This window comes from Lissotriton helveticus, chromosome 1_1 (genome assembly GCF_964261635.1).
Source record: "Lissotriton helveticus chromosome 1_1, aLisHel1.1, whole genome shotgun sequence".
Taxonomy (NCBI): domain Eukaryota; kingdom Metazoa; phylum Chordata; class Amphibia; order Caudata; family Salamandridae; genus Lissotriton; species Lissotriton helveticus.
In genome coordinates, this window is record NC_136057.1 from 16,288,018 (window position 1) to 16,360,106 (window position 72,089).

A 72,089-nucleotide genomic window follows, 5' to 3' on the forward strand; every position below is an offset into this window, starting at 1 on the left:
GGCTCTGAAAGTCTTGCTTCCTCTGCTGGCTTACAGGCTGGTTTTGAGGTCTAAACCAAAGATGTGGCCGAAGGGGATGGCTTTGTCAAGGACTTTGGCGATGATGGGTGGGAGGAGATCTGGTCAGAAGCTTGGTGCAGACCATGGCCTTGTGGCAGACTGGAAGCCCCTGACTGGCCTTTGAGCTGAAGTTAGACCCTCTGGAAGACTGTGCTCAGCTTGGGAGTAGTGTCGAGTATTGTCGAGTAGTGTCGAGTAGTTGGAGGTGGCCCGTGTGTACCTACTGCAGCCAGCTTAGATGCAGGATGCTCGGTAGACGGTGACTCACTAATTTGGGTGTCAGACTAAGCTTTCCTCTTGTAAGAATACCCGAGCCTCCGCGCCAGAAGTCCCAGGCTGCCTGTGGTGTCCAGGAGCTGAGACTCATCCACTTGTGGCAGCAAAGCGACAGCATCACACTTGGTTGCAGGGGGTCTTTATTAGGACAGGCGAGGGACCCCAAACAGGAAGCCTCTTGATGTTCCAGGGACCAAGGTTATGGAGCTCTGTCCTAGTATGTTGCTCAAAACTGGCAGGAATGGAGTGCTATCCATCACAGAAACATTCAAATTGAGGAATAACTGGAGCACTGTGGAGCGAGGCCGCGGGTGGGGCGTTAAAGGTTTTAGTTGTGGAGCCAATTGAGAGATGTGCAATGCTTGGAACTGGGGAGAATATATGACGATAGGTAGAACGAACGAGTGTAAAAGATCCGAACCGGCTGCCAACACCATGTGGCATCAACCTAGAGCTTGGTGAACACATCTGAACCAGGCAGTGGAGCGAACTAATGGAGCCGATGCCCCCGCACATACCGCAATCGGAGGAGTCACTACACCCTGTGAGTTGAATGGTTTCAATCAGGGGTTTATAAAGGGCACTACTCACCCGTGAGGGACTCAAGGTGCTAGGGGGCGGGAGGGGGCGCAGCTCCGGATCAGTCGAAGAGCCAGGTCTGGAGGTCCTTCCTGAACGTGTGCAGGGTTGGTGAGAGTGATGTTCACGAGGAGCTCGTTCCAGGTCTTGGATGCGATGTAGCAGAAGGCTCTCCTGCCTGTTCTGTTTCTATGGATGCGGGCGACCTCTGCCAGGGCGAGGTTGGCAGAGCGGAGGTTCCTCTTGGGTGTGTGGAAGGACACTCGAGGTATTTGTGTCCGATGTTTAGGGATGCGTGGGTGAAGAGTTTGAAGGTGACCCTCTTCGACAGGAGCCAGTGGATGTCTCGTAGGGGTTGGGTCATGTGTTTGTGATGCAGTGTCCCGAGGACGAGTCTGGCTGCGGCGTGGGTGAAGGTCTTTCTACAGTCAGGGGGCGGGGATCCATTTGAAGGTCTTGGAGGATGCGCAGGCAGTTGAAGCTAGTGGAGGAGACTGTTGATCTGGCGGTTCATGGAGAGGGAAGAGACAAGGATGATGCCAAGGTTTTGTGCGTGGTCTGTAGGGGTGGGTGGATTCCCAAGGGCAGCGAGCCACCAGGTGTTGTCCCAGGCAGAGTTGCAGCTTCTGAGGATGAGGACCTCAGTCTTCACCGAGTTGGGCTTCAAGGAGCTGTCTTTCATCCAGGCTGCCACGTTCTTTCTTCCTGGAAGGAGAGTCTGCGGTCTTCAGGATTCTTCGTGAGTGAGAGAATGAGCTGGGTCTCGTCTGCGTAGGATACAATGCTGTCTGGTGAGAGGCGAGAAGGGCCATGTAGATGTTGAAGAGCGTGGGATTGAGTGAGGAGCCTTGGGGTACTCCGTAGTGGATATTGGCGGGTTTGAAGAGGAAAGTAGTCTGATTCTCTGGGTTCTGCCAGAGAGAAAGGATCGGATCCAGTCAAGGGCAGCCCCTTGTATCCCAGCGTCATGAAGTCTGGCTGCAAGAGTGCGATGAGAAACTGTGTTGAAGGCTGCTAAGAATTCTAGAAGGATGAGGCTGCGGTAGTTCCTGGTCTACTTCCTAGATGAAAAAGGTGCACACATCCGAGCACAACACTAGATTTGCAGGTGTATGGCTAGCATATGTATATAAAGCTATACATGCTACAAACTAAGTATTGGCAAAAATAGCAAATTCGCGGTCTGCAAATTCGCGCGAAATGGGAAAATAAATCCGTGAGTTCGCGAATTTTCCCACAAACTTGCGGATTTTGTGCCATTTGCACAAATATATGAGCACGTGTGCCTGTAACTTTTCCAGCGCGCCAAAAGGCGCCGAGGTCCCTTGAGTGAGCTAGCCATTATCTTGGGGACAGGCGGGAAGACGTTTCATACCGCTAGTGTGTGGTGGACAGGGCCAAACGGGCGTGGCTTCTATGCGAGTTCACATGTATTTTGTTTATAAAGGGTCAGAGACCGAGCAGAGCAGCAGATGAGGAGAAAGCAGCCTCCTGGTCACAGGAGCTACACGGGGATGGCGCTCGGGTAACTCATGGATGAAAAAATACGTTTGGCACAGGACCCCAGAATCCTTCAGATGTCCAAGATAGCTCTGCTGCGCGTGTTGGTACAAAGCCATTCTGATCCTGCTCAGTGGCTTCAGGCGCATGCAGCTGCTGCTGCTGGACAATGTCCCATCTCATACTAAATTGCCCCGTACAGGCATACGCTGGCGCTCGGCAGTAGGGTGCAGTGGCATGCGGGTGCTGCACGCCTGGTACATGCACATTCCGGTGCCAGGGGGGACACATGTGTATTGGTGCTGTGTAGCAAGTTATGACTTTACATTTTGACTGCACCAGACAGTGGTACCACCTACACGGATCAGGAGCATCCAGGCACCAGACTTCATGGTGCAAGAGCATAATGGTGCTGTGCGGTACGGGTATATATGTACTGGGGGCAGGGGGGCACTTAGCACAATGTGTGCTCACACCCAGAGGGCTCCCAGGCAATTGAGTATGAATCATTTTCACACTGAGAGGGCTCTGGGGCAGTTCAGCAGCACGGGGGCTCACACCCACTGGGCCCCGGGGCAGTTCAGCAGCGTGTGGGCTCACAATCCCTGGGCAGCTCAGCAGCGCGGGGGCTCACACCCACAGGGCTCCCGGGCAGTTTAGCAGCGCCACCCTCTGGTTCATCACAGCACCCTATGGTTCACCACTGCCACCCTCTGGTTAACCACTGCCACCCTCTGGTTAACCACTGCCACCCTCTGGTTCACCACTGTCACCCTCTGGTTCATCACTGCCACCCTCTGGTTCATCACTGCCACCCTCTGGTTCATCACTGCCACCCTCTGGTTTATCACTGCCACCCTCTGGTTAATCACTGCCACCCTCTGGTTAATCACTGCCACCCTCTGGTTAATCACTGCCACCCTCTGGTTAATCACTGCCACCCTCTGATTCATCACAGCACCCTCTGATTCACCACTGCCACCCTCTGGTTCATCACTGCCACCCTCTGGTTCATCACTGCCACCCTCTGGTTCATCACTGCCACCCTCTGGTTCACCACCGTAACCCTCTGGTTCACCACGGCTACCCTCTGGTTCACCACTGCCACCCTCTGGTTCATCACTGCCACCCTCTGGTTCATCACTGCCACCCTCTGGTTCACCACTGCCACCCTCTGGTTCACCACTGCCACCCTCTGGTTCACCACTGCCACCCTCTGGTTCACCACTGCCACCCTCTGGTTCATCACTGCCACCCTCTGGTTCATCACTGCCACCCTCTGGTTCATCACTGCCACCCTCTGGTTCATCACTGCCACCCTCTGGTTCATCACTGCCACCCTCTGGTTCATCAATACCACCCTCTGCTTCATCAATACCACCCTCTGCTTCATCAATACCACCCTCTGCTTCATCAATACCACCCTCTGCTTCATCAATACCACCCTCTGCTTCATCAATACCACCCTCTGGTACATCACTGACACCCTCTGGTTCATCACTGACACCCTCTGGTTCATCACTGTAGATTATGGGGAGAAAGCACACCTGCCCAGCCAGCCTCAACCAAGACAAATTCATTTGGGGTGGTTAATGTGTTACTGAATTTGAGCTTCAAGTCCGGCACCTGCTTCCTTATCTGTAAGTGCTTCCTGTTGTGGTTTAATTTTTGTGACAGTCTGGAGCATTGTGCCATACTTGTAACTATTCTCTGACCCTGCTTCGAGGGTCAGAGCAGGGTCAGAGAATAGTTGCAAGAAGACAACGAACTCTGAAGGCGACGCTCAGGAAGCACTTACAGGGTCACAGCAGGTGCCCAAGTTGAAGTTAATTTCTTTGTAACCATTTTGTAAATGGTTACAAAGAAATTAGCTTCAACTTGGGCACCTGCTGTAACCCTGTAAGTGCTGCATGTACTTCAGTTTTTGAAAATCCGTCCCGCTCGTGAGTTCGTGGATTTTTCTTCAATTTTGCGAGATTCGCTGATCGCGAAATTGCAGAAAATCCGCAAATTCCGCGAGCGGAACAAATTTTGCGCCCATACTTACTACAAACATACAGCTCCTAAGCAACACTGTAGGGTGGGAGGGGGACTTTGTGCTGGGTAAAAGGCCAGGACGCTTCATGCTGCGAAAGAGAAGTATCTAAAATCTTGCAAAAAGAAGGCGAGTGGTAGTGTCCTTTCCCTGGTTTTCCATCTCCCAGCCCTCCAAGAAGAAGCAAGAAAAATTCACATTTCAGAGCATTTATTTACCTTCAATGGTACAAAAACATTTTCCCAAAGATTTGCATTATTTGGTCCTTCAGAGATGGACATTTAAGAGGTAATGTGTTCTCAGACTATCTGTTAGTTGTCCTAGTTTACAAAAGTTACTAAGAGCTGAACTACTTTGCTTCCCAAAGACCTACACAAACGCTCACCCCTGGAGAGCTCCATGCAAGTCCCTAGAGAACTGAAACCTGAGTGGGTTAGACCAGTGCTGGTGAAGGAACCCTCAGCCTAGGTGCAGGCGGCTACAGGGTGCTTTGTCACCCAACACTTGGGAGTAAAGGCTACTTCTAGTTGGGTGCAAGGGGCAGATGGGCAGTAGAAGTGCATCTTTAGAGGTGGCCAGCCCCCCACCAGTGATCATCTCTGACTGGGGATCACTGTTTGCCATTCCCGTTCAAGGGGCGCGCCTTGCGGGCATCCGACTCCAGGAAGGCCTTGAGGTTGGGTCGTGCAGAGAGGCGCTCAACGTATGCGTGGAGGAGGGGGAAGTCCTTCAGGCAGTCTGGAGCGAGCACCAGGTGTGCGAGCAGGATGTCCAGGAGAACATAGTCCGCGTACGAGATCTAAGGGAGAGAGAAGGCAGAGTTAGAGGCAAGATCCTGGAAGAGATGGAGGTCAACCACCACAAGAGACGAGCCACTTACCTTGTTTCCAACAATGAACCCTTTCCCGCCGTGATTCTGGGACAGGAGACACTCAAAGGGTTGAAGATCTTTAGGCAGGTTTTCAATGTATGGAGCCTTTCCATCCTCCTGTGGGAGGGGGAAAAACACTGACTTAGTCATCAAGATCCCTGGTCATTTAAAGACTGGGGTTGAACGGCAGTCAACATCTTCAAACCAACATTCCTTCCGATTGAGGCTCAGAGTGACGTCAAAGAAACGAGATCACGCAACACAACCACCCAATCTGATCAGACTTACAAGAGCAGGTGGGCAAGGGGCCCAGAGTGGAACCCACCAATCAGCGTCTGTTTATAGATCTCCACAGGTGGGAGCTTCATTAGAAACAAGCATCAGTAAAATACTAGCTTCATTAACTTGCTGGTTTCAAAACAGCACTAAAATGACATTCACCAATACTGTGGAAGCCCTGAAAAACTGACACACAAACGTCGTAAATCAATGGACATACCACAACTTGTCACTGAATATTTATTGTTTGAAGAGGTTTACCAGGAGATTTCTCGCAGAAAGTCTTGCCACAGACAGATTAAACTGTTACATGCAGCTCAGGATAGACAATGTGGCTTCATTGGAAGGGTTTATTGAGAAAAAAAAATGACAATTTTGGGGCATATTACCAAGCAATAGCGATAATTATCGCTATTGCTTGGTTAGAGACAAAAATTTACCGCTGAGCTGCGGCGATTTTTATCGCAGATAAACCTTGGTATTACCAAGGTTTATCTCCTAAGCGATAAAAATCGGCCGCAATGCATGAATATCGCTGAAAAGTGAGCGAGATTCATGCATTACCGAGCTAATGCTCTTAGCCATGTTATCCACCTCCCATTGGATAGCATGGCTAAGAACTGCTCAGGGCAGGTGTTAGCTTTTGGAGATATTCGCGCTTAGCGCAAATATCTCCATAAGTTGGTAATAGGAGATAGCGATGTTAGCGACTGTTTCCAGTCTCTAACATCTTGGCACGCCCACTTTGCATGTCATTAGTGATAAATATCACTGACATGCAAAGTGGGACCCAAGATGGTCGCTATCTCCTATTAGCTGTCGCTAACTGGTGTTAGCGACAGCTAGGTAATAGTGAGATACTTTTATCTCCGCTTTCTTGGCTTTTAAAGCCAAAAAAGCGGAGATAAACCCCCTTGATAATATGCACCTTTGTTTTTCCTGCTAGAGCTCAATCACTGTTCTAGCGGAATGCAGCCCAAGGCCAACCAGAGTTGCTTCTTTTTTGGTGCAGAGCAAAAACAATTGTAAAAAGTAACATAAAATGACAGGCTTCTATAAAGACCCCAGCCAGAGAGCAGCAATGACTTATTGAATCAATTTATACTGTTGTAAATAATCATGCACCATTGGTATATAAGCGCTATAATTTTCATTCAGCTGTTTTGGCTTTAATGGGTGGCCCAACTGCCCAACACAAAGGCAATACATGTATCGATCTGGATGAAAGGCCGAGTAGTCCCCACCAGGATCCGTTTCTGTGACCACAAAGTAACAAATCAATCTAACAGGCACATTAGCCTGCAGAAATAGGTTACGGATGGCGCATGTTCTAGAAAAAGAAAACAAATATGGAAGAAAAAGAAACTTTAAATATGAAGTAGTCTGAGAGCACCCTTTAAAGGACTGATACGTCACTGTGAAGATCGTCATAACCCTCTGCGTAACATGATCAGCCCTGGATGCCTTAATGAAAGGATCAGATCTTGCAGATGATCTCAAACTTCAGAAGGATGAGGAGACAACGCAGCCCTGCAGATTTTACTGAAATAATGATCAGATCTGCAGACTGTGTGTGTGCTCTTGTACTGTGCCATAAAGGTATTGTAACAACATGACTACTGTGAAGTCAGTGGCAGGCTGACCCCAAAAACAAGCATCCTAAAACCGTATGTCATTCCGTCCATCAATTGTTTCTTTTGCATTCGTCACCCTGAGGGGGGGGGGGGGGGGTATGCCCAGATGTGGGTCCTGCGCTCACCAAACCACTGGAGTCCAGCTATCCTGGCTGATGAGGGATGATGCCCTGAAACCGGTCCTCGGAAGCTTGTTTCCGGTCCAGAGAAGGCATGGCTTGGCAGTTCGGGCTGGATTGTTCCCATGAGGCACAGGGTCAGACTGATTTGCATATGGCCAGGTCTTAGCTGGGTTGGGGTGGTGAGCAAAAGAATGATGGATTTAACACGGATCCTTGTGATTGGGGGTGAATGTTTGCATTTTCCAGCATTCCGTCCATCAATTGTTTTTTGCAAGATGAATTGTGACCGGACAATTCCGGTCAGTTCATCCATGGTAAGGTTACCCTACATTTACGTTAATACATCTATAATAAGAACAAGCATTGGCACGTTTGACGGCCAGGAGCAAGTGGTAACAGTGATTCCGTTTACCAGTTACACCAAGGTTACCGTGGTCTGTCCCGTCCACATGCCTGCCACTCTCTGCCACACAGGCTTTTAACTACAGTTTGGGACTAGGGGGTATATTATCAAGGGGTTTATCTCCGCTTTTTTGGCTTTAAAAGCCAAGAAAGCGGAGATAAAATTATCTCCCTATTACCTAGCTGTCGCTAACACCAGTTAGTGACAGCTAATAGGAGATAGCGACCATCTTGGGCCCCGCTTTGCATGTCAGTGATATTTATCACTAATGACATGCAAAGTGGGCGTGCCAAGATGTTAGCGACTGGAAACAGTCGCTAACATCGCTATCTCCTATTACCAACTTGGAGATATTCGCGCTAAGCGCGAATATCTCCAAAAGCTAACACCTGCCCTGAGCAGTTCTTCACCATGTTATCCAATGGGAGGTGGATAACATGGCTAAGAGCATTTGCTCGATAATGCATGAATATCGCTGACTTTTCAGCGATATTCATGCATTGCGGCCGTTTTTTATCGCATTTGCGATAAACCTTGCTAATAGCAAGGTTTATCTGCGATAAAAATCGCCGATGTGCGGCGATAATTTTTGTCTCTAAACAAGTTAGAGACAAAAATTATCGCTAGTTGTTGGTAATATGCCCCTAGGTCCGCTTACAAGATAAACCCTGGCCTTTCCTGGAGCGGACACTCCTAGAAACGGAACGATTCTTTGCTTGAAAGATGCCAGGACCTGATGGAGGCGATACTCGACGCCCGATTGGCTGTTGCATTATGGTTAAAGTGACTTCCAGTCTATCCTCTGCAGATGGTTTGGGACCTATTTTTGGGTTCACTTAAACATTACTCATTAATACTGCTCTAAAGTTAAATGTAAGCCTATCAAAGGCTGCTCGGAGTCTGCCCTGAAACTATTAACCCCTTCAGTGCTGATGACGGATGGGGGCCGTCATGAACACAGGCGCAGAATCGTGGCCGCGCCCAAGGGGTTAAAGGTTTGTTGCAGTTTTATAGCGCAAACTCGACACGGAGGCCCCCGAGCTTTACATGAGCACCAGCTGCCTTACAGACGGCACGGGGAGATGAAGTGATGTGCCCAGGATCACAGGATCAAGTAACAGAAAAGCGCCAGCGCCAGTCCTTCCCAAACACTTACCAGTGCATTGAACCAAACAATGTCACGCCAACCTCTTTTTCTGTTGGATTTAATCTCAAAAGAATTTCTTTTAAATTGACAAATTATCAAAAACACCATCAAATACAAACAGCCTTTAGCTCTATATTTACATTTCTAATGCCCAACTTTCTATTTTCCTCACATTTGCACACACACACATTTGATTGAACTTACGTGCATCCTCCGTACTCCATTCACGCAACCAGATTCACTACCTCAGTCATCCATACATTCATACTCCTACCTAACACAAGCCTGAAAAACATTCACTTGTATTCACAAAACATATACTTAGTCTGACATGAAACACAAAAGGCAAAGGCCATCAAAGGAATGAATTTAGCCAAATCCAAAACATTTATATTAGGGTGGCCACATTTATGGTGGAAGTTAAATCATATATACAGGACACCACTGATTTTCTTGATAAACTTGAAAAAATGGATTTTTAGGAAAGCAAACACTATTTAGTGACTATGGATGTGGTATCGCTCTACACCCAGATTCCCCAGGATGAAGATTTGGTGGTTTTAGCCTCATTCCTGGAAACTAGACCAAAACCAATCAAAATTTCGACAGAACTGATCATGGAGCTGGCAAGCTTCGCCTTGAAAAAGAATTACTTTAATTTGAAAGATGAATTCTTCTGTCAGGTAAAGGGAGTAGGCGTGTCTAGTCGCCCCAGAGCTAGCGGTTCTCTTTATGTCAAAATATGAGGACAAATTTGTGTATAATAACAACCCCTTTTCACAGTGGATTGGAAGTTGGGTCAAGTATATCGATGATATTATTATGGTATGGACAGGAGATGAAGAACAACTACACGCCTTCCACGATTGACTAAACAATAAAACATCTGATATCAAGCTGAGCATGAATGGATGTATGACGGTACAACGCGTACCATTACAACGCGTCCCTTTACGACGCAGTTTTAACAACGCAAGTCGTTACAACGACTTTCGTTGGGGGGGGCGCTAATAGTGAATACTTTAATTTACTATTCCAACACCAGTCCCCGTGGATAGTAGGGAAGGTGTTGGATAGTAAATTAAACTATCCCCTATCCTAGAGCGCACTCCAGCGAAGGTCGTTGTAACGACTTTCGTTGTTAAAGCTGCGTCGTAACGGTGCCGCGTTGTACCAGTTACGTTGTAAAGGATGTTACCCGCATGAATCATTCTAACCAAAAAATGGCACTCTTGGACGTCGAAGTGTATGTAACAGAAGGAAAGCTTGCGACAACATTATACAAGAAAAAAACAGATGGGAATAAAGCTCTCCATTTCACTAGCAGTCACCCGAGAAGCCTCAAAGAGAACCTGCCCTTCAGGCAATTCCTCCGGATAAGACGGAATTGTTCATTCAAGGATGAATACTTATCCCATCAAACAATTTAAATGCTAAACCTCTTATCCGTGGATACCCGAAGAAGCTCCTCAAAAAAGCAATGAAGAGAGAGTGGTGAACACCACGCGACAGTCTACTAGAGAGAAATGCCAAATCAACAACTGAAAGGATCGTCTGTGTATCAACCTTCTGTCCTAAGTCAAACTGGTTGAAGAAGATAATCCACCAAAATTGGCATCTGGTGAAATATCTAGACAAGTGTGGCTCAATGGTTAGAGCGGCAGACCCTGATGCAGAGTTCTGGCCCGGGACCAGTGTTCAATTCCTACCTCGGCGGGTCTTGGGCTTGATTTCCTCGGACCTGATAATTCTCGCCTCAGTGCCTATTCTAATCATGGGCCCCATGCTGCAACTCTGGGCAATAGCTTGCTTAACCTCCACACCGGCCCCAACAGCACTAGGATGCCTGGCTTCAACCTGGGGGTGCCCAGGAGTGGACACTTCACAGGGAAAGCCAGGAAGGGTTCTACAGCGGTATGAGTAATAGCGCCAGGAAACCGCTTGGTGGCAGTGCACTCTACAAATACCTTGACATTTACATTTACATTACATTGACTGACCCTCCGCTGTTTGCATTAAAAAAGGACGGAAGCATCGCAATTCAGATAGTGCGAGCAGCTTTACCTAAACCAAAAGGGTTCACCCTCAGGGACCACATGGGACTACCTCCAATCGAGGGCCATCATAAATGCGGCATTTGCTGCATTCCTATGGGCCTTTGGGCCCATAGGAATGAATGGGGAGTTATTCCTTATTTGCGATTAGCAATTTGCTAATCGCAAATAAGGAAGATGTAGGAATCGCAATATTTTTTGCAATTCCTACACGAATTCCGTTTTGCAAGTCCTTAACAGCGATTCCTTATGAATCACTATTACAGACTCGCAAAACGGGACTTTGATGAATCTAGCTGTTAGATACAAAATTACTAAGAAGAGAAGCTATGCTTATTATAAAATTCAACACAGCATTGAAAGGGTTAAATGAGCTCTCAGATTTATAAACTTTAAGACTCCTCTGTACGCTCGCCATCCACTAGACGTAATGCAGTTGCCCCCTTCCCTTGCTGTATGGGCACGTGTCAATAAAGAACTGCCAAACCATTTTTCCTTTAAAGATCTCAGTTTTATAAGATCAAGGGCTGAGTCCTCCCATCCATCCCCCCCAACAAAAAATAAAAAATAAAATGTTGAGGGTTCATTTTGCTCAGGCTGCTAACAAACGAAGGAAGCAAACAGATGCACTTTGACATCTTGGTGCGTTTGTTTTTGCAGCGGCGGGATTAGGGATGACATCGAACCAACCAATCAACATCTATTGACTACATTTCCCAGAATCCTGAGGGACCGGCACGTCCTAGGTCTGACGTATTAAGCCGATGTCGATGCGCGGGGACGGAAACTAATTCTATCCGTAACGAGCAACTCAGACTCCACTGCTAGTGGACCGGATTGACTCAACCAAAGGTAAGCGTCCTAGTGAGTCTTAGAGCGAGCAAGTCAGAACAAGAGGGAGCAGACAATGCGAGCGCTCAAGGAAGGTTGAAACAACGCGATCTTGCTGCTCACTGAAAGCGCTGGCATTGTTGTTTGTATCAACAGGGTGCCGAATGTTCCAACCCGCACTGGAAAATAAGAAGTGCTCAGACAAGCGGACACCGCATCAGGCACGCCGAGACCCACAAGGAAGCTAAAACAGAATGTTGCCGCTCATTAACCTCCTGGCTGCTGCCGGAATTCTGCACCTGTGCGGCACATTCCGATCGCGGGTGTGGTCATGACGGCTCCCGGCCGTCATCAGCACACGCCCACCGTAACTCATGACGGCTGGGAGCCGTCATCAGCACCGAACGGGTTAAAGCACAGTCATTGTTGTTTGTATCAACAGGGTGCCGAATGTTCCAACCCGCACCGGAAAATAAGAAGTGCTTAAACAAGCGGACACCGCATCAGGTACGCCGAGCCCCACAAGGAAGTTAAAACAACACAATGTTGCCGCTCATTAAAGCACGCTCATTGTTGTTTTTACTAATAGGGTGCTGAATGTTTTAACCCATACTCGAAATTAAGAAGTGTTTAAACAAGCAGACACCGATTCAGGTATCTAGAACCCACATGCCTCGAAACCGCTTTTAAGCATATTTTCAACAAAATGCCCATGATTAATGGACCCTTTCAATTTTCCAGAGAAGGCACACCAAGATCAATAAGCAATACCCTGGGTGCACACCACTCCCACTCAAGTCCCAAGTAAGAATCTTCAATTTTCTTGAAATGACGATGATAATGTTCGCAGTTTGACCTCATATGACTGTGACAGATGCTTCCTTGTTGTTACATATGGAAGTGCATTGGGAACCAATATCATTGTTTGTGAAGTGTGTTGATCAAGGTAGGAGTCATTGAAAGATAGGGGCCACTAATGGGTATGACAAAGCTCTATGTTTATGTTTTTCAGCTATTCTGGTCCTGATGAGCTCCCATACGGGGAGGGACTCGAATCGCGTAGACCGCGGCGTCTAGGCCAATCTAATATAAATGTTGTAAATGTTTTGAATTTGGCTATATTCATTACTTTGATGGCCTTTGCCTTTTGTGTTTTGTGTCAGATTAAGTAAATGTTTTGTGAATACATGTGAATGTTTTTCAGGCTTGTGTTAGGTAGGAGTATGAATGTATGAATGACTGAGGTAGTGAATCTGGTTGCGTGAATGGAGTACGGAGGATGCACGTAAGTTCAATTAAATATGTATGTGTGTACAAATGTGAGAAAATGGAAAGTTGGGCATTAGAAATTTAAATATAGAGCTATCAGCGGTTTGTATTTGATGGTGTTTTTGATAAGTTGGCAATTTAAAAGAAATTCTTTTGAGATTAAATCCAACGGAAAAAGAGGTTGGCGTGACATTGTTTTGTTCAATGCACTGGTAAGTGTTTGGGAAGGTTGTAGCAGCACTCGCGCTTTTGTGTTATTGGATGTTATAAGGCTCGGCCTTGCTGCGCTTGAGCCAAACCCTGTGTTGGTCTTAGGGACAGAAGCACAGGATGCCGAGTGTCCTCACTGAGACTTGAACCCGGTTCCCCAGCTCCGAGTTCGACCGCTCTAGCCCTTAGGCCACATTTGTTTTAGTAAAAGCTCTTGGCTGAACATTAGCAGAAAAGTTATACAAATGACAAAGCAATAAGTGAAGGCCCCTCTAAATGAAGGGGGGGGGTCTATGGTGGTCTTCATGGGTGAGGGTAATAGTGGTTTGATTGCGGAGAAGCTGTGCTTTATTTTTAGGTGTATACTTTACATTATGTACACGGGGCTCTTAGCTCTGACCCTGCTCGCAGGCAGGTCGCTCCCCATGCCACCACACGGCCCCCAGCTGCCTCGGGCGTGCTCCCTGCTGCCCGCCTGTTTTACTGCCGTTTCCCGCTCCTTCCCGCCGCTGTGCCCCTGTGACCCCGCCCCCGTGCTCCCCATTGGCCACCCGTTCCTGCCTCCCAGCTGCTCCTCCCTCCCTATCCCCCTCTTATGGAGGCCGCGCAGCAGATGCGCGCAACGCTGGCGCGCTGAACGTGCCTGGACCGCACCCAGTGCCAGAAACCATGGACCCCGTGAACGCCACAACACCAGACTCCGCTACAATGCCAGCACCCTCCACGCACTCAACACCGGCTGAAACCACACCTCTTTCCAAGCCGCCCCGAAACGTACTCACGGACCTTTCTCCTGCCACACCAGCAGCTTCACCAGCGACAGAACCACCAAACGTCCAAGGACTGGACCCAACCACCTCCACTGCATACTCCTCAACACCCGCTCCGCATGCAAACACGCCTTTGAGCTCTGGGATCTGCTCGACATCTCCGCCCCAGATATGGCCTTCCTTACCGAGACCTGGTGGAACGACTCCTCGGCGCCCGACATTGCCATAGCCATCCCGGACAGCTACAAGATCACCCGTAGGGATCGCACCAACGGAACCGGAGGAGGAATAGCCATCGTCCACAAGTCTACCCTCAAGGTCGCCACCCATGCAGACGACACCCTCAACACCGCCAAACACCTGTACTTCCGGATCCACACCGACCCCAACACCACCCTCAGAGGAACACTCATCTACATACCCCCCCGGACCACGAGCTCAATTCAGCAACCCCATCGCTGACCTCGCCAGCACCCACAAACTCACCTCCTCGGACTACATCCTCCTCGGGGACCTGAATTTCCACCTCGAGAACAACGACAACGTCAATTCCGCCACCCTGACCGACAACCTCGTCAACCTCGGCCTCAGACAACTCGTCACAACAACCACCCACTCACGCCACTGGCCACACGCTGGACCCCGCCCCCGTCTTCTCCACAGGCACCCATGTCGCCTTTGACCACACCACCGAACTCCACTGGACCGACCACTGCTACATCCATTTCACAATGAATAAACCAACCAAGCACCACCGCACCCAACAGCTACCTCGCCGCTGCTGGAGCAAAGTCACCGAAGACCAGCTGATCACCACCCACTTCCAAAACCCACGCACCGACCCCACCAACCCAGACACCACAGCTCGCAACCTTAGACAGTGGATCAACGACTGCGCCAACACCCTCACCCCACTCAAGAAACCCTCCAACAACCACGCCAGCAAGAAAGCCACCTGGTACAGCGACGAGCTGCATACCTCCAAACGCGCATGCCGGAAACTGGAGAAGATATGGCTCCACGAACGCACACCGGACAACCATGCAGCCCACAAGGATGCCACCCGCAGATATCACCACCTTATCAGATTAGCCAAGAGATCCTCCTTCAAAGACCGCTTGGATAACAACGCACACGACAGAAAGAGCTATTCAACATCGTAAAGGAACTCTCCGACGCCAGCGCCAACACCAATGACATACCGCCCTCACAAGAAATGTGACCATGACCACCACGACTACGCCAGACCCCACGTCGCCTGTGAACACCACCAGAGCCAACCGCCTGACCTCCTGGTCCCACGTCAACGAGACACGCAAGGTCATGAACTCCATCCACTCAGGCTCTCCGTCAGACCCATGCCCACACCACGTATTCAACAAAGCAGAATGCTACCATCTCACCCCAACTACGGAAGGTCATCAACACACAAACATATTTGATTGAACTTATGTACATCCTCCATACTCCATACTCCTTCAAAACAGCTACATTCACGGAAAGCTGGAAACACGCCGAAATCAACGCCCTCCTCAAGAAGCCCAAGGCGGACCCCAAGGCCCTCAAGAACTTCTGGCCCATCTCCCTGCTCCCGCTCCCAGTGAAGGTCAGCGAGAAAATCATCAACATGCAACTGGCCCGCCACCTGGAAGACAACAACATCTTGGATCCGTCCCAGTCCGGGTTCAGATGAAAACACAGCACGGAGACAGCCCTCATCACCGACACAGACGACATCAGGCGCCAATTAGACAACGGCGAAACATCAGCCCTCATCCTCCTGGACCTGTCCACCGCCTTTGACACGGTCTGCCATCGCACTCTAAAGACACGCCTCCTAGAAGCCGGAATCCAAGAGAAGGCCCTTGACTGGACCACATCCTTCATCTCCGGCAGAACGCAGAGCGTCCACCTCCCACCCTTCCGATCTGAGGCCACCGACATCATCTGCGGCGTCCCCCAGGGCTCATCCCTCAGCCCGACGCTGTTCAACGTCTACATGGCCCCCCTCACACAAGTGGCCCGCCAACACGACCTCAACATCATGTCCTACGCCGACGACACCCAGCTCATCCTCTCCCTCACCAAGGACCCACACACCCCCAAAACCAATCTCCATGAGGGAATGAAGGCCGTCGCCGATTGACTGAGGAACAGCCATCTGAAGCTGAACTCAGACAAGACGGAGGTCCTCACCCACGGACCCACCCCCTCAGCCTGGGATGATTCCTGGTGGCCGACCACACTGGGAACAGCACCGACACCCACCGACCATACACGCAACCTAGGATACATCCTCGACTCCTCCCTCTCCATGTCCAAACAGGTCAACACTGTCTCCTCCTCCTGCTACAACATCCTCCGCATGCTCCGCAGGATCTACAAGTGGATCCAGACCGAAACAAGAAGAACGGTGACACAGGCCCTCATCAGCAGCAGTCTGGACGACGGCAACGCTCTCTACGCAGGAATCCCAGCCAAACACCTACGATGACTACAACGCATCCAAAACGCCTCCGCCCGACTGATCGTCAATGTCCCCCGCCGGAGCCACATCACCCGGCCCCCACCTGAGACATACACTGGCTCCCTATCAACAAGAGGATCACCATCAAGCTCCTCACCCACGCACACAAAGCACTCCACAACGCCGGACCAGCCTACCTGAACAGCAGACTCAGCTTCTACACCCCCACCCATCAGCTCCGCTCCGCCAGCCTCGCCCTCTCCGCTGTCCCCCGCATCCAACAAACAACCTCCGGTGGCAGATCCTTCTCCTACCTCGCCGACAAGACCTGGAACACCCTCCCTACCCACATACGGCAGACCCAAGACCTACTCGCCTTCAGAAGACTCCTCAAGACCTGGAACACCCTCCCCATCCACCTACGGCAGACCCAAGACCTACTCGCCTTCAGAAGACTCCTAAAGACCTGGCTCTTCGAGCAGTAGCAGCAACCCCCCTTCCCTCAGCGCCTTGAGACCCTCACGGGTAAGTAGCATGCCTTACAAGTACTCTGATTGATTGATTGATTGATTGTGTTCGCTTTGAGAAAAACCCAAGTCAAGAATCTCTAGAGGAGATTCAGTTCCTTTGGAGTACCACATAAGCCAAGCATTGGCAAAAGCAACACTCCTGGCTTTACTGGACCAATGCATGTAGAGACAGACATTCACATATGTTAACAAGGTAAGGTATAAACTGCACTTGTGCACACAGCACTTTAAACTGGTTATGAATAGAAAAATACATGAAGAGAATAAAAATGGCCGGAGGGAAGAGCGCCTCTTTCCATGACTGACACCTCCACCTCTGGAGGGGCCAGCGTCAGAGCTGTGAAAACTCCATCAAGAGTCTTTACAGAGAAGGCTGTCCTGCAGCAGGACAAATGCAGAGAGGACAATACTGCAGCCAGAGTGGGTCGAAGAAGGGGAGGAGGTTAGTGGGGGGGGGGGAGTGAGCCCCGGAATAACCGGTTCACCAAAAGGGTGGAACAAGATGCATTCTTGGAGCTGAAGCAGACAGACTATCAAGGACCAAGAGTTGGCTGAAGGGACTTAACGACCAGGCGCCATTTTATAAGAGCCGCGTGTCAAGTCCCCGGAGCCAAGTGCACGGAGGGAGACCGCAGGCAGGAGAGGTGGTAGCGAGCACTCACGTAGTTCCGGTAGATCATTATGATGTACTTCATGCGCAGGTCTTCCACGCCATCGGCGACCATGTCCATGTTGGCGGCTTCATGGTTGTCCTTTCCGTAGAGATCTGGAGAAGAGGGCGTGATCAGGTTAGATGCAGGCATGGTGTGCTTCCCCTATCTTTATACACATGCACTCTGCCTGCTTCCCCCCCCCCCCCATTCCCTGCATATTGGGGTCTTGTCCCACAGAGCAGTTAGTCCCCAGGAAGGTCCAGCTTCAATTGATCAGAAGTCACAAGCTCCTGAACATGAAGCTGGTCCCATACACTTACACCCCAAATCCTCACCAGTCATGGACCTTACATGCATGTTCACAGCCTCTTCCCACACATCCTCACCAGTCATGGGCCTTACATACATGCATGTTCACAACCTCTTTCTACACAACCCACCAGACATTACATGCATGTTCACAGCCTCTTCCCACACATCCTCACCAGTCATGGGCCTTACATACATGCATGTTCACAGCCTCTTTCCACACTCCACCATTAATGAACCTTACATGCATGTTCACAGCCTCTTTCCACACTCTCCACTAGACACGGACCTTACATGCATGTTCACAGGCTCTTTCACAGTCCACCAGACATGGATGTACACCGCCTCTTTCCATATTCAGACATGGACCTTACATGCATGTTCACAGGCTCTTTCCACATTCAGACATGGACCATACATGCATGTTCACAGGTCCTTTCCACACCAGACATGGACCTTACATGCACGTTCACAGCCTCTTTCACACTCCAGGCATGGACCTTACATGCATGTTCACAGCCTCTTTCACACTCCACCAGGCATGGACCTTACATGCATGTTCACAGCCTCTTTCACAGTCCACCAGACATGGACCTTACACGCACGTACACAGGCCCTTTCCACACTCTCCACCAGACATGGACCGTACATGCATGTTCACAGCCTCTTTCACAGTCCACCAGACATGGACCGTACATGCATGTTCACAGGCCCTTTCCACACTCCCCACCAGACATGGACATTACATGCATGTTCACAGGCCCTTTCCACACTCCCCACTAGTCATGGACCTTACATGCATGTTCACAGGCTCTTTCTACATTCCGACATGGACTGTACATGCATGTTCACAGGCTCTTTCCACACTCCCCACCAGACATGGACCTTACTGTGAGAAGTTAGCCTGGCATATGATGTCCACTATTCTAGTAGACACCTTGCACCAGTCTAAACGACCCTTATTGATGGTGGTTGTAAAGTCAACCTTATAGACCAGCTATCCTAGTGGTAGCATGGACCAGCAGTCTTAGGCTAAAACTTGAGAGCATGTGAAGCAAGCTGTTTTACCATATATAATCCCTTGAATACCAAATGAAAGGACACCACACAAGGTATATATCAAATATATCTGTATTTATTACTAACACAACCCCTCTGCACTCTTTATGAGGTCAAAGTTCGAGATACGTTACAAGTTACTCATTAAGCATACTAGAAGTTCCACAAATACAATTCTGCCCTAGGGGCCTCACAAACCATATACTAAGTAAGTGGTATAAGAACCACTTCAGGAATAGTGAATAGGTCTAGGGCCTAGGGGATCGCTGGGGCTACACTAGACGACCAAAGGTTAGGGAGTAGGAGACCCACGGGAGACGTGTGCAGTGTGGGAACACAGTCGCGAGTTACCATTGACTTACAATGGTGAACGAAGAAGTCAGGAAGTTACTGATTAAGGGCACTTCCGAGTGGACTACAACAAAACCCCTTTAAACTAGGACACTTGGATAGTCAATACCCACGGGAGCACTGGAGTACTCGTGTTTCCTCACCCAGGGAAGCCGGGTGCATAGGTTTCTTTTCGTGTCGGGTTTCGTCGATGCTTCCTATGGAGACCTGCAAAAGAAGTGCTGCAGGCGGCCGAAGGAAGAGTGTCCGGGTGGATCCAAGGGTGGATCAAAGAATTGAAGGACCTCAAATCAGAGGGGGCAGAGTCTGGGTCACTAGCCAATGACCAGGAAGGAACAAGGATGGAACCAGGTGATGTTGTGATGCAAACAGGTGAAGACATGAAGCTTGTCTCTGCAGCCACGAGGACCAGGAGGCATCGACGACAACCAGGAGCTGGATTCGAGCTGTCCCACAAAGGATCTAGTTGAATGCGGTGTTGGTATCCGGATTGGACCCAACAAGCCTTGGCAACTGCAACCCACGCAAGAAGGGAAGATTGGCTTCAGGTCAGACCAGCAAAGTCTGAGGAGCTTCTCCTTTGCAGGGAAGCTGGAGCAAGCCTGGAGCAATCAGGAAAGCAAGATGATTTCAAAGGTTCGCCTTCAGGGTCTCACTAGCCAACGGGATAGCAACCGAGAAGTCGCAACCAGCAGAAATGCAGGAGCGGGCCCCACGCGGCACTCGTGGAGTGAGGGGGGCTGAGCTTCAGTGCAAATAGTGCTTGGGTCTGGAGCTTCTGGTACCACAATGCACAACTGCGAGTTACCTCAGGAGTCGATGCAGTTAGCAATTTGAAGGGTGTCCAAGGAGGCTGGTCCCACGTCTCTCGTGTCCGCCACGGGTCTCAGCTTCGCTGTGGGTATGGGTCGGAGGGCAAGAAGTCTCGAAGTCCAGTCCTGAGTAGCTGAGTCTTCGGGTTCCGTCAGGAGCGTCGACAAAGCAAACTGACAAGTTACTGGTTATGCCTGTTTGAACAGGGTGGTCACTCCTTGACCACAAGGGAGATTTCTTCCGTCTTGTAGTCGATATAGAACGTCGAAGGTCCAAGAGTTTTGTTCCAGAGTTTCGTTCCAAGATAATCTAATGTCTCTAGACACAGCTCCTATCTTTATACTAATCCTAGGGGCTGGATTACCTGCTAGGTCCCTCCTATGGGTGGACCCTGAGAAGGGGGTGGTTACACCCCTTTCTCTTTGTCCAGTTTTGCGCCAGAGTGGGGCTGGAGTTCCCCAGCAACTGGTTTGAACTGGGCACCTTGTGTGCCCCTGGCAGTGTCTCGTTTTGCAGCCCTCCCTGCCCCAAAACACTAAAAGCCTGTCTGGGGAGGTGCTGGCACCCCCCTCGACAGGAAACCTATTGTCCAGGCCTCCCCTGCCGGAGTTACGTCCAGCAGCAGGAGGTCAGACTCGTGTCTGTGCCAGCAGCATCCATTTGGTGATGCTGAGGCTCTTTTTAACTTTAACTGGGTAAAGCAGTAACCACATGTCTTCTCCCTCTGGAAGGGTGGAATGCTACCCCCGCCACCAGGACTGGCGGGGGGGGGGTAGTATTCCAAAGTGTTTGACACCTTACACAACATGTTTTGATAAAGCCAAACCAAAGTTAGTATTAACCGCGAGGATTATAATGCACTTAAGAGTATATGGTATGGCTATATCATAGAACAGCTATAAGGACATGGTTCCGAAAGCTGCAGAGGGCTCAGCTCATGCTAGAGCCTCATCTCACATAAAACCAAGCACTCTGCCTTCAGGATTGTTAAGGCCTGCGATAGGAGAGACTTATAGGTTACTATGTGTCTATATATATATAAGGTAGATATAGATATACTATATCTAAGTAAGGGGTGATTACACCACCTTACCCAAGCTGAGTGATCAGGCTGTAGTTTCAGTTTGAATGGCCAGCCAGGGGTGGCATAATGCATGCTGCAGCCCCTGGTAGGCCTTGAACGCACCTATGCCCTGGGTACCTATGGTACACTATAGAGGGGCTCACAAAGGTGACCCAATACCCAATCAGGTATGTACCTAAAGAACATGGTATCAATTTAGAGAGAGAACAGCTGGGCCCAGGTGGGTCTGATTAGCAGGCCCACAGCCACAGTAAAGTCGAAAAACCAGAGAATCACAGCAAAAAGTGGGGGTGACTATAGGAAGCAGACCCTACTATTCTACACTGATTCTCACGCACCGAGCCTTACATGATACTGGCCCCGCCTATCTCAGGAAAAGAGTGACTCTCCATGTCCCTAGTCGACACCTCAGGTCAGCTTCTCAACGCCGGTTGGTAATCCCTCGCTTCCGGCGAACCAGATTGGGTGGCCAATCTTTTTCGGTCAAAGTGGCTACCCTCTGGAACTCCCTCCCATTCACCCTCAGGGATACCAGAGATCTTAGCAGCTTTAAAAAGCTCCTCAAAACTCACCTTTTTAATAAAGCTTACTAAAAAATATTATGTTTCGCTGTTTTTCTCTTGACTTCTTTGTGGTTTTGCTCCGCGCCAGGATACTCAGGAGTAGTTGCGCGCGTAATAAAAACACATATAACATAACATATAACACTTACTTGCACCCTCACAGCCTCTTTTACACTCCCCCACCAGACAGGGACCTTACATGCACGTTCACAGGCCCTTTCCACACTCCACCAGACATGGACCTTAAATGCATATTGTTAGACCTGGCACCATTGGCGTGGGTCTCCCTTCCATTTTTCGCTTCCGTCTCCCCTGTGTTTGCTGGTGTTAGATGCTCTGGGCGCGGTGCCACTGCCATTCAGTGCAACAGCGCGAATGCTCCCTATTGTAAATTGACTGTATGAATTGGTATAATCCTAATTGACCCAAGGAACATGATACAAAACTCGAATGTAGTATGCCTGAGCTCCAAATATTAAAGTGCATCTTTTAGTAACGATTATTTTTATATTCTAGGTTTAAAACTACCACTTCTGGGAAGTAGGTATTTTCTTGCCTAAGCCTTCCAGTGTGCTCAGCCGTTTTGTGTATTGGCTGTCTGGTTTTGGAGGGTCAGGGCAGGCTGAGGCCGACCTGGATTGAATAGAGAGATCTGCAGGTGGAGTATGAGGAGTGGTGACCCTTTGATCAGAGCAGGTCTGGGCCTGGCAAGGTGAATGATGGCTCCACCTCCCACTGTGCGTCTGATGGCAGACCCCCTCTTCCTGAAAGGCAGGATGCAGCCGGGTAAACAAAGTGCTCCAGGACGACCCCAAACTGGTTCTGGCTGAGTTCAGTGATTTGTGACTTTTTGAGAACAAAGACTTTTGGGGTATAAAGTTCTACAGGGTGTGTTACTTCTGGATGAAAAGACAAACCTCTGTCCGTGTAACTAGAGGGAAAGCATGTTGAAACTTTCATCCATCTTGCTGAAGCAACTACCCATGGACCTGATTTGAGCTTGCCTACTGTTAAGTCTCAGGGACATTAGACTTCACCCATCCGGATAACTATTTGAAGGGGATTCTACTCGCAGGTTAGGCCTCTGTTGAAAATGCCAGAGCCTCTGGTTCTACTGCGAGGAAAGCGGGCTGAGAGTCATCGCATCGCTATTGTTGGCCGCCGCACTGGAGGAGCTGTGCCGCTGAGTGCCCGCTTTTGCCGTCCAACGAGAATCATCACTGTCGCGGGCCACTGCAGCTGAGGAGCTGTGCCGCTGAGTGCCCGCTTTTGCCGTCCTACGAGAATCATCGCGGGCCACTGCAGCTGAGGAGCTGTGCCGCTGCGTGCCCGCACTAGTCACCACTTTGAGGATCTGGTTATCACCGGTGTGTGCCGCTGGGTGCCAGTCATAAGGCCCCATCCCAGGATTATCGTGAGTGCACGCATCGGGCCGCTACAGCTGGGAGCTGTGGCCACTGTGAGTCCGCCTGTCATCACCACGGCTTCCTTGTGAGGCTGCGTGCCGTGCCCCTTTAAACCTCAGGTACATTGTGCAATACCAGGTCGCGTGGACCCCGGCCTCAAACTAAGTTCGTTCCACACGCTTTTTGAGTGCCTTTATTGCTTTTGAAGTGAATCTGCAATTATTTGCATTGAGGTTTAAGTGCTTTTAAGCCTTGTGTTCAGTCTATATAAAGATAACTATATTTCTATAACTACTTGTGGTGTTACTTTGTAGCGTCCTTCCCGCGTTTTGTGTATGGTCATAAATGCTTAACACACTGCCTCTGAGATAGGCCTGTCTGCTCGTGCTACGTTGCCACAGGGTTGAGCAGGGGTTATGAAAGGGTGTAGCCCCCTTACTCCGACTTAGGAAGAAGGATCCCTATTTGGACCTCGACGCCAGCTGCTGCCAACTAGAGATCCCCATTTCTAACACACGTTCACAGGCTCTTTCCACTCCCCAACGGACATGGACCTTACATGCATGTTCCCAGGCTCTTTCCAGACCAGAGATGGACCTTACATGCACGTTCACGGGATCTTGCCCACACTCCACCAGACATGGACTGTACATGCACGTTCACAGCCTCTTTCCACACTCCCTACACCCCCCATGAGAGTGACTGCTGTGAGGATCGTGGTGAGTGCCCTCCAACTCACCTAGTTTTGACCAGCAGGGATCAGTTAATTCCCTGGGTAAAAAGTGCAGTCTACATCCTGCAGCGACTGCCTGCCTTCTCTGTTTGTGAACATGCCCCCAGATCCGACAGCAGCGAGAAGGAGAGTGAACGGAAGGCACCCTGGCACAGCCCCAGCACAGGCTATACTCATGCCAGGTTTAGCTGGGGGTCCCCACAGCCTTTGTAGGCATTATATAGATTGGCAGCTCCCTGCACTGAGCAGGAGGGCTCTGGTGCTGCAGCCCCCCCCCCCCCCTCCTTCCAGCCACAGACTTGCACCTCCTATGGCTGAATTGGTGAGGTGGCCATCCTGACGGACACTGGGCATCAGGTCCAAGAGTCCTGTGAGGGGCTCTTGTGTCCAGCGAGCAGCAGGGGGCAGATCTGGAGTCTCACCAGGAGGGCAGGCAACAGGAGGACTCCGAAGCCAGGACAGTGGCCACCTAAGGACGCGCGTGTGGAGGCCAGGTCTCCGCTGTTAGAAGCAGCCGAGGGCTGGACTGGTCACCATCCAGTCCCACTACAACCATGCGGTCAGTACTTGTCCGACTGCAGTGTGCTCTGTAACATTTACCAAACATTCAGGGCCTCATTTATGAGCCCTTGCGTCACTTTTATGCCGCCGGTGCGTCACTTTTAGTCACGCACCAGTGGAGTAAAAAATGTGCCTTGTTGCACCACATTTACAAAGTGACGCATCTAAGCAGAGCGTCACTTTGTAAACCCCTGCGCTACATTATACCTGCGCCAGGTATAATGTATGCAGAGGGGGCGTTCCCCCGCAGAAAGCCTCGTAATAGTGACGCAGTGAAATCTATGAGATTTCACTGCGTCACTTTTAGGACACTGTTGCGTCAAAATTTTGCGCCTGCCTCACAGCAGGCGTAAGACTGACGCAAGCCCTTTCACATGAGGCTTGCCCCAAGTGAAAGGACGCATTGCTGGAGTTGCGTCACTTTTGTGACACACTCCAGCAACGCCTCACTTTTGCGCTTACAGATACGCCAGAAATACTGACGTATCTGTAACTCCTTGTGCCATGATGCGTCACACTGTAAATATGACGCATCATTGGTGTCGCAAGGAGGGCGCAATGAAAAGTGACGCATCGCTGTTTTTACGCAGCGATGCGTCACTTTTCATAAATGAGGCCCTCAATGTTTTGGAGTCTTCCCCTCGCAAGCTGCGCCTTAAGATTCGCAAAGCCACAGTAGTGAAACGCAGGTTTGTGTCATGTTGCCGTTCGCAGGGTCGCATGCCCATCCGCAAGTGCATGTGCACGCAGTTTAAACGCTAAAAAGTGAAAGTTCCACTGGCCAATATTGAAAATATCAAAAAAGGGTGGTGTGTATTTAAGAGGCTATTGATGTTAGTGCAACCCTGGCTGCGTTCTGCTCATGAATACACCTAAGAAAGGAGAAAGTCAAGTAAACGCGTGTGCACCCATAAACCGCATTTAATAAGCTCTCGTTTGTGTCCCAAAGCAGGATTTCTCTGGTGAGCAGCAGAGAGTAGGCACATGAGAGGAGATCTATTAAATCCCATTACAAGCGGGGCAGAGACCCACGCCCATCCCTTGTGGGACAGAGACCAGTGCAGCAGGGCCCCTTCCAGGGAACAAACTATTGTTTTTTGTAGTTTTACGTTTTTACCGTGAGCTTGCCCATCGCATCCGCACTTCTCAGGAGCACCAGTTCCATTACACATCATCTGTTTGTAGGTCGAGCCTAGCGCAGCGCACATGCGCTGCTCTCGGAGAGGGCGTCTTGGAATCACTCCAGACTTCCAATAGACTTCTCCCGTGTGGGTCGGACTCCTCCCACACATTCCATTGGCTTTTGCCTGTGCCTTTCAAAAATGAAAGCACGGAAATGGCCAAAGGTGGAGGTATGTCCCGCCTTTTCTGAAAATGTTCACTCCCATGGGTCTTGGGAGCGAGCGGAGCCAGGAGCCGCACGCAGTGTGCCAGCTGCATTCCAGGATTGGGTTACTAATTAACCCAGCGTAGTCACTTACACTTTCGCGACTGTGCGTCTTTTAATACAACAGCCTAATTTATAAGATGCCACATACACTAGCTTTCTGATAGGGCTATTATAACTAGGAGGATTAGTTTGTTTCATGAATAGTATGGGTCTAATGCTATTGCGCAGCACAATAATAAACAGACACTATGAAGCGGGGAGTGCAGAGGATGAGTCAGGCCGCTCCACCCACACCATCCCGCTCGATTAAAACAGGGCATTTTCCTAGTGCCTCTGAAGGATTCTCTTACAGAGCTACGAGCCTGGTTATGGTGACTTGAAGGAGCAGCCAATAAGCACCTCGCTTCATACCGACTTCGTCGGAATTGTAGCGCACTCTGCTGCGGGATGAGCTTTACCCTCTGACAGTGTGAGAGTGAGAGGGAGGCCACGCCAGCACGGGGCAGGCCTATAGTGTGCGCCTGATAACGGGAGTGCATATGTTCCCAGGGGGTTGTTGTGGGCTCCGGGGAGTAGTAGATAGTAGTCTCGACGATGAGTGTGAGAGGTAATTGAGGCTTTAAATAAGATTATACCATAAGGCGAGTGTTCAGGGCCAGAATGGCTGCCTGTGTCCATATGGTTATCCTGGCGTTGAAAAGGGCGATCAGCTACACAGCATTGGGCGTTGCTGCTGGATTAAATTAATACATGGTTTGTGGTGCAGCTCCTGCCATCAAAACTCCCAGAGGGAGTGCTAATCGACCCAGCGCAGGTGAACCTTTTACTACACAGTGCAGAAGCCCGCGAGGATGTTTCCGCCTTATGGTTCTTGGCTAGCCTAACGCTCGCCTTTACGTCAAGGCTTTTGCGTGTGTGCAGCTGCCCGCTAGCCCAGCAGTTGTGCTCGTTGGTTTGCTCTGCTCTCGTCCAATTCCCTCTCTGCTACACTGTGGCAGGCAGCGCTTTGTTGCCAAGGATTCCCTCTGACTCTCTCCTCGCCTCTTCCCCATCTACCCTGTTCTTTTCCTCCCTCTTTCTCTCCTCTGCCTCTTTGCGTCCTTCTCCTTACCCAGTCTTCTGTCCCGCTCTCTTCGTCCCCCTCTATCACTGCCCCATGTTCTGCTCTGCTCTTCCTCATGCCCACCCTCAAACGCCAAACTATATATCTCTATCACCTATCCTTTCTCCTGACTCCCCCTCTTCGTATCAGCTTCTCCCCTTCTCTCTACTACCTCCTCTCCTTTGTGTCCACTCCCTTCCCCTACTGTCTGCATGCCCTGTCCTCCATTGTGCACCCCTGCACCCCGTGATACCTCCATCATCCCTCCCTCTTCTCTTCCCTCACTCCTGCAACTCTCCCCCTCACCTTTACCTCCCTCACTGTCTCTCTCTCTCCTCACCCTCCCACCCCTACCTCACTCTTGACGTTCTCTCCTTCTGCTACCACTCCATGCCTCCTCCTTCCGCCACCTCTGTCCTCTCAGTCTTCTTCTACCTATCTCCCCTGGACCTACCACCCCCTTTCCCATATTCCCCTCTCCCTTCACCCCCCTTTCTGTGCCCATTTTCCTCTGTCCCTCTTTCCCTTCTCTTTCGCCACAGCCCTCTGGCCTCTGTTGCTCTGTCTCCCTCCCTCCTTCCGTGTGTCTGCCTCACTCCATCTGTCCGCCTCCCTCCCTCCATCCGCCTCCCACCCTCCACCTCACTCCGTCCGCCTCCCTCCGTCTGTCTCCCTCCGTCTGCCTCCCTCCACCTCACTCCCTCCCTCTCCCTCCCTCCGCCTGCCTCCATCCACCAGCCTCCCTCCGTACCAGCCGCGGCCGGAAGTCGGATTACCTGCAGGGCGGTGACGTGGGGAGGGAGAGGGGCAGGGTGGGGGGTAGTAATGTATGGATTACGGAGTTTTACAGGTAAGTAAACATTTAAATAAATAAAGGAATTTTGTTGCGCGCACTGCATCGCATTTGGGGATACAGTGCACTCAACGAAATTCGTTTTATTTATTGAAATGTTTACTTACCTGTAAAACTCCGTAATCCATACATTACTACCCCCCACCCTGCCCCTCTCCCTCCCCACGTCACCGCCCTGCAGGTAATGCAGGCCGCCCGACACGGAGCCGCAGGTGACCCTCATAAGAGGGCGGGCACCTTAGTGCCACAGGAGAACCGGCGCACCAGCCCTCTGGGGTCCAGTGGCCGGAGGCCGCTGCCCGGGCCATGACGTCATCGGTATTTATTGGGGGGCGTGGGGGGACAAGGTATTTAGGTCTCCTACACGCCCCTGAGCAGTCTCTTTTGTCTTCACTGCCCTCGATGTTGGATGCCGCCAGGACGTGACGGACTTAGGGTGAGAGCCGTTTTGGGTCGGGCATCCTGCTGGGGGGCGCCGTTGGGGGGCTTGGGTCCGTCTATGGGGGGGGGGGGTTTCTGGGCACAAGGTTGTGGATATTTAAATTGGTAATATTGCTTTCCTTTTCGTAGCGGGCCTCTAATGTTGTTTGCCACGGGGGGTTCACACTTAGCTAGGAGCATTTTCGTGGCGCTCTGTTGTTAACTGTTTACTGTGTCACAGTTTTATGTTTATAATTTGGGTGTTCCGCTACCTGGTATGTGTTTATTTAATTGTTTCTATTGCAGGGCGGGTTTGTGGGGAGCATTCAACTGTGGAATCCTTGTGCGCGTCTGCCTCGAGGTCCGGAGGGCCAGGGTACTTCCAGAGAGCTTGGTCCTTCCCGGGCTTGGTAATTCCCCCGGAATTTGGAGCTGGGGGTGGGGGGCTGCGGGCAGTAGGCCTGACCTGACTCTCGGGGTCAGGGAACTTTTCGCCTTTGATGTACCCTGCCGGCGGGTCTTTGGCTGTCGCATGTTGTGTGAGCCCCGGTGGCGCGAGTGTTTAGCGCGCGGTTCGGTGTCAGAGGCACGGTCAGGTAGGGAGGGTACATGCTGTGAGGTTGGTCGACTACCACCTCCCGCCCCGCCTTCGTAAATAGGCCTGCTCCCTCGATCAGGACATGCGGCCCACCCGAGCGGGGGACGCCACACTGCTCATTCTGCTTCCCGGTTGCGGGCAATGGGGAGCCTGGTTATAGCTCAGTGGGTTGGGTCGCTGCCTCCGCTTACGGAGGTACTAGAGTTGAAGATGGTAGGGAAGGCAGCAATTTGGAATACAGAGGCATTTTGCCCAAATGTCACACGCCGTTAGGCCTGGGGAACTGGCGCCAGGTCCCCACGCGTCGGGCTGTGGCCTTCCCGTGTGGCCGCCATGGGTGAACTCGTGGGGCATTGACCCGTGCGGCCATGTTGGGTGGTCCTAATCCTGCACGGCCTAGGGGGTGGGGAGGGGGGTGCGGGCTGTGGCCTTCACGTGGGGCCGCCATTGTTGACCTCGTGGGTCATTGACCCCTGCGGCCATTTTGGGTGTGGTCTCGGCCTGCACGGCCTGGGGGAAGGGGGGGGCGGCCATATTGGTAGCCTTCGCCTGCGCCTCCTTGTTTGTGCAGTGGCCAGCCGGTTCGATGCGATTGGCTTAGCACCACCCAGCACCCCCCCCCCCTTGCTGAGCAATAGTGGCCGCATTTGTGTGTGCGGTTTTGTTGCATTTGGGCGAAGTAGGATACGCATTTCAGTTCTGCGGGCACGCCGGGCCTGGGGCCGCAGCCCAGCAGATCCCGCCACTGTGCCACATTCTATGTGCGCGCGGATTTCGGCAGCGCGGTTTTGCCCTCGCCTTTCCCCCCTCTTCAAGACTCTGGTGCCTTTTGGCCTGCCGGGGGGCTGGCCCCTGCAGGCGGGTTTCTCCTCTGTCCTGCCCGGTTTTCCCCTGCCTCCTTGAAGCACGAACTCGTGCTATGGGCCCGGGGGGCGCTAGGGACATGGGGCAGCTGCCTCGGCCATCCGGCGGCGGGACCCGCGGGCCATTTCATGCTCTTGTTCCTCTGGCCTAAATGCCCCCCCCCCCGCCCCATGCATTGTTGCCTGTGTACACATTTCCCAGGATGCTGCTTCAAGTTGTGAGCATACCAGGGGCTCTGCGGAGAACCCTTGCGTGTTCAGGAACTCTTTTCATTGCCTCTATCGAAGCTAGATGTGGGGCGCTCGACCTCGGACCTGGGGATCTGGGTTCGAGTCTCGATAACGACGCCAAAATGTGTGTCTGCATAATATGAAATGCATTCAGGTACTGGAAGTGAAAGAATTGCATTTTACGGGAATGGGGTCAGTTGTGTACATGCGTGGGTCGCGAGTACTTGCTGGGCATGGGTGAAGACGTCACAAGGGTGCAATTGCACGAGCCTCCATGTAATTCGTTTTGTTTTACTGTGTTAGGGACTGACGGTCAGGCACGTGCACAGCGTTCAGCAGTCTAAAGGGGGGACAGAGTGGGGGCCTCTCTCGTCAGCTTCGGCCTTTGAATCTTTCACTCGGTGCACAGGCTTCCCCCGAATCTCTCAACAATTGAGTACCTATTGGGGGTATATAGCGTGGCATGGATACAAAGGAAGTTAATGAGAATGTGAAAATTGGTAATTAAGGTGGCACTAATATCCATATTTTGCAGGATTGAATGTATGCGGCTAGTGAAGCCTGGAGGCACAGGAACATGAATGCAGCCGCAAGGCGCCTACAGGCTGAAGGATCACAGCAGACAAAGGGGACATTAAAAGGAATGTGAAGGAACGTGGTAACTGTGTTCTTTGTTTTACAGATTGCTAAATAAATAACCAGCGGCGGACGACCGGTGAGGCGAGCCAGGTTGCCTTTAGGTGTACAGAGACAGGTATACTGGGAGAAGAAACAGCTTGGGGTTAAATGGGAGGGAGACCTCAGGCAGGCGGTAGGGGAAAGTGATCAAATGGGTGTTGGTCTAAAGAAATGCCTTGCACAAGCACTGCATCTAACGTCCGCCTTTCCCTCCATAGCCACTTCGCACTCGCACGCTCTGAATACTTCGTATCGCTCGGGACTTGGGGTCTTCTGGTCGCATCACTGGGATGTAAGTATGGAGGGTGAGGGTTACGCACCTGTGATGTTCACGAGGGACAGGCTCTTTCACCTATGGTGTATCCGTGGCTGATCCAATTAATTTTTATCCCCAGATTCAGAGCAGGTGTTGCGAAGGCAGAATGGACAGCCAGAGTTCCCCTCCCCTCTTCCAAGAAGCGACCCAGGTGGAGGACTCGTTGCCAGGGACCTCCCAAGACGCAGTGTGGGCTGACTTTTTGGAAATGGCAAAATTGAAGGGCCTGGCTTGGGCTCAGAACTTGATGAGCACGCCAGAGCCAGAGGATTCGGGGTGCCCGGCAGAATCCCCATCGGCCGACAACTCGAACAATGCTGATGCGGCTCCTTCCAGGCCCAAGCGGATCAGAAAACCCACGGTTAGGGATTTCCCCATGGACGCTTTGCCGCTGACTCGCAGCAAGTCTGTGGCGACCTCCAAGGAGGTCCCGTCGCCGGGGGCAAGTGCTACTCCACCGCCTCCCGCCCCCCCCAAGGACACTCTGGGGTCGCAAGGTAATTTTGCTACCAAAGACGACCTGACAAAAGTTTTGGACTCATTGAACATGTTCATGGAGCGTTTTCAAAGGGGGGCACCTGGCCTTAGCGCCACGACAGCTGGGGGTAGTGGCATGGTTAGCGGGAGTGCTGTTCTGGCAGCCTCCACTGTTTGGTCTTCAGTACAAGCTGCTAAGCAGGGGGATTCAGTCAATGTTGTTTCACCATCGGTGGCTCCTACGATATCTCTGGGGGCCCCTAGTGGCCCGCCGCCGGCGAGCTCCCCCGCTCCACTTGCTGCGCCCACTGCGTTGGTTTCTAGCTCCCCCTCCGCTTCTGCTAGCGCCACTTCTGGGGGTCCTTCAGCCGGCAGCGCGTTGCCATTGCCTGTGCCTACTCCTGTCCCTGCGATCTCCAATGCTCCTGTGCCTACTCCTGTCCCTGCGATCTCCAATGCTCCACCAGCGGCCAGCTCCTTGCCCGTTCCCGTGCCTACTCCTGTCCCCGCGATCTCCAATGCTCCACTCCTCTCGGGGCGATGCTCTCTGGCTTGGCAGGTACCCCAGGCCGCTAAAGAGGCCATCTGGAGACGGGAGTTCATCGACATTTTCACCCTTCTAATGTTAGGGCAGGAAGGCTTGGACGCTAGAAAGCTTGGGTTTAAGGAAGAGGAGAAGAAGGTCAAGTACCAGCCATGGCCTGAGAAGAACATCGGTAATTGGCTAGAAGCGTTTTCTATCCTAGCGTCCGTTACTATGGAACGTTTCCCTGAGCAGGGCCCAGGCCTTGTTCAATACTCCAGGATCATCCATAACGAGGCCTTGAAATGGGGTGGTAATGGGTGGATCAATTATGATAGGGAGTTTCGTAGGAAAATGTCACAGTGCCCGGAGTTAAACTGGGACCAGAAGGAGGTACAACTCTGGATGGAGCACATGGGAGCACGTGGCCAGCTTCCTGCGGGTCCAGCTAGCAGCAGTACCAGTGGTCAGGCTTATTCGGGGGGAGCTTCCTTTTTTCGGGGCAAGGGTAAGCATTTCTTTCGAGGGGGCCGCAGAGGAGGCGGTGCCAGAGGTGGCTTCAAGCGTTCTCCCCCCGGCACCTGCCGTCTGTTCAATAATGGGTCTTGTTCCTGGGGAAAGACATGTAAGATTGTCCACGCCTGTAACACCTGCGGGGGGCCCCACCCCGCAACCTCAGCCTCTTGCCAATCTAAGCAGACCTCCCAGCCAGCGAGCAAGGGTAGTCAGTAAGTTTGAGTCAGGTCCCAGGCCCCTGGTGTTGATTTCTCCACTCACGCTCTCTTCTCCCCCCTCGTTGCCTTTCAGTGAGCCTTCCGGGCGCCCTCTTGCCACAGCCTCTGCCTCTCCCCCTACAAGTACGCACCGGACGGTGCCCCTGGGAGGGTCCCCGGTGAGCATTGACAACATTACCCCTTTACTGAGGCGGTACCCCTTAGAGGCAGACAGACGCTTGTTGTTAGCCGGTTTCCACGAGGGCTTTAGGATCCCTTACTCCGGTCCCCTGGGGAACAGGGATGCTGAGAACCTAAAATCTGCAAGGGACCAGCCAGAAGTGGTTAGGGCAAAGGTTGAGAAAGAGAGAGCACTGGGCAGGGTGGGAGGTCCGTTTTTGCACCCACCTTTAGAGAACTTTGTTGTATCTCCCTTGGGGGTCGTGCCTAAAAAAGAACCAGGGGCCTTCAGACTGATTCACCACCTCTCCTACCCTAAAGGGGCTTCGGTCAACGATGGGTTAGATGAGGATACATGCTCAGTGTCTTATGCCACGCTAGATGTAGCATTGGACCTGGTCAGGAGAGCGGGCAGAGGGGCCTGTTTGGCTAAGGCTGACATCGAATCAGCTTTCAGGTACCAGTCCACCCGAGCAGCTATCACCTGCTAGGTTTCAAGCTGGACGGATTGTTCTACTTTGACAAATGTATGCCCATGGGTTGTGCTGTGTCCTGTGCGTACTTCGAAGCATTCAGTTGTTTCTTGCAATGGGCACTCCAAGACACATTCGGTGTAGAAGGGGTGACTCATTACTTGGATGACTTTTTGTTCATCGGGAGCGAGGGGACACAGCGTTGCTCACAGGGCCTGGAAGATTTCGTCCGTCTTGCAGATCACCTGGGGGTCCCCCTGGCCCCTGGTAAGACAGTGGGGCCAGCTCAAATTCTTACCTTTCTGGGTATAGAGATTGACACCGTGGCAGGCGAATGCAGATTACCTGAGGAGAAGGTGCGCGACCTGTCCAGTAAGATTCAGGCGTTGGTAGGAATTGACAAAGCTTCCCTGGGCTGCATCCAGGGCATCCTAGGCCTGCTCAACTTTGCTGCTAGAATCATTCCAGCGGGCAGGGTCTTTGCCAGAAGACTTGCCAGGGCCACTGCGAACATGGCCAGCAAACACCACATGGTGAAGCTTAGCAAGGGAATACAGCATGATTTGGCCATGTGGGCGGAGTTCCTGCGCAATTTCAATGGGGCAGTGATTTGGAGGGCTCCCTGGGCCGGCAGCCCTGATCTTTCTCTGTTCACGGACGCTTCGGGCAGGTGCGGTTTCGGGGCTATTTTAGACAGGGAGTGGTGCGCGGAGAAGTGGCCCAACGCATGGGTCAAGAAGAAGGTGACGGCTAAGATCACAGTACTGGAGCTCTTCCCCATTGTGGTGGCTTTCCACCTCTGGCCCACCATCTTGTCCGCCAAAAGGGTCTTGCTGTGGTCGGATAATCTAGCAGTGGTTCAGGCCATCAACTCCCACTCGGCCTCTTGCCCCCTGGTTCTCTGTTTGTTGCGGGAGCTGATGCGCGCTTGCTTGTATAACAATGTTGAATGCAGGGCGCGCCACATTCAGGGCACCAAGAACATCGCTGCTGACGCTCTCTCTCGTTTTCAGTGGCAACGGTTCCGAGAAGCCTGGCCGAGAGCGAGAGAGGAAGGCACCCCTTTCCCTGCGCACCTCTGGTACCTGCTGAAGTGGTGAAAAGGATGAGGGCTCTGGGGGAGATGTCTCTGGCACAGAACACTGTCAAGCGATACAAGGCCTGTGTAAAAAAGTTTTGTGATATTGTTGGACAGTGGGAGGCTGATGGTGATGCGGCAGAATTGAAAGTCCAGGCATTCATTTTGTGGGCCAAAGACAGTAATAAGAGCCACTCTTGGATTTCTGGGCACATAGCGGCCATTAGTCACAAAGCCAAGCTATTAGGCCAGGAGGACCCTACCAGGGCGTTTGTGACCAGGGCAGCATTGAAAGGGTGGGCCAGGAGGGAACACAAGGTGCCAGATAGCAGATCGCCTATTGATTTTGCCACTCTGCAAAAGATGATCCTGTGCTTGCCTCAGATCACTTCGTCCACTTACGAGGCTGCTTTGTTCGCATCTGCTTTTAGCCTTGCCTTCTTCGGCGCGTTCAGGATCTCTGAACTGGTCGCCAAATCTAAACATGACGCTTCAGGGGTAGCATTGGCTATGTCGGATGTGCGGGTTTTGGGGGACACACTCATTGTTACTCTGCGCCAATCCAAGACTGATCAGAGGGGTAGGGGGATAGAACTGTGGCTTCAAAGCCTTGGCGTGCCAAAATTTTGCCCCGTAAGCCTCCTGTCGGATTACCTGGCCATGCGGCCTCATGGGGTGGGGTACCTCCTCTTACACGCAGATAGTACCCCCCTGACCAAATTTCAGGTAGAACAGGTAATGCACGCATGCTTAGCTGCAGCAGGTGTCTCGAAGGTGGGCAAAAAGTACAGTTCCCATTCATTCCGCATAAGCGCAGCCACGACTGCAGCCGCAGAAGGGGTACAGGTGGAAGGCATCAAGCAATTGGGGAGATGGTCCTCTGATTGTTACAAGAGATACATAAGACCGAAAGTAACAGATGATGGGCTGGAGCACATGTGAGGGTGGATATGTGGTCATTGGGTCTTGAAACAAAGTTGTATAAGGAGGCACCCGGGGCCATGCACCTGTATTTTTGGGTTACTGTTGGTTAAAGTGTGGTAATATGAACAGTGTGATTTAGTGTGTTTAATAAATAGTTACATTCAAAACTTCTCTTCATTTACCAGGAACAACGGTCTGGGTGCTGGGACACGAGGGGGTTTCCAGGTTGGCCCAGTGGGCAGAAAAGAGAAAGTGGAAGCATGGGTTTAGCAGAACTCGGTTTCCTTGGCATGGAGGCACTGGCTTACGATGGAGCGGGGTGCTTGGTTTGCTGACACGTGAATTACAAGGGAACACTCAGCCCCCAGACGTGCTCATCCTGCACGTGGGAGGGAACGACCTGCCTTGCCTAGGGAAGAGATTTCTCTTAAGGGACATGAAAGTAAACATTATCAAAATCAGCAACTTATTGGGTCCTTGTGATCTTTGGTGGTCGGAAATCACACCACGCCGGTGTTGGGCAGGTGCTCGCTCTGGGCAAGCAGTGGAAGGGGCGCGAAGAAAAGTAAACTGCGCTATGCGTAAATTCGCTGAGCTGATGGGCTTTGGTTTTATCCGACACGGGGAACGCCATGCCAAAGCCCCAGGTTGCCTGGACGAGGAAGGCGTCCACTTGTCCGGCGTAGGCATGGATTTATTTCTGCTGGACATTCAGGAGGCACTAAGCTCTTCGGGCTGCATATAGGAGGTAGATATGGTGGGGGGCCCTGCCTGTGACGGTCGCCACATACAGGGCTGTGGAGGAATTACATGATGATCCAGAGGCGAAAGGTACTTAGGAGTACCCTATGCAGAAGCACAAAGGGTGCTGAGGCCTATTATCCCTGGGAGATCCGTGCGGTGGACCCTGGGGGTGCGACGGCGCCCCGTTATCCTACGGGCGGTTGGTTACCTGGACAACCGGGGGTTGCTTGAATGCTCCGCCCCTCGTAGGGGGGGGCGTGGGCTAGAGGGTGGACCAATGGTTCACCGGACAGGTGAGGGGCTACCCTCTCACCATCAACCGCTAAGCACCGCAAGGCCAAGGCCGCGGGCTACTTGGCCTATCAGGTGGCAAGCTGCGAGGGGCGGCTTGCCTTGGATCATCTGTAAGTTAACCCACCATGTTTTAGCAATGATATGCTAATAAACCTGCGACTACTTTTCCCAACAACAAGTTGTCTTGTCCAATTATTTTGATGGGGGTTCGTGTATTTGGAGGGATGGTGGGCACGCCGATATTGGCACTATGCCACTGCCGGCCGCGGCTGCCTCCCTCTCGCCGTCCGTTCGCCCCCCTCCATATGCCTGTCTGCCTCCATCTCTCGTGCTCCCTGCGCCCTCTCCCCCTCGCTACCTTGGGACTTCTCTGCTCCCGGACAGCAGCCTCTGAGCTTTGACCACAGTCTGGGGTCCTGGGAGAGGTTCGGCTGTGAAGTTCCACAAGTCTTGAATATTTTATTCTCTATAGAAATGATGAAGATACAGGCAGGAGGGAGCGCGCGCTCTTCAGACAGGTGCCCATTTCAGGCTTCTGCTCCAGAGACCAGGTTTCCAGACATCACAACATTAAGGGGTAATTGGCTAACAAGGTAAAACAAGCATTGTTATAGCCAATAGGTCTCGCCTTTGGGACCATATAAGTGTTTAGTCATGCAGCACAATATCCTTGGTGCAACATCAGCTGTTGCATGGCTCAACACTTATAAGGTCCCAAAGGCGAGACCTATTGGCTATGCCAATGCTTGTTCTATGAAGGCACAGGGAGAGAACAGATTGGCACAATCACAGGATCTGGAGCATACAGCAGTGATCCTTAGCAAGGAGGAGCCTTTCAAAGACTCTTCCTGTGGTAACGCCCCCCCCCCCGGTTAGGTGTCCCCTCTCCCAGCCCCCCACCCCCAGTTAGGTGTCCCCTCCCCCAGCCCCCCCCCACCCACGTTAGGTGTCCCCTCTCCCAGCCCCCACTCACCGTGGTTCCGGGCCAGGTAGCGCAGGATGGCGTTGGACTGGTACAGCTGAAAGTCTCCATCTTTAAAGCCCGGCAGCTGCCCAAACACCTGTGGGGGGCAAGGACAGGGGGGTGAAATGGAACAAGCACCAAAACATCCAGGACAGAATAGGTGCCCTGCTTTTCCATCCCAAACCAACAGCATTACCTGGCCTGCTCATTCTACCACCCAGGACTGCTCCCCCACCACTAGAAAGACTGGAGAAGTGTGGCTCAATGGTTAGAGCGGCAGACCCTGATGCAGAGGTCTAGCCCGGGACCAGGGTTCAATTCCCGCCTCTGCGGGTCTCGGGCTCAATTTCCTCGGACCTGATAATTCTCGCCTTGGTGCCTATTCTAATTATGGGTCCCACTGTGCAACTCTGGGCAATAGCTTGAATAATCTCCACAACGGCCCCAACAATGCTAGGATGCCTGGCTTCACCTTGGGGGTGCCCAGGAGTGGGCACTTCACAGGGAAAAGCCAGGAAGGGTTCCACAGCGGTAGGCATACGAGCGCCGAGATGCCTCATGGTGATTCGTGCGCTATACAAGTACTACACATTTACATTTATTTTTTACTGTCCCTTCAGTGTCCCCCCCCCCCCAACAGAATAGCAGCTTACCAGCCTCCCTCCACTAGGAACACTGACCCCTCCACTGGTCCTCTGCCTTCTGCTCCGAGACTTCCAGGGACACCACCACCTCACCAGATTCTGCCAAGGCTCCTGGAGTGTGGGGCTTCCTGCCACTAACCCCCCCCCCCCCCAGATTTGGGTTTAATTCATCATTTTGTTGCTCACCACCCCAGTTTGGACCCAGCCTTATGGAAATCAGTCTCGACCCTATTCCTCAAGGGACAGCCCAGCCTTGACTCCCTGGACCGGAAACAAGCATCCGAGGACCGTTTCTGCCAGAGTCTCCCAGAGGGGGTGAATGGGCCACAGGGGATCTTGGGGTCCAGTCGGAGCCAGATGTCAGCTGCCCGACGCCCATTGGGCTCAGCGGGCTTCCGCCCCCGCCCTCGTGTGTGTGTCAAAGCATTTGTAAAGAACACTACTTACCCATGAGGGTCATGGCACTAAGGGGTGGGGGAGTGCTGCTACTGTTCGAAATGCCAGGTCTTGAGGAGTCTTCTGAAGGTCAGTAGGTCTTGGGTCTGCCATAGGCGGGTGGGGAGGGTGTTCCATGTCTTGGCGCGAGGTGGGAGAATGATTTGCCGCCGGCGGTCACTCTTCGGATGTGGGGGACAGTGGCGAGAGCATGGTCGGAGGTGCGGAGCTGGCGCGTAGGGGTGCAGAAGCGGAGTCGGCTGTTGAGGTATGCTGGTGCAGTGTTGGAGTGCCTTGTGTGCGTGGGTGAGGAGGTTGAAGGTTATTCTCTTGTTGATGGGGAGCCAGTGCAGGTCTCAGGTGGGGTGTGATGTGGCTGCGGCAGGGGATGTCGAGGATCAGTAGTGCAGAGGCGTTCTGGATGCGTTGGAGCCATCTCAGGAGTTTGGCCGAGGCACATGTGTAGAGGGAGTTTCTGTAGTCCAGTCTGCTACTGACGAGGGCCTGGGTGACCGTCCTTGTTTCGGTGGGGATCCACCTGTGGATCCTGCGGAGCATGCGGAGGGTGTTGAAGCAGGAAGAAGAGACGCGTTGACCTGCTTCGTCATGGAGAGGGTGGAGTAGAGGATGACCCGTAGGTTACGTGCGTGGTCCGTGGGTGTTGGAGCTGTTCCTAGCGCGGTCGGCCACCAGGTGTCATCCTAGGCCGAGGGGGTGGATCCGAAGACGAGGACCTCAGTCTTGTACCAGTTCAGCTTCAGTCGGCTGTTTCTCATCCATTCGGCGACTGCCTTCATTCCTTCGTGAAGGCTGGTTTTGGCGTTGTGGGGGTCCTTGGTGAGGGAGGGGATCAGCTGGGTGTCATCGGTGTTGGAGATGATGTTTAGGTCGTGCAGTCGGGCGACGTGGGCGAGCGGTGCAATGTAGATGTGTAACAGCATTGGGATGAGCCCTGAAATACGCCGCAGATTATTTTGGTGGCTTCAGAGCGGAAGGGGGGGTGGGGAGGCTGATGCTCTGTTTTGCCGGAGAGGAAGGAGGTGGGCCAGTCCAGGGCCTTCTCTTGGATCCTAGCGACATGGAGGCGTGTTCGTAGTGTGCAGTGGCAGACCGTGTCGAAGGCGGCTGACAGGCCCAGGAGGATGAGGGCCGCGGTTTCTCCATTGTCTAGCAGGGTCCTGATGTCGTCAGTGGCGGCGATGAGGGAAGTTTCGGTGCTGTGGAACCCAGACTGGGACGGGTTCAGGATGTTGTTCTCCTCAAGGTAGCTGGTCAGTTGTTTGTTGACGACCTACTAGATGACCTTTGCCGGGAAAAGGAGTAGGTAGATGGGTCGGAAGTTATTGAGGTCCTTGGGGTCCGCCTTGGGTTTATTGAGTAAGGCGTTGATCTCGGCGTGCTTCCAGCTCTCCGGGAAGGTTGCTGTCTCAAAGAAGATGTTGATGGTTTCCGGAGATGGGGTGCGATGGTGGTGCTGGCTTTGTTGAAGATGTGGTGTGGGCATGGGTCTGACAGGGACCCGGAGTGGATGGTGTTCAAGATTTTGATGGTGTCTTCATCGTTGATGTTGGTCCAGGAGAGCAGGCGGTTGGTGCGGATTGTGGTCGTGGGGGCGGAGGTCTCAGTGATTGCTGGAGTGGTCGTGATGTTGAAGCTGTTGTGGATGTCTGCGATCTTGCGATGGAAGAAGGTGGCAAGGGAGTCGCACAGGTCTTGCGAAGGTGAGATGACGTTGGTGTTGGAGCTGAGGTTCGAGAGTTCCTTCACGATGTTGAAGAGCTCTTTGCTGTTGTGCGCATTGTTGTCTAGGCGGTCTTTGAAGGAGGCCCTTTTGGCGGATCTGATGAGGTGATGGTGTCTGCGGGTGGCATTCTTGTTGGCAGTGTGGCTGTCTGGTGTTCGTTCACGGAGCCAGTTCTTCTCCAGCTTTCGGCAGGTTAGCTTTGAGGCCTGGAGGTCTTTGGTGAACCAGCTGGCTTTCTTGCTGGTGTGGCTGTTGGGGGGTTTCTTGAGGGGCGAGAGTGTTGGCGCAGTCGTCTATCCACTGTCTGAGGTTTTGGGCGGCGGTGTTGGGGTCGGTCGGGTCTGCGGGTGTGCACCTGGCAAGGGTGGTGGATAGTTGGTCTTCGGGTGACTTTGCTCCAGTGGGGCATCTGTTGGGTGCGGTGGTGCGTGGTGGGTTTCCGGAAGGTGAAGTGGATGCAACGGTGGTTGGTCCAGTGGAGTTAGGTGGTGTGGTTGAAGGAGACGTGGGGGCTTGCGGAGAAGATGGGTTCGAGCGTGTGGCTGGCGAAGTGGGTGGGTGCTGTGACGAGTTGTCTGAGTCCGAGGTTGTCGATCAGGGTGGAAGAGTTGGAGTCGTTGTTGTTCGAGGTGGAAGGTCCCCGAGGAAGATGTAGTCCGTGGAGGCAAGGGTGTGTGTGCTGACGAAGTCGGCGATGGAGTAGCTGAACTGTGGTTGTCGGAGTCTGGGCGGGTCTGTAGACGAGGGTTCCTCTGAGGGTGGTATTGGGGACGGTATGGATCTGGAAGTGCAGGTGTTCGGCAGTGCTGAGGGTGTCGTTGGTGTTTGTCGAGACTTTGAGTGTGTTCCTGTGGACGATGGCGATACCTCCTCCTACTCAGTTGGTGCGGTCCTTGCGGGTGATCTTGTAGCCTTCTGGTATGGCTGGTGGGAGGGAGGAGCAGCTGGGAGGCGGAGGCGGGGGGGGTGCGAATGTATGTGCAGGGGGGTGGGGCCGCAGAGGAGGCAGCAGCGGGAGCTTTAGCAGGCGGGAACACTGGCGAGGCGACAGTAAAACGAGCAGTACAGGACAAGATACAGCTGGAAACTGTAAAATCACAAAAGGGCAAAATACAAGTTCAAGGGGCACAGAGCACAAAAGCTCTGGAAGGGGGCAGCTGACTTACAGCGGCGGCGACCTCAGGCAGCAGGGGGTAAAGGCGCGAGCCCGCAGGTGGCGCTGTGCGGCCTGGGGAGCGGCCTGACCTGCTTCCGGGGCTGGTGACCGTCTGATTGCAGCCGCACCCGACTACTCCACAGGTCTTTAAAATACCATTTACTTGTTAATGAGCCTTGGCGGAGCCAGCTGTGGGCTCGCCTGGCACAAGGCCCGGGTGGGGGCCACGTCTATACTCAGGGCAGTGGATTCAGACCGGCCCCCTCCCCCGGGGGCTCCGGTTGCTCCAGGGCACAATGTACCCCCAGCCCCCGCCTGGCTCGGGGCTTCGTGTCACCGGCACAGCCCCCCGCTGTACAGTCAGGGCGGGCACCGGGGGTATCAGGGACTGTGCAACACACCCCACCTGAGGGGGGGGGGGGTTCACCCGCCCCCCCCGCGGAACATACCATCAGCTATGGGGAGGGGAGGAGAAATGCAACCAGGGGAGGTTTGGAAGTGCAGCCCCCGATGGAGCGAGCAGTTACCCCAGCCAGCTTGTGGAGGAGTGTGGCTCACTGGTTAGAGCGGCAGACCCTGATGCAGAGGTCTGGCCCGGGACCAGGGTTCAATTCCCGCCTCGGCGGGTCTTGGGACCTGATAATTCTCACCTCGGTGCCTATTCCAATCATGGGTTCCACTCTGCAACTCTGGGCAATAGCTTGCTTAATCTCCACAACGGCCCCCACAACGCTAAGGATGCCTGGCCTCCACCTTGGGGGTGCCCAGGAGTGGACACCACACAGGGAAAGCCAGGATGGGTTCCACAGCGGTATGAATACAGCGCTACGAGGCCTCCGGGTAAAAGTGCGCGATACAAATATAATACATTTACAGAGCAGCCCCCCCCCCCCCCCATACACACCCTAACGTAGTTCCTAAGCAGCAGTGCGGCCGTCCTGAACCCCACAAGCTAGGCGGGGGCACACTAGCGCCTTCGGACCCACGTCCAGGCGCTGGGCCTCGGGCCCCGATCCACTCGCAGGCCTGCACCCCACAAACCACGGCGTGGAGGCACCGGCTCAGCGCCTCGGGCCGCCTCCAGGCGCCTTCCAGGTACCCTCGCCTACAAGGCACCCCGGCCACCCCTGAACCCCGGGTTCAGTCAGACTTACGCATTTCTTTTTGAGGTCTCCTTGGGTCCAGAGGTCAAAGGTCACGACGTCCTCCTTCCAGTCCTGCCCCTGGTCAGCCAGCAGCATGCGGGCCGCCTCCGCGCGACCTGGAAGAGGGCAAGAAGGGGCATTAGAGGGGCAAGAACCCAAGGGGGAATAACCCAAGGGACAGCAAGCAAGGGCTGGCAAGAGGGGGCAAGAACCCCAGGGGGCAACAAGCGAGGGCAAGAGGTGGCATGAGGGGGGCAAGAACCCAGGGGGCAGCAAACGAGGGCAAGGGGTGGCATTAGAGGGGCAATAATGCATGAGGGAATAACCCAAGGGGCAGCAGGCAAGAGGTGGCATTAGAGGGGCAAGAACCCAGGGGGCAGCTAGCAAGAGGTGGCATTAGAGGGGCAAGAACCCAGGGGGCAGCTAGCAAGAGGTGGCATGAGAGGGGCAAGAACCCAGGGGGCAGCAAGCAAGAGGTGGCATGAGAGGGGCAAGAACCCCAGGGGGCAACAAGCGAGGGCAAGAGGGGGCATTAGAGGGGCAAGAACCCAGGGGGCAACAAGCAAGGGCAAGAACTGGCATGAGGGGGGCAATTACCCAGGGGGCAGCAAACGAGGGCAAAAGGTGGCATTAGAGGGGCAAGAACCCCAGGGGCAGCAGGCAAGAGGTGGAATTAGAGGGGCAATAAACCAAGGGGGAATAACCCAAGGGGCAGTAAGCAAGGGCAAGAACTGGCATGGGGGGCAATAAACCAAGGGGGAATAACCCAAGGGGGCAGTAAGCAAGAGGTGGCATGAGGGGTAAGAACCCCGATTGTTTGCCCCTGTGGTTATTTAACGGTCTCATTTGTTCCCTTGTGTTCTCTTCTTCCTTCCTACAGCGCTCCGATGCCCACGGGGGTCACGAGCGCGCTTTAAACCGGGCACCAGAATAGGGCACGAGAGGGGCGAGAACCAGGGGCAGAAGAGGCCTGAAGGGGACGGGGACTCCGTGGGATGGGGGGGGGGGGGTCAGGGGCCCCTCTGCCAGGGGCCCCGGGCCACCTCCTAACCCTAGATGTAGAGGGTAGGGTCACCCACAGGTGCCCCCCCCCCCCCCCCCCGCCCGGGGCTTCTGCTGCCCAAGGACCAGACTCGGAAGAGGCACAGGACACCAGGGGCCTCACAAAGGAGTCACCCCCACCCCCCGCCTTCCTCCAGGGCCCCCCACTCCCCCCCCCCCCCCGCGGGGCCCCCCCTCGGGCCTCGAGGCGCTGCACTCACCTCGCACGTTGAAGTAGATGAAGGTGTAGCTGTGCACTGGAAGAGAAGGAGAGAGAGAGAGAGAGTCACAAAGGAGCATTGGCAAAGACAACAGGCCGGGGGGGGGCACAAAGGAGCATTGGCAAAGACAACAGGACGGGGGGGGGCCAAAGGAGCATTGGCAAAGACAACAGGACGGGGGGGCACAAAGGAGCATTGGCAAAGACAACAGGACGGGGGGGGGGCACAAAGGAGCATTGGCAAAGACAACAGGACGGGGGGGCACAAAGGAGCATTGGCAAAGACGACAGGACGGGGAGGCACAAAGGAGCATTGGCAAAGACAACAGGACGGGGAGCACAAAGGAGCATTGGCAAAGACAACAGGACGGGGGGGCACAAAGGAGCATTGGCAAAGACAACAGGACGGGGAGGCACAAAGGAGCATTGGCAAAGACAACAGGACGGGGGGGCACAAAGGAGCATTGGCAAAGACAACAGGACGGGGGGGCACAAAGGAGCATTGGCAAAGACAACAGGACGGGGGGGCACAAAGGAGCATTGGCAAAGACAACAGGACGGGGGGGCACAAAGGAGCATTGGCAAAGACAACAGGAGGGGGCACAAAGGAGCATTGGCAAAGACAACAGGACGGGGGGGCACAAAGGAGCATTGGCAAAGACAACAGGCCTGGCCCTTAAAGTCCGAATACCAGGAGGACAGCAGCGCACGGGGCTCGCAGCGCTGCAGGGGGGGGGGCTAGATTGGATGTTGTCTGTCCTTCCATACAGCGCATACAGATAACTCTAATCACTAGTATATGCAGTAGAGCTTTGTACTCTCTGCCATTCCTATGTGGCTCTGAGTATAACCCGCCCTCAGGGCTCAGCCCCGGCGTCTTTCAAGCCTCGCTCCTCACAGGCAGCGCGGGGCCGTCGGCTGCATCGAGGCGCTTTATACAGACTTTCAACATCGAAGCGCCATGCTCTGCAAGAAGCGAGGGACGCACCCCACTGGCCCCAGGGAGGTACAGGGGGACCCGATCCCGGCGCTGCCGCAGACTCACTGTTGACCGTCGGCGTCTCTAGGCTGCTGCTGAGACTGCTGCTGAGGCCGGCGGGGCTGGGGCGGACACTTCTGCGGCTGCACCTGTGGACTGGACAAGGAGACCAGAGGAGCCGATAACATGCGACGGGGTTTCCTTTTATAAGCCTCAGGGGTCACATGACCAGTGCTGAATCATTCCATAGCAACGCCCCCCCCCCTCACCCACCACCGTACACCTGTGGGCAGTGCCCGAGCCCTATGCATAAGACGACGAACTGGACCCTGCCCTGAGTTACAAGCTGTGCACTGACAGTGCACGCGGACTCTGCTCTGTGACTGATGGATCACCTGGTCTGTGCACTGAGCCCAAGCACGAGCACTGGGCCTGTGATCTGTGCACTGAGTCCATGCCATGACACTGTGCACCGAGCCCATGCACGGACACTGTGCACTGAGCCCATGCACGGACACTGTGCACTGAGCCCATACTCGGAGACTGTGCACTGAGCCCGTGCACGGAGACTGTGTACTGAGCCCATACGCGGAGACTGTGCACTGAGCCCATGCGCAGAGACTGTGCACTGAGCCCATGCATGGAGACTGTGCACCGAGCCCATGCACAGAGACTGTGCACCGAGCCCATGCACGGAGACTGTGCGCTGAGTCCATGCACGGAGACTGTGCATTGAGCCCATGCACGGAGACTGTGCACTGAGCCCATGCACGTACACTGTGCACTGAGCCCATGCACGGAGACTGTGCACTGAGCCCATGCACGGAGACTGTGTACTGACTGAGCCCATACGCGGAGACAGTGCACTGAGCCCATGCGCAGAGACTGTGCACTGAGCCCATGCACGGAGACTGTGCACCGAGCCCATGCACAGAGACTGTGCACCGAGCCCCTGCACGGAGACTGTGCGCTGAGTCCATGCACGGAGACTGTGCATTGAGCCCATGCACGGAGACTGTGCACTGAGCCCATGCACAGAGACTGTGCACTGAGCCCATGCATGGTCACTGTGCACTGAGCCCATGCACAGAGACTGTGCACTGAGCCCACGCACGGAGACTGTGCACTGAGCCCATGCACAGAGACTGTGCACCGAGCCCATGCACGGAGACTGTGCACTGAGCCCATGCACAGAGACTGTGTACTGAGCCCATGCACGGAGACTGTGCACTGAGCCCATGCACGGAGACTGTGCTTCGTGGCCTTGCACGGAGACTGTGCACTGAGCCCATGCGCCGAGACTGTGCACTGAGCCCATGCGCAGAGACTGTGCACTGAGCCCATGCGCCGAGACTGTGCACTGAGCCCATGCGCGGAGACTGTGCACTGAGCCCATGCACGGAGACTGTGCACTGAGCCCATGCGCGGAGACTGTGCACTGAGCCCATGCACGGAGACTGTGCACTGAGCCCATGCGCCGAGACTGTGCACTGAGCCCATGCGCGGACACTGTGCACTGAGCCCATGCACGGAGGCTGTGCACTGAGCCCATGCACGGAGACTGTGCACTGAGCCCATGCACAGAGACTGTGCACTGAGACCATGCGCGGAGACTGTGCACTGAGCCAATGCAGGGAGACTGTGCACTGAGCTCATGCGCAGAGACTGTGCACTGAGAACATGCACGGAGACTGTGCTTTGTGGCCTTGCACGGATACTGTGCACTGAGCCAATGCATGGAGACTGTGCACTGAGTCCATGCACGGATACTGTGCACTGAGTCCATGCACGGATACTGTGCACTGAGCCAATGCATGGAGACTGTGCACTGAGTCCATGCACGGATACTGTGCACTGAGTCCATGCACGGATACTGTGCACTGAGCCAATGCACGGATACTGTGCACTGAGTCCATGCACCTCTGTCTTAGCTGCTGAGACACCACCTGTCCACTGCTGCTGAGACATCCACAGAGCTCTCACGAGGCACCTCTGTCTTAGCTGCTGAGACACCACCTGTCCACTGCTGCTGAGACATCCACAGAGCTCTCTCAATGCACCTCTGTCTTAGCTGCTGAGACACCACCTGTCCACTGCTGCTGAGACATCCACAGAGCTCTCACAATGCACCTCTATCCTAGCTGCTGAGACACCACTCGTCCACTGCTGCTGAGACATCCACAGAGCTCTCTCAATGCACCTCTGTCTCAGCTGCTGAGACACCACCTGTCCACTGCTGCTGAGACATCCACAGAGCTCTCACAATGCACCTCTGTCTTAGCTGCTGAGACTCCACTCGTCCACGGCTGCTGAGACACCCAAAGAGCTCTCACAAGGCACCTCTGTCTTAGCTGCTGAGACACCACCTGTCCACTGCTGCTGAGACATCCACAGAGCTCTCTTAAAGCACCTCTGTCTTAGCTGCTGAGACACCACCTGTCCACTGCTGCTGAGACATCCATCAGAGCTCTCTCAAGGCACCTCTGTCTTAGCTGCTGAGACACCGCTCGTCCACTGCTGCTGAGACACCCACAGAGCTCTCTCAATGCACCTCTGTCTTAGCTGCTGAGACACCACCTGTCCACTGCTGCTGAGACACCCACAGAGCTCTCACAAGGCACCTCTGTCTTAGCTGCTGAGACACCGCTCGTCCACTGCTGCTGAGACTTCCACAGAGCTCTCTCAAGGCACCTCTGTCTTAGCTGCTGAGACACCACCTGTCCACTGCTGCTGAGACATCCACAGAGCTCTCTCAAGGCACCTCTGTCTTAGCTGCTGAGACACCACTCGTCCATTGCTGCTGAGACACCCACAGAGCTCTCTCAAGGCACCTCTGTCTTAGCTGCTGAGACACCACCTGTCCACTGCTGCTGAGACATCCACAGAGCTCTCTCAAGGCACCTCTGTCTTAGCTGCTGAGACACCACCTGTTCACTGCTGCTGAGACATCCACAGAGCTCTCACAAGACACCTCTATCTTAGCTGCTGAGACTCCACCTGTCCACTGCTGCTGAGACATCCACAGAGCTCTCTCAAGGCACCTCTGTCTTAGCTGCTGAGACACCACCTGTCCACTGCTGCTGAGACATCCACAGAGCTCTCTTAATGCACCTCTGTCTTAACTGCTGAAACACCACCTGTCCACTGCTGCTGAGACATCCACAGAGCTCTCACAATGCACCCCTGTCTTAGCTGCTGACACCAGCTGTCCACTGCTGCTGAGACACCCACAGAGCTCTCACAAAGCACCTCTGTCTTAGCTGCTGAGACACCACCTGTCCACTGCTGCTGAGACATCCACAGAGCTCTCTCAAAGCACCTCTGTCTTAGCTGCTGAGACACCACCTGTCCACTGCTGCTGAGACACCCAGAGCTCTCTCAATGCACCTCTGTCTTAGCTGCTGAGACGCCACCTGTCCGCTGCTGCTGAGACATCCACAGAGCTCTCACAAGGCACCGCTGTCTTAGCTGCTGAGACACCACCTGTCCACTGCTGCTGAGACATCCACAGAGCTCTCTCAATGCACCTCTATCTTAGCTGCTGAGACTCCACCTGTCCACTGCTGCTGAGACACCCACAGAGCTCTCACAAGGCACCTCTGTCTTAGCTGCTGAGACACCACCTGTCCACTGCTGCTGAGACATCCACAGAGCTCTCTCAATGCACCTCTGTCTTAGCTGCTGAGACACCACCTGTCCACTGCTGCTGAGACACCCACAGAGCTCTCTCAAGGCACCTCTGTCTTAGTTGCTGAGACATCACTCGTCCACTGCTGCTGAGACATCCACAGAGCTCTCACGAGGCACCTCTGTCTTAGTTGCTGAGACACCACTCGTCCGCTGCTTCTGAGACATCCACAGAGCTCTCACGAGGCACCTCTGTCTTAGCTGCTGAGACTCCACCTGTCCACTGCTGCTGAGACATCCACAGAGCTCTCACAATGCACCTCTGTCTCAGCTGCTGAGACACCACCTGTCCACTGCTGCTGAGACATCCACAGAGCTCTCTCAATGCACCTCTGTCTTAGCTGCTGAGACACCACTCGTCCGCTGCTGCTGAGACATCCACAGAGCTCTCTCAATGCACCTCTGTCTTAGCTGCTGAGACACCGCCTGTCCACTGCTGCTGAGACACCCACAGAGCTCTCTCAATGCACCTCTGTCTTAGCTGCTGAGACACCATCTGTCCACTGCTGCTGAGACATCCACAGAGCTCTCTCAGTGCACCTCTGTCTTAGCTGCTGAGACACCACCTGTCCACTGCTGCTGAGACATCCACAGAGCTCTCTCAATGCACCTCTGTCTTAGCTGCTGAGACACCACCTGTCCACTGCTTCTGAGACATCCACGGAGCTCTCTCAATGCACCTCTGTCTTAGCTGCTGAGACACCACCTGTCCACTGCTGCTGAGACATCCACAGAGCTCTCTCAATGCACCTCTGTCTTAGCTGCTGAGACACCATCTGTCCACTGCTGCTGAGACATCCACGGAGCTCTCTCAATGCACCTCTGTCTTAGCTGCTGAGACACCACCTGTCCACTGCTGCTGAGACATCCACAGAGCTCTCTCAATGCACCTCTGTCTTAGCTGCTGAGACACCATCTGTCCACTGCTGCTGAGACATCCACGGAGCTCTCACGAGGCCCCTCTGTCTTAGTTGCTGAGACACCACCTGTCCGCTGCTGCTGAGACATCCACCGAGCTCTCTCAATGCACCTCTGTCTTAGCTGCTGAGACACCACTCGTCCACTGCTGCTGAGACATCCACCGAGCTCTCTCAATGCACCTCTGTCTTAGCTGCTGAGACACCACCTGTCCACTGCTTCTGAGACATCCACAGAGCTCTCTCAAGGCACCTCTGTCTTAGCTGCTGAGACTCCACTCGTCCACGGCTGCTGAGACACCCACAGAGCTCTCTCAATGCACCTCTGTCTTAGCTGCTGAGACACCACTCGTCCACTGCTGCTGAGACATCCACCGAGCTCTCTCAATGCACCTCTGTCTTAGCTGCTGAGACACCACCTGTCCACTGCTTCTGAGACATCCACAGAGCTCTCTCAAGGCACCTCTGTCTTAGCTGCTGAGACTCCACTCGTCCACGGCTGCTGAGACACCCACAGAGCTCTCTCAATGCACCTCTGTCTCAGCTGCTGAGACACCACCTGTCCACTGCTGCTGAGACATCCACCGACCTCTCTCAATGCACCTCTGTCTTAGCTGCTGAGACACCACCTGTCCACTGCTTCTGAGACATCCACAGAGCTCTCACAAGGCACCTCTGTCTTAGCTGCTGAGACTCCACTCGTCCACGGCTGCTGAGACATCCACCGAGCTCTCTCAATGCACCTCTGTCTTAGCTGCTGAGACACCACCTGTCCACTGCTGCTGAGACATCCACAGAGCTCTCTCAATGCACCTCTGTCTTAGCTGCTGAGACACCATCTGTCCACTGCTGCTGAGACATCCACGGAGCTCTCTCAATGCACCTCTGTCTTAGCTGCTGAGACACCACCTGTCCACTGCTGCTGAGACATCCACAGAGCTCTCTCAATGCACCTCTGTCTTAGCTGCTGAGACACCATCTGTCCACTGCTGCTGAGACATCCACGGAGCTCTCACGAGGCCCCTCTGTCTTAGCTGCTGAGACACCACCTGTCCGCTGCTGCTGAGACATCCACCGAGCTCTCTCAATGCACCTCTGTCTTAGCTGCTGAGACACCACTCGTCCACTGCTGCTGAGACATCCACCGAGCTCTCTCAATGCACCTCTGTCTTAGCTGCTGAGACACCACCTGTCCACTGCTTCTGAGACATCCACAGAGCTCTCTCAAGGCACCTCTGTCTTAGCTGCTGAGACTCCACTCGTCCACGGCTGCTGAGACACCCACAGAGCTCTCTCAATGCACCTCTGTCTTAGCTGCTGAGACACCACTCGTCCACTGCTGCTGAGACATCCACCGAGCTCTCTCAATGCACCTCTGTCTTAGCTGCTGAGACACCACCTGTCCACTGCTTCTGAGACATCCACAGAGCTCTCACAAGGCACCTCTGTCTTAGCTGCTGAGACTCCACTCGTCCACGGCTGCTGAGACATCCACCGAGCTCTCTCAAGGCACCTCTGTCTTAGCTGCTGAGACTCCACTCGTCCACTGCTGCTGAGATATCCACAGAGCTCTCTCAAGGCACCTCTGTCTTAGCTGCTGAGACTCCACTCGTCCACGGCTGCTGAGACACCCACAGAGCTCTCTCAATGCACCTCTGTCTTAGCTGCTGAGACACCACCTGTCCACTGCTTCTGAGACATCCACAGAGCTCTCTCAAGGCACCTCTGTCTTAGCTGCTGAGACACCCACAGAGCTCTCTCAAGGCACCTCTGTCTCAGCTGCTGAGACTCCACCTGTCCACTGCTGCTGAGACATCCACAGAGCTCTCTCAATGCACCTCTGTCTTAGCTGCTGAGACTCCACCTGTCCACTGCTGCTGAGACATCCACAGAGCTCTCACGAGGCACCTCTGTCTTAGCTGCTGAGACTCCAACTGTCCACTGCTGCTGAGACATCCACTGAGCTCTCACGAGGCACCTCTATCCTAGCTGCTGAGACACCACCTGTCCACTGCTGCTGAGACACCCACAGAGCTCTCACAATGCACCTCTGTCTTAGCTGCTGAGACACCACCTGTCCACTGCTGCTGAGACATCCACAGAGCTCTCTTAATGCACCTCTGTCTTAGCTGCTGAGACACCACCTGTCCACTGCTGCTGAGACACCCACAGAGCTCTCACAAGGCACCTCTGTCTTAGCTGCTGAGACACCACCTGTCCACTGCTGCTGAGACATCCACAGAGCTCTCACAAGGCACCTCTGTCTTAGCTGCTGAGACACCACCTGTCCACTGCTGCTGAGACACCCACAGAGCTCTCACAAGGCACCTCTGTCTTAGCTGCTGAGACACCACCTGTCCACTGCTGCTGAGACATCCACAGAGCTCTCACAGTGCACCTCTGTCTTAGCTGCTGAGACACCACCTGTCCACTGCTGCTGAGACATCCACAGAGCTCTCTCAATGCACCTCTGTCTTAGCTGCTGAGACTCTACTCGTCCACTGCTGCTGAGACATCCACAGAGCTCTCACAAGGCACCTCTGTCTTAGCTGCTGAGACACCACCTCTCCACTGCTGCTGAGACATCCACAGAGCTCTCACAAGGCACCTCTGTCTTAGCTGCTGAGACACCACCTGTCCACTGCTGCTGAGACATCCACAGAGCTCTCACAAGGCACCTCTGTCTTAGCTGCTGAGACACCATCTCTCCACTGCTGATGAGACACCCACAGAGCTCTCTCAAGGCACCTCTGTCTTACCTGCTGAGACACCACCTGTCCACTGCTGCTGAGACATCCACAGAGCTCTCACAAGGCACCTCTGTCTTAGCTGCTGAGACTCCACTCGTCCTCTGCTGCTGAGACATCCACAGAGCTCTCTCAAGGCACCTCTGTCTTAGCTGCTGAGACGCCACTCGTCCACTGCTACTGAGACATCCACAGAGCTCTCTCAATGCACCTCTGATCTAAGCTGCTGGGATACCACTCGTCCACTGCTGCTGAGACATCCACAGAGCTCTCACGAGGCACCTCTGTCTTAGCTGCTAAGACACCACCTGTCCACTGCTGCTGAGACATCCACGGAGCTCTCACGAGGCACCTCTGTCTTAGCTGCTGAGACACCACCTGTCCACTGCTGCTGAGACATCAACAGAGCTCTCTCAATGCACCTCTGTCTTAGCTGCTGAGACACCACTCGTCCACTGCTGCTGAGACATCCACAGAGCTCTCTCAAGGCATCTCTGTCTTAGCTGCTGAGACACCACTCGTCCACTGCTGCTGAGACATCCACAGAGCTCTCACAAGGCACCTCTGTCTCAGCTGCTGAGACACCACCTGTCCACTGCTGCTGAGACATCCACAGAGCTCTCTCAATGCACCTCTGTCTCAGCTGCTGAGACACCACTCGTCCACTGCTGCTGAGACATCCACTGAGCTCTCTCAATGCACCTCTGTCTTAGCTGCTGAGACACCACCTGTCCACTGCTGCTGAGACATCCACAGAGCTCTCTCAATGCACCTCTGTCTTAGCTGCTGAGACACCACCTGTCCACTGCTGCTGAGACATCCACAGAGCTCTCTCAATGCACCTCTGTCTCAGCTGCTGAGACTCCACTCGTCCACGGCTGCTGATTCATCCACAGAGCTCTCACAAGGCACCTCTGTCTCAGCTGCTGAGACACCACCTGTCCACTGCTGCTGAGACATCCACAGAGCTCTCACAAGGCACCTCTGTCTTAGCTGCTGAGACACCACTCGTCCACTGCTGCTGAGACATCCACAGAGCTCTCACGAGGCACCTCTGTCTTAGCTGCTGAGACACCACCTGTCCACTGCTGCTGAGACATCCACAGAGCTCTCACGAGGCACCTCTGTCTTAGCTGCTGAGACACCACCTGTCCACTGCTGCTGAGACATCCACAGAGCTCTCTCAATGCACCTCTATCCTAGCTGCTGAGACACCACCTGTCCACTGCTGCTGAGACATCCACAGAGCTCTCTCAATGCACCTCTGTCTTAGCTGCTGAGACACCACTCGTCCACTGCTGATGAGACACCCACAGAGCTCTCTCAAGGCACCTCTGTCTTAGCTGCTGAGACACCACCTGTCCACTGCTGCTGAGACATCCACAGAGCTCTCACAATGCACCTCTGTCTTAGCTGCTGAGAGATCCACAGAGCTCTCACAATGCACCTCTGTCTTAGCTGCTGAGACACCACTCGTCCACTGCTGCTGAGACATCCACAGAGCTCTCTCAATGCACCTCTGTCTTAGCTGCTGAGACTCCACTCGTCCACTGCTGCTGAGACATCCACAGAGTTCTCACAAGGCACCTCTGTCTTAGCTGCTGAGACACCACCTGTCCACTGCTGCTGAGACATCCACAGAGCTCTCTCAATGCACCTCTGTCTTAGCTGCTGAGACACCACCTGTCCACTGCTGCTGAGACATCCACAGAGCTCTCTCAAGGCACCTCTGTCTTAGCTGCTGAGACACCACCTGTCCACTGCTGCTGAGACATCCACAGAGCTCTCTCAATGCACCTCTGTCTTAGCTGCTGAGACACCACTCGTCCACTGCTGATGAGACACCCACAGAGCTCTCACAATGCACCTCTGTCTTAGCTGCTGAGACACCACCTGTCCACTGCTGCTGAGACATCCACAGAGCTCTCTCAAGGCACCTCTGTCTTAGCTGCTGAGACACCACCTGTCCACTGCTGCTGAGACATCCACAGAGCTCTCTCAATGCACCTCTGTCTTAGCTGCTGAGACACCACTCGTCCACTGCTGATGAGACACCCACAGAGCTCTCACAATGCACCTCTGTCTTAGCTGCTGAGACATCCACAGAGCTCTCACAATGCACCTCTGTCTTAGCTGCTGAGACACCACTCGTCCACTGCTGCTGAGACATCCACAGAGCTCTCTCAATGCACCTCTGTCTTAGCTGCTGAGACTCCACTCGTCCACTGCTGCTGAGACATCCACAGAGCTCTCACAAGGCACCTCTGTCTTAGCTGCTGAGACTCCACTCGTCCACTGCTGCTGAGATATCCACAGAGCTCTCACAGTGCACCTCTGTCTTAGCTGCTGAGACTCCACTCGTCCACTGCTGCTGAGACATCCACAGAGCTCTCCCAATGCACCTCTGTCTTAGCTGCTGAGACATCCACAGAGCTCTCACAATGCACCTCTGTCTTAGCTGCTGAGACACCACTCGTGCACTGCTGCTGAGACATCCACAGAGCTCTCTCAATGCACCTCTGTCTTAGCTGCTGAGACACCACCTGTCCACTGCTGCTGAGACATCCACAGAGCTCTCTCAATGCACCTCTGTCTTAGCTGCTGAGACACCACCTGTCCACTGCTGCTGAGACATGCACAGAGCTCTCTCAATGCACCTCTGTCTTAGCTGCTGAGACTCCACTCGTCCACTGCTGCTGAGACACCCACAGAGCTCTCTCAATGCACCTCTGTCTCAGCTGCTGAGACACCACCTGTCCACTGCTGCTGAGACATCCACTGATCTCTCACGAGGCACCTCTATCATAGCTGCTGAGACACCACTCGTCCACTGCTGCTGAGACATCCACAGAGCTCTCTCAATGCACCTCTGTACCAGCTGCTGAGACACCACCTGTCCACTGCTGCTGAGACACCCACAGAGCTCTCTTAATGCACCTCTGTCTTAGCTGCTGAGACACCACCTGTCCACTGCTGCTGAGACATCCACAGAGTTCTCACAAGGCACCTCTGTCTTAGCTGCTGAGACACCACTCGTCCACTGCTGCTGAGACACCCACAGAGCTCTCTCAAGGCACCTCTGTCTTAGCTGCTGAGACACCACTCGTCCACTGCTGCTGAGACATCCACAGAGCTCTCCCAAGGCACCTCTGTCTTAGCTGCTGAGACACCACCTGTCCACGGCTGCTGAGACATCCACAGAGCTCTCACGAGGCACCTCTGTCTTAGCTGCTGAGACACCACCTGTCCACTGCTGCTGAGACATCCACAGAGCTCTCACAAGGCACCTCTGTCTTAGCTGCTGAGACACCACCTGTCCACTGCTGCTGAGACATCCACAGAGCTCTCTCAATGCACCTCTGTCTTAGCTGCTGAGACTCCACTCGTCCACTGCTGCTGAGACATCCACAGAGCTCTCTCAAGGCACCTCTGTCTTAGCTGCTGAGACATGACCTGTCCACTGCTGCTGAGACATCCACAGAGTTCTCTCAATGCACCTCTGTCTTAGCTGCTGAGACACCACCTCTCCACTGCTGCTGAGACATCCACAGAGCTCTCACAAGGCACCTCTGTCTTAGCTGCTGAGACACCACTCGTCCACTGCTGCTGAGACATCCACAGAGCTCTCTCAATGCACCTCTGTCTTAGCTGCTGAGACACCACCTGTCCACTGCTGCTGAGACATCCACAGAGCTCTCACAAGGCACCTCTGTCTTAGCTGCTGAGATACCACTCGTCCACTGCTGATGAGACACCCACAGAGCTCTCTCAAGGCACCTCTGTCTTAGCTGCTGAGACACCACCTGTCCACTGCTGCTGAGACACCCACAGAGCTCTCTCAATGCTCCTCTGTCTTAGCTGCTGAGACACCACCTGTCCACTGCTGCTGAGACACCCACAGAGCTCTCACAAGGCACCTCTGTCTTAGCTGCTGAGACACCACTCGTCCACTGCTGATGAGACACCCACAGAGCTCTCACAATGCACCTCTGTCTTAGCTGCTGAGACATCCACAGAGCTCTCACAATGCACCTCTGTCTTAGCTGCTGAGACACCACTCGTGCACTGCTGCTGAGACATCCACAGAGCTCTCTCAATGCACCTCTGTCTTAGCTGCTGAGACACCACCTGTCCACTGCTGCTGAGACATCCACAGAGCTCTCTCAATGCACCTCTGTCTTAGCTGCTGAGACACCACCTGTCCACTGCTGCTGAGACATGCACAGAGCTCTCTCAATGCACCTCTGTCTTAGCTGCTGAGACTCCACTCGTCCACTGCTGCTGAGACATCCACAGAGTTCTCACAAGGCACCTCTGTCTTAGCTGCTGAGACACCACTCGTCCACTGCTGCTGAGACACCCACAGAGCTCTCTCAAGGCACCTCTGTCTTAGCTGCTGAGACACCACTCGTCCACTGCTGCTGAGACATCCACAGAGCTCTCCCAAGGCACCTCTGTCTTAGCTGCTGAGACACCACCTGTCCACGGCTGCTGAGACATCCACAGAGCTCTCACGAGGCACCTCTGTCTTAGCTGCTGAGACACCACCTGTCCACTGCTGCTGAGACATCCACAGAGCTCTCACAAGGCACCTCTGTCTTAGCTGCTGAGACACCACCTGTCCACTGCTGCTGAGACATCCACAGAGCTCTCTCAATGCACCTCTGTCTTAGCTGCTGAGACTCCACTCGTCCACTGCTGCTGAGACATCCACAGAGCTCTCTCAAGGCACCTCTGTCTTAGCTGCTGAGACATGACCTGTCCACTGCTGCTGAGACATCCACAGAGTTCTCTCAATGCACCTCTGTCTTAGCTGCTGAGACACCACTCGTCCACTGCTGCTGAGACATCCACAGAGCTCTCTCAATGCACCTCTGTCTTAGCTGCTGAGACACCACCTGTCCACTGCTGCTGAGACATCCACAGAGCTCTCACAAGGCACCTCTGTCTTAGCTGCTGAGATACCACTCGTCCACTGCTGATGAGACACCCACAGAGCTCTCTCAAGGCACCTCTGTCTTAGCTGCTGAGACACCACCTGTCCACTGCTGCTGAGACACCCACAGAGCTCTCTCAATGCTCCTCTGTCTTAGCTGCTGAGACACCACCTGTCCACTGCTGCTGAGACACCCACAGAGCTCTCACAAGGCACCTCTGTCTTAGCTGCTGAGACACCACCTCTCCACTGCTGCTGAGACATCCACAGAGCTCTCACAATGCACCTCTGTCTTAGCTGCTGAGACACCACCTGTCCACTGCTGCTGAGACATCCACAGAGCTCTCACAAGGCACCTCTGTCTTAGCTGCTGAGACACCACCTCTCCACTGCTGCTGAGACATCCACAGAGCTCTCTCAATGCACCTCTGTCTTAGCTGCTGAGACACCACCTCTCCACTGCTGCTGAGACATCCACAGAGCTCTCTCAATGCACCTCTATCCTAGCTGCTGAGACTCCACTCGTCCACTGCTGCTGAGACATCCACAGAGCTCTCACAAGGCACCTCTGTCTTAGCTGCTGAGACATGACCTGTCCACTGCTGCTGAGACATCCACAGAGTTCTCTCAATGCACCTCTGTCTTAGCTGCTGAGACACCACCTCTCCACTGCTGCTGAGACATCCACAGAGCTCTCACAAGGCACCCCTGTCTTAGCTGCTGAGACACCACTCGTCCACTGCTGCTGAGACATCCACAGAGCTCTCACAGTGCACCTCTGTCTTAGCTGCTGAGACACCACCTCTCCACTGCTGCTGAGACATCCACAGAGCTCTCACAAGGCACCTCTGTCTTAGCTGCTGAGATACCACTCGTCCACTGCTGATGAGACACCCACAGAGCTCTCTCAATGCACCTCTGTCTTAGCTGCTGAGACACCACCTGTCCACTGCTGCTGAGACATCCACAGAGCTCTCACAAGGCACCTCTGTCTTAGCTGCTGAGATACCACTCATCCACTGCTGATGAGACACCCACAGAGCTCTCTCAAGGCACCTCTGTCTTAGCTGCTGAGACACCACCTGTCCACTGCTGCTGAGACACCCACAGAGCTCTCTCAATGCTCCTCTGTCTTAGCTGCTGAGACACCACCTGTCCACTGCTGCTGAGACACCCACAGAGCTCTCACAAGGCACCTCTGTCTTAGCTGCTGAGACACCACCTCTCCACTGCTGCTGAGACATCCACAGAGCTCTCACAATGCACCTCTATCCTAGCTGCTGAGACACCACTCGTCCACTGCTGCTGAGACATCCACAGAGCTCTCTCAATGCACCTCTGTCTTAGCTGCTGAGACACCACCTGTCCACTGCTGCTGAGACACCCACAGAGCTCTCTCAAAGCACCTCTGTCTTAGCTGCTGAGACACCACTCGTCCACTGCTGCTGAGACATCCACAGAGCTCTCACAAGGCACCTCTGTCTTAGCTGCTGAGACACCACTCGTCCACTGCTGCTGAGACATCCACAGAGCTCTCTCAATGCACCTCTGTCTTAGCTGCTGAGACACCACCTGTCCACTGCTGCTGAGACATCCACAGAGCTCTCACAAGGCACCTCTGTCTTAGCTGCTGAGACACCACCTGTCCACTGCTGCTGAGACATCCACAGAGCTCTCTCAATGCACCTCTGTCTTAGCTGCTGAGACACCACCTGTCCACTGCTGCTGAGACATCCACAGAGCTCTCTCAATGCAACTCTGTCTTAGCTGCTGAGACACCACTCGTCCACTGCTGCTGAGACATCCACAGAGCTCTCACAATGCACCTCTGTCTTAGCTGCTGAGACACCGCTCGTCCACTGCTGCTGAGACATCCACAGAGCTCTCCCAATGCACCTCTGTCTTAGCTGCTGAGACACCACCTGTCCACTGCTGCTGAGACACCCACAGAGCTCTCTCAAGGCACCTCTGTCTTAGTTGCTGAGACATCACTCGTCCACTGCTGCTGAGACATCCACAGAGCTCTCTCAATGCACCTCTGTCTTAGCTGCTGAGACACCACCTGTCCACTGCTGCTGAGACATCCACAGAGCTCTCACGAGGCACCTCTGTCTTAGCTGCTGAGACACCACTTGTCCACTGCTGCTGAGACACCCACAGAGCTCTCTCAAGGCACCTCTGTCTTACCTGCTGAGACACCACTCGTCCACTGCTCTAGTGACATCCACAGAGCTCTCTCAATGCACATCTGTCTTAGCTGCTGAGACACCACCTGTCCACTGCTGCTGAGACCTCCACAGAGCTCTCACAATGCACCTCTATCCTAGCTGCTGAGACACCACTCGTCCACTGCTGCTGAGACATCCACAGAGCTCTCTCAATGCACCTCTGTCTTAGCTGCTGAGACACCACCTGTCCACTGCTGCTGAGACCTCCACAGAGCTCTCACAATGCACCTCTATCCTAGCTGCTGAGACACCACCTCTCCACTGCTGCTGAGACATCCACAGAGCTCTCTCAATGCACCTCTGTCTTAGCTGCTGAGACACCACCTGTCCACTGCTGCTGAGACACCCACAGAGCTCTCACAAGGCACCTCTGTCTTAGCTGCTCAGACACCACCTGTCCACTGCTGCTGAGACATCCACAGAGCTCTCTCAATGCACCTCTGTCTTAGCTGCTCAGACACCACCTGTCCACTGCTGCTGAGACATCCACAGAGCTCTCTCAATGCACCTCTGTCTTAGCTGCTGAGACACCACCTGTCCACTGCTGCTGAGACACCCACAGAGCTCTCACAAGGCACCTCTGTCTTAGCTGCTGAGACACCACTCGTCCACTGCTGCTAAGACATCCACAGAGCCCTCAAAAGGCACCTCTGTCTTAGCTGCTGAGACACCACCTGTCCACTGCTGCTGAGACACCCACAGAGCTCTCACAATGCACCTCTGTCTTAGCTGCTGAGACTCCACTCGTCCACTGCTGCTGAGACATCCACAGAGCTCTCTCAAGGCACCTCTGTCTTAGCTGCTGAGACACCACTCGTCCACTGCTGCTGAGACATCCACAGAGCTCTCACAAGGCACCTCTGTCTTAGCTGCTGAGACACCACTCGTCCACTGCTGCTGAGACATCCACAGAGCTCTCTCAATGCACCTCTGTCTTAGCTGCTGAGATACCACCTGTTCACTGCTGCTGAAACATCCACAGAGCTCTCTCAATGCACCTCTGTCTTAGCTGCTGAGACACCACCTGTCCACTGCTGCTGAGACATCCACAGAGCTCTCACAAGGCACCTCTGTCTTAGCTGCTGAGACACCACCTGTCCACTGCTGCTGAGACATCCACCGAGCTCTCACAAGGCACCTCTGTCTTAGCTACTGAGACTCCACTCGTCCACTGCTGCTGAGACATCCACAGAGCTCTCACAGTGCACCTCTGTCTTAGCTGCTGAGACTCCACTCGTCCACTGCTGCTGAGACATCCACAGAGCTCTCACAATGCACCTCTGTCTTAGCTGCTGAGACACCACTCGTCTACTGCTGCTGAGACATCCACAGAGCTCTCACAAGGCACCTCTGTCTTAGCTGCTGAGACACCACTCGTCCACTGCTGATGAGACACCCACAGAGCTCTCACAATGCACCTCTGTCTTAGCTGCTGAGACATCCACAGAGCTCTCACAATGCACCTCTGTCTTAGCTGCTGAGACATCCACAGAGCTCTCACAATGCACCTCTGTCTTAGCTGCTGAGACACCACTCGTCTACTGCTGCTGAGACATCCACAGAGCTCTCACAAGGCACCTCTGTCTTAGCTGCTGAGACACCACTCGTCCACTGCTGATGAGACACCCACAGAGCTCTCACAATGCACCTCTGTCTTAGCTGCTGAGACACCACCTGTCCACTGCTGCTGAGACACCCACAGAGCTCTCTCAATGCACCTCTGTCTTAGCTGCTGAGACACCACCTGTCCACTGCTGCTGAGACATCCACAGAGCTCTCTCAATGCACCTCTGTCTTAGCTGCTGAGACACCGCTCGTCCACTGCTGCTGAGACATCCACAGAGCTCTCTCAATGCACCTCTGTCTTAGCTGCTGAGACACCACCTGTCCACTGCTGCTGAGACATCCACAGAGCTCTCTCAATGCACCTCTGTCTTAGCTGCTGAGACTCCACTCGTCCACTGCTGCTGAGACATCCACAGAGCTCTCTCAATGCACCTCTGTCTTAGCTGCTGAGACACCACTCGTCCACTGCTGCTGAGACATCCACAGAGCTCTCTTAATGCACCTCTGTCTTAGCTGCTGAGACACCACCTCTCCACTGCTGCTGAGACATCCACAGAGCTCTCACAAGGCACCTCTGTCTTAGCTGCTGAGACACCACCTGTCCACTGCTGCTGAGACATCCACAGAGCTCTCTCAATGCACCTCTGTCTTAGCTGCTGAGACTCCACTCGTCCACTGCTGCTGAGACACCCACAGAGCTCTCTCAATGCACCTCTGTCTTAGCTGCTGAGACACCACCTGTCCACTGCTGCTGAGACATCCACAGAGCTCTCTCAATGCACCTCTGTCTTAGCTGTTGAGACACCACCTGTCCACTGCTGCTGAGACATCCACAGAGCTCTCTCAATGCACCTCTGTCTTAGCTGCTGAGATACCACCTGTCCACTGCTGCTGAGACATCCACAGAGCTCTCTCAATGCACCTCTGTCTTAGCTGCTGAGACATGACCTGTCCACTGCTGCTGAAACATCCACAGAGCTCTCTCAATGCACCTCTGTCTTAGCTGCTGAGACACCACCTCTCCACTGCTGCTGAGACATCCACAGAGCTCTCACAAGGCACCTCTGTCTTAGCTGCTGAGACACCACTCGTCCACTGCTGCTGAGACATCCACAGAGCTCTCTCAATGCACCTCTGTCTTAGCTGCTGAGACACCACCTCTCCACTGCTGCTGAGACATCCACAGAGCTCTCACAAGGCACCTCTGTCTTAGCTGCTGAGATACCACTCGTTCACTGCTGATGAGACACCCACAGAGCTCTCTCAAGGCACCTCTGTCTTAGCTGCTGAGACACCACTCGTCCACTGCTGCTGAGACATCCACAGAGCTCTCTCAATGCTCCTCTGTCTTAGCTGCTGAGACACCACCTGTCCACTGCTGCTGAGACACCCACAGAGCTCTCTCAATGCTCCTCTGTCTTAGCTGCTGAGACACCACCTGTCCACTGCTGCTGAGACACCCACAGAGCTCTCACAAGGCACCTCTGTCTTAGCTGCTGAGACACCACCTCTCCACTGCTGCTGAGACATCCACAGAGCTCTCACAATGCACCTCTATCCTAGCTGCTGAGACACCACTCGTCCACTGCTGCTGAGACATCCACAGAGCTCTCTCAATGCACCTCTGTCTTAGCTGCTGAGACACCACCTGTCCACTGCTGCTGAGACACCCACAGAGCTCTCACAAGGCACCTCTGTCTTAGCTGCTGAGACACCACTCGTCCACTGCTGCTAAGACATCCACAGAGCTCTCACAAGGCACCTCTGGCTTAGCTGCTGAGACACCACTCGTCCACTGCTGCTAAGACATCCACAGAGCTCTCACAAGGCACCTCTGTCTTAGCTGCTGAGACACCACTCGTCCACTGCTGCTAAGACATCCACAGAGCTCTCAAAAGGCACCTCTGTCTTAGCTGCTGAGACACCACCTGTCCACTGCTGCTGAGACATCCACAGAGCTCTCTCAAGGCACCTCTGTCTTAGCTGCTGAGACACCACTCGTCCACTGCTGCTGAGACATCCACAGAGCTCTCACAAGGCACCTCTGTCTTAGCTGCTGAGACACCACTCGTCCACTGCTGCTGAGACATCCACAGAGCTCTCACAAGGCACCTCTGTCTTAGCTGCTGAGACACCACTCGTCCACTGCTGCTGAGACATCCACAGAGGTCTCTCAATGCACCTCTGTCTTAGCTGCTGAGACACCACCTGTCCACTGCTGCTGAGACATCCACAGAGCTCTCACAAGGCACCTCTGTCTTAGCTGCTGAGATACCACTCGTCCACTGCTGCTGAGACATCCACAGAGCTCTCACAAGGCACCTCTGTCTTAGCTGCTGAGACACCACCTGTCCACTGCTGCTGAGACATCCACAGAGCTCTCTCAATGCACCTCTGTCTTAGCTGCTGAGACACCACTCGTCCACTGCTGCTGAGACATCCACAGAGCTCTCACAAGGCACCTCTGTCTTAGCTGCTGAGACACCACCTGTCCACTGCTGCTGAGACACCCACAGAGCTCTCTCAATGCTCCTCTGTCTTAGCTGCTGAGACACCACCTGTCCACTGCTGCTGAGACACCCACAGAGCTCTCACAAGGCACCTCTGTCTTAGCTGCTGAGACACCACCTCTCCACTGCTGCTGAGACATCCACAGAGCTCTCACAATGCACCTCTGTCTTAGCTGCTGAGACACCACCTGTCCACTGCTGCTGAGACATCCACAGAGCTCTCACAAGGCACCTCTGTCTTAGCTGCTGAGACACCACCTCTCCACTGCTGCTGAGACATCCACAGAGCTCTCTCAATGCACCTCTGTCTTAGCTGCTGAGACACCACCTCTCCACTGCTGCTGAGACATCCACAGAGCTCTCTCAATGCACCTCTATCCTAGCTGCTGAGACTCCACTCGTCCACTGCTGCTGAGACATCCACAGAGCTCTCACAAGGCACCTCTGTCTTAGCTGCTGAGACATGACCTGTCCACTGCTGCTGAGACATCCACAGAGTTCTCTCAATGCACCTCTGTCTTAGCTGCTGAGACACCACCTCTCCACTGCTGCTGAGACATCCACAGAGCTCTCACAAGGCACCTCTGTCTTAGCTGCTGAGACACCACTCGTCCACTGCTGCTGAGACATCCACAGAGCTCTCTCAATGCACCTCTGTCTTAGCTGCTGAGACACCACCTGTCCACTGCTGCTGAGACATCCACAGAGCTCTCACAAGGCACCTCTGTCTTAGCTGCTGAGATACCACTCGTCCACTGCTGATGAGACACCCACAGAGCTCTCTCAATGCACCTCTGTCTTAGCTGCTGAGACACCACCTGTCCACTGCTGCTGAGACACCCACAGAGCTCTCTCAATGCTCCTCTGTCTTAGCTGCTGAGACACCACCTGTCCACTGCTGCTGAGACACCCACAGAGCTCTCACAAGGCACCTCTGTCTTAGCTGCTGAGACACCACCTCTCCACTGCTGCTGAGACACCCACAGAGCTCTCACAAGGCACCTCTGTCTTAGCTGCTGAGACACCACTCGTCCACTGCTGCTAAGACATCCACAGAGCTCTCAAAAGGCACCTCTGTCTTAGCTGCTGAGACACCACCTGTCCACTGCTGCTGAGACATCCACAGAGCTCTCTCAATGCACCTCTGTCTGAGCTGCTGAGACACCACCTGTCCAATGCTGCTGAGACATCCAAAGAGCTCTCTCAATGCACCTCTATCCTAGCTGCTGAGACACCACCTGTCCACTGCTGCTGAGACATCCACAGAGCTCTCACGAGGCACCTCTGTCTTAGCTGCTGAGACACCACCTGTCCACTGCTGCTGAGACATCCACAGAGCTCTCTCAATGCACCTCTGTCTTAGCTGCTGAGACACCATCTGTCCACTGCTGCTGAGACATCCACGGAGCTCTCTCAAGGCACCTCTGTCTTAGCTGCTGAGACACCACCTGTCCACTGCTGCTGAGACACCCACAGAGCTCTCTCAATGCACCTCTGTCTTAGCTGCTGAGACACCACCTGTCCACTGCTGCTGAGACACCCACAGAGCTCTCACAAGGCACCTCTGTCTTAGCTGCTGAGACACCACTCGTCCACTGCTGCTAAGACATCCACAGAGCTCTCAAAAGGCACCTCTATCCTAGCTGCTGAGACACCACCTGTCCACTGCTGCTGAGACACCCACAGAGCTCTCACAATGCACCTCTGTCTTAGCTGCTGAGACACCACCTGTCCACTGCTGCTGAGACACCCACAGAGCTCTCACAATGCACCTCTGTCTTAGCTGCTGAGACTCCACTCGTCCACTGCTGCTGAGACATCCACAGAGCTCTCTCAAAGCACCTCTGTCTTAGCTGCTGAGACACCACTCGTCCACTGCTGCTGAGACATCCACAGAGCTCTCACAAGGCACCTCTGTCTTAGCTGCTGAGACACCACTCGTCCACTGCTGCTGAGACATCCACAGAGCTCTCTCAATGCACCTCTGTCTTAGCTGCTGAGACACCACCTGTCCACTGCTGCTGAGACATCCACAGAGCTCTCACAAGGCACCTCTGTCTTAGCTGCTGAGACACCACCTGTCCACTGCTGCTGAGACATCCACAGAGCTCTCTCAATGCACCTCTGTCTTAGCTGCTGAGACACCACCTGTCCACTGCTGCTGAGACATCCACAGAGCTCTCTCAATGCAACTCTGTCTTAGCTGCTGAGACACCACTCGTCCACTGCTGCTGAGACATCCACAGAGCTCTCACAATGCACCTCTGTCTTAGCTGCTGAGACACCGCTCGTCCACTGCTGCTGAGACATCCACAGAGCTCTCCCAATGCACCTCTGTCTTAGCTGCTGAGACACCACCTGTCCACTGCTGCTGAGACACCCACAGAGCTCTCTCAAGGCACCTCTGTCTTAGTTGCTGAGACATCACTCGTCCACTGCTGCTGAGACATCCACAGAGCTCTCTCAATGCACCTCTGTCTTAGCTGCTGAGACACCACCTGTCCACTGCTGCTGAGACATCCACAGAGCTCTCACGAGGCACCTCTGTCTTAGCTGCTGAGACACCACTTGTCCACTGCTGCTGAGACACCCACAGAGCTCTCTCAAGGCACCTCTGTCTTACCTGCTGAGACACCACTCGTCCACTGCTCTAGTGACATCCACAGAGCTCTCTCAATGCACATCTGTCTTAGCTGCTGAGACACCACCTGTCCACTGCTGCTGAGACCTCCACAGAGCTCTCACAATGCACCTCTATCCTAGCTGCTGAGACACCACTCGTCCACTGCTGCTGAGACATCCACAGAGCTCTCTCAATGCACCTCTGTCTTAGCTGCTGAGACACCACCTGTCCACTGCTGCTGAGACCTCCACAGAGCTCTCACAATGCACCTCTATCCTAGCTGCTGAGACACCACCTCTCCACTGCTGCTGAGACATCCACAGAGCTCTCTCAATGCACCTCTGTCTTAGCTGCTGAGACACCACCTGTCCACTGCTGCTGAGACACCCACAGAGCTCTCACAAGGCACCTCTGTCTTAGCTGCTCAGACACCACCTGTCCACTGCTGCTGAGACATCCACAGAGCTCTCTCAATGCACCTCTGTCTTAGCTGCTCAGACACCACCTGTCCACTGCTGCTGAGACATCCACAGAGCTCTCTCAATGCACCTCTGTCTTAGCTGCTGAGACACCACCTGTCCACTGCTGCTGAGACACCCACAGAGCTCTCACAAGGCACCTCTGTCTTAGCTGCTGAGACACCACTCGTCCACTGCTGCTAAGACATCCACAGAGCCCTCAAAAGGCACCTCTGTCTTAGCTGCTGAGACACCACCTGTCCACTGCTGCTGAGACACCCACAGAGCTCTCACAATGCACCTCTGTCTTAGCTGCTGAGACTCCACTCGTCCACTGCTGCTGAGACATCCACAGAGCTCTCTCAATGCACCTCAGTCTTAGCTGCTGAGACACCACTCGTCCACTGCTGCTGAGACATCCACAGAGCTCTCACAAGGCACCTCTGTCTTAGCTGCTGAGACACCACTCGTCCACTGCTGCTGAGACATCCACAGAGCTCTCTCAATGCACCTCTGTCTTAGCTGCTGAGATACCACCTGTTCACTGCTGCTGAAACATCCACAGAGCTCTCTCAATGCACCTCTGTCTTAGCTGCTGAGACACCACCTGTCCACTGCTGCTGAGACATCCACAGAGCTCTCACAAGGCACCTCTGTCTTAGCTGCTGACACCACCTGTCCACTGCTGCTGAGACATCCACCGAGCTCTCACAAGGCACCTCTGTCTTAGCTACTGAGACTCCACTCGTCCACTGCTGCTGAGACATCCACAGAGCTCTCACAGTGCACCTCTGTCTTAGCTGCTGAGACTCCACTCGTCCACTGCTGCTGAGACATCCACAGAGCTCTCACAATGCACCTCTGTCTTAGCTGCTGAGACATCCACAGAGCTCTCACAATGCACCTCTGTCTTAGCTGCTGAGACATCACTCGTCTACTGCTGCTGAGACATCCACAGAGCTCTCACAAGGCACCTCTGTCTTAGCTGCTGAGACACCACCTGTCCACTGCTGCTGAGACATCGACAGAGCTCTCTCAATGCACCTCTGTCTTAGCTGCTGAGACTCCACTCGTCCACTGCTGCTGAGACACCCACAGAGCTCTCTCAATGCACCTCTGTCTTAGCTGCTGAGACACCACCTGTCCACTGCTGCTGAGACATCCACAGAGCTCTCTCAATGCACCTCTGTCTTAGCTGTTGAGACACCACCTGTCCACTGCTGCTGAGACATCCACAGAGCTCTCTCAATGCACCTCTGTCTTAGCTGTTGAGACACCACCTGTCCACTGCTGCTGAGACATCCACAGAGCTCTCTCAATGCACCTCTGTCTTAGCTGCTGAGATACCACCTGTCCACTGCTGCTGAGACATCCACAGAGCTCTCTCAATGCACCTCTGTCTTAGCTGCTGAGACATGACCTGTCCACTGCTGCTGAGACATCCACAGAGCTCTCTCAATGCACCTCTGTCTTAGCTGCTGAGACACCACCTCTCCACTGCTGCTGAGACATCCACAGAGCTCTCACAAGGCACCTCTGTCTTAGCTGCTGAGACACCACTCGTCCACTGCTGCTGAGACATCCACAGAGCTCTCTCAATGCACCTCTGTCTTAGCTGCTGAGACACCACCTCTCCACTGCTGCTGAGACATCCACAGAGCTCTCACAAGGCACCTCTGTCTTAGCTGCTGAGATACCACTCGTTCACTGCTGATGAGACACCCACAGAGCTCTCTCAATGCACCTCTGTCTTAGCTGCTGAGACATCCACAGAGCTCTCACAATGCACCTCTGTCTTAGCTGCTGAGACACCACTCGTCTACTGCTGCTGAGACATCCACAGAGCTCTCACAAGGCACCTCTGTCTTAGCTGCTGAGACACCACTCGTCCACTGCTGATGAGACACCCACAGAGCTCTCACAATGCACCTCTGTCTTAGCTGCTGAGACATCCACAGAGCTCTCACAATGCACCTCTGTCTTAGCTGCTGAGACACCACTCGTCCACTGCTGCTGAGACATCCACAGAGCTCTCTCAATGCACCTCTGTCTTAGCTGCTGAGACACCACCTGTCCACTGCTGCTGAGACATCCACAGAGCTCTCTCAATGCACCTCTGTCTTAGCTGCTGAGACTCCACTCGTCCACTGCTGCTGAGACATCCACAGAGTTCTCACAATGCACCTCTGTCTCAGCTGCTGAGACTCCACTCGTCCACTGCTGCTGAGACATCCACAGAGTTCTCACAATGCACCTCTGTCTTAGCTGCTGAGACACCACCTGTCCACTGCTGCTGAGACATCCACTGAGCTCTCACGAGGCACCTCTGTCTTAGCTGCTGAGACACCACCTCTCCACTGCTGCTGAGACATCCACAGAGCTCTCACAAGGCACCTCTGTCTTAGCTGCTGAGACACCACCTGTCCACTGCTGCTGAGACATCCACAGAGCTCTCTCAATGCACCTCTGTCTTAGCTGCTGAGACTCCACTCGTCCACTGCTGCTGAGACACCCACAGAGCTCTCTCAATGCACCTCTGTCTTAGCTGCTGAGACACCACCTGTCCACTGCTGCTGAGACATCCACAGAGCTCTCTCAATGCACCTCTGTCTTAGCTGTTGAGACACCACCTGTCCACTGCTGCTGAGACATCCACAGAGCTCTCTCAATGCACCTCTGTCTTAGCTGTTGAGACACCACCTGTCCACTGCTGCTGAGACATCCACAGAGCTCTCTCAATGCACCTCTGTCTTAGCTGCTGAGATACCACCTGTCCACTGCTGCTGAGACATCCACAGAGCTCTCTCAATGCACCTCTGTCTTAGCTGCTGAGACATGACCTGTCCACTGCTGCTGAGACATCCACAGAGCTCTCTCAATGCACCTCTGTCTTAGCTGCTGAGACACCACCTCTCCACTGCTGCTGAGACATCCACAGAGCTCTCACAAGGCACCTCTGTCTTAGCTGCTGAGACACCACTCGTCCACTGCTGCTGAGACATCCACAGAGCTCTCTCAATGCACCTCTGTCTTAGCTGCTGAGACACCACCTCTCCACTGCTGCTGAGACATCCACAGAGCTCTCACAAGGCACCTCTGTCTTAGCTGCTGAGATACCACTCGTTCACTGCTGATGAGACACCCACAGAGCTCTCTCAAGGCACCTCTGTCTTAGCTGCTGAGACACCACTCGTCCACTGCTGCTGAGACATCCACAGAGCTCTCTCAATGCTCCTCTGTCTTAGCTGCTGAGACACCACCTGTCCACTGCTGCTGAGACACCCACAGAGCTCTCTCAATGCTCCTCTGTCTTAGCTGCTGAGACACCACCTGTCCACTGCTGCTGAGACACCCACAGAGCTCTCACAAGGCACCTCTGTCTTAGCTGCTGAGACACCACCTCTCCACTGCTGCTGAGACATCCACAGAGCTCTCACAATGCACCTCTATCCTAGCTGCTGAGACACCACTCGTCCACTGCTGCTGAGACATCCACAGAGCTCTCTCAATGCACCTCTGTCTTAGCTGCTGAGACACCACCTGTCCACTGCTGCTGAGACACCCACAGAGCTCTCACAAGGCACCTCTGTCTTAGCTGCTGAGACACCACTCGTCCACTGCTGCTAAGACATCCACAGAGCTCTCAAAAGGCACCTCTGTCTTAGCTGCTGAGACACCACCTGTCCACTGCTGCTGAGACACCCACAGAGCTCTCACAATGCACCTCTGTCTTAGCTGCTGAGACTCCACTCGTCCACTGCTGCTGAGACATCCACAGAGCTCTCTCAAGGCACCTCTGTCTTAGCTGCTGAGACACCACTCGTCCACTGCTGCTGAGACATCCACAGAGCTCTCACAAGGCACCTCTGTCTTAGCTGCTGAGACACCACTCGTCCACTGCTGCTGAGACATCCACAGAGCTCTCTCAATGCACCTCTGTCTTAGCTGCTGAGACACCACCTGTTCACTGCTGCTGAAACATCCACAGAGCTCTCTCAATGCACCTCTGTCTTAGCTGCTGAGACACCACCTGTCCACTGCTGCTGAGACATCCACAGAGCTCTCACAAGGCACCTCTGTCTTAGCTGCTGAGACACCACCTGTCCACTGCTGCTGAGACATCCACAGAGCTCTCTCAATGCACCTCTGTCTTAGCTGCTGAGACACCACCTCTCCACTGCTGCTGAGACATCCACAGAGCTCTCACAATGCACCTCTATCCTAGCTGCTGAGACACCACTCGTCCACTGCTGCTGAGACATCCACAGAGCTCTCTCAATGCACCTCTGTCTTAGCTGCTGAGACACCACCTGTCCACTGCTGCTGAGACACCCACAGAGCTCTCACAAGGCACCTCTGTCTTAGCTGCTGAGACACCACTCGTCCACTGCTGCTAAGACATCCACAGAGCTCTCAAAAGGCACCTCTGTCTTAGCTGCTGAGACACCACCTGTCCACTGCTGCTGAGACACCCACAGAGCTCTCACAAGGCACCTCTGTCTTAGCTGCTGAGACACCACTCGTCCACTGCTGCTGAGACATCCACAGAGCTCTCTCAATGCACCTCTGTCTTAGCTGCTGAGACACCACCTGTTCACTGCTGCTGAAACATCCACAGAGCTCTCTCAATGCACCTCTGTCTTAGCTGCTGAGACACCACCTGTCCACTGCTGCTGAGACATCCACAGAGCTCTCACAAGGCACCTCTGTCTTAGCTGCTGAGACACCACCTGTCCACTGCTGCTGAGACATCCACAGAGCTCTCTCAAGGCACCTCTGTCTTAGCTGCTGAGACACCACTCGTCCACTGCTGCTGAGACATCCAAAGAGCTCTCTCAATGCAACTCTGTCTTAGCTGCTGAGACACCACTCGTCCACTGCTGCTGAGACATCCACAGAGCTCTCACAATGCACCTCTGTCTTAGCTGCTGAGACACCACCTGTCCACTGCTGCTGAGACACCCACAGAGCTCTCTCAAGGCACCTCTGTCTTAGTTGCTGAGACATCACTCGTCCACTGCTGCTGAGACATCCACAGAGCTCTCTCAATGCACCTCTGTCTTAGCTGCTGAGACACCACCTGTCAACTGCTGCTGAGACATCCACAGAGCTCTCACGAGGCACCTCTGTCTTAGCTGCTGAGACACCACCTGTCCACTGCTGCTGAGACACCCACAGAGCTCTCTCAAGGCACCTCTGTCTTACCTGCTGAGACACCACTCGTCCACTGCTCTAGTGACATCCACAGAGCTCTCTCAATGCACATCTGTCTTAGCTGCTGAGACACCACCTGTCCACTGCTGCTGAGACCTCCACAGAGCTCTCTCAATGCACCTCTGTCTTAGCTGCTGAGACACCACCTGTCCACTGCTGCTGAGACATCCACAGAGCTCTCTCAATGCACCTCTGTCTTAGCTGCTGAGACACCACCTGTCCACTGCTGCTGAGACACCCACAGAGCTCTCTCAAGGCACCTCTGTCTTAGTTGCTGAGACATCACTCGTCCACTGCTGCTGAGACATCCACAGAGCTCTCTCAATGCACCTCTGTCTTAGCTGCTGAGACACCACCTGTCCACTGCTGCTGAGACATCCACAGAGCTCTCTCAATGCACCTCAGTCTTAGCTGCTGAGACACCACCTGTCCACTGCTGCTGAGACACC

At 53.8% G+C, this 72,089-nt stretch overlaps 1 protein-coding gene across 2 annotated transcripts; it reads right to left on the minus strand.

Moving 5' to 3' along the window:
- Positions 1-4,643: 4,643 nt before the first annotated feature.
- On the minus strand, positions 4,644-44,913 carry LOC144810789 (glutathione S-transferase P 1-like). 2 transcript variants are annotated; one of them, XM_078673823.1, is made up of 7 exons: positions 44,821-44,913; positions 43,777-43,812; positions 42,524-42,630; positions 37,400-37,487; positions 17,700-17,803; positions 5,331-5,438; positions 4,644-5,249 (listed from the first exon to the last, which is right to left on the minus strand). In XM_078673823.1, coding segments are annotated over exons 1-7 (633 nt in total). In that variant the 5' UTR covers positions 44,822-44,913; the 3' UTR covers positions 4,644-5,060. The 2 variants fall into 2 exon arrangements, with proteins under 2 accessions (XP_078529949.1, XP_078529942.1); XM_078673816.1 differs by lacking the exon at positions 44,821-44,913 and having other exon boundaries at positions 43,777-43,893.
- Between the last annotated feature and the right edge of the window lie 27,176 nt (positions 44,914-72,089).

What these genes read in the sequence shown, in the direction of transcription:
- LOC144810789 (XM_078673816.1), bottom strand. Translation starts at nt 43,855, where the DNA reads ATGCTCCTTTGTGACTCTCTCTCTCTCTCTCCTTCTCTTCCAGTGCAC. An exon ending in CTACCTGGCCCGGAACCACG is followed by an intron (nt 17,804 to 37,399) that starts GTGAGTGGGGGC and finishes CCTCTTCTCCAG; the next exon opens with ATCTCTACGGAAAGGACAAC. An exon ending in GGTTCATTGTTGGAAACAAG is followed by an intron (nt 5,250 to 5,330) that starts GTAAGTGGCTCG and finishes TCTCTCCCTTAG; the next exon opens with ATCTCGTACGCGGACTATGT.